General features: G+C 46.1%; 1 protein-coding gene across 2 annotated transcripts; it reads right to left on the bottom strand.

The window, feature by feature from the left end:
* Positions 1-57,153: 57,153 nt before the first annotated feature.
* Positions 57,154-59,383, bottom strand: LOC125536963. Of its 2 annotated transcripts, XM_048700254.1 has the most exons (4): positions 59,003-59,380; positions 58,738-58,866; positions 58,589-58,670; positions 57,154-57,773 (listed from the first exon to the last, which is right to left on the bottom strand). In XM_048700254.1, the coding sequence occupies exons 1-4, from the start codon at positions 59,163-59,165 to the stop codon at positions 57,587-57,589; spliced, it is 561 nt and encodes a 186-aa protein (XP_048556211.1). In that variant the 5' UTR covers positions 59,166-59,380; the 3' UTR covers positions 57,154-57,586. The 2 variants fall into 2 exon arrangements, with proteins under 2 accessions (XP_048556211.1, XP_048556213.1); XM_048700256.1 differs by lacking the exon at positions 58,738-58,866 and having other exon boundaries at positions 59,003-59,383.
* Between the last annotated feature and the right edge of the window lie 12,706 nt (positions 59,384-72,089).

Here is a 72,089-nt window from a genome sequence, read left to right as displayed (position 1 = left end):
CTTACTATTATGGCAATACCTAGATCTATTCTTGCTTGTTATGCCTAGCTAGGGGAACCTATACCTCCCAAGGTTGATCTTGGAGACTTTTGTCCCAATAAATTTAGCCATTTTGATTACTTTTGCTTTCCTAAGAGAAAACTTGCTGCTAAACATAGAGAATATGAAATGAGTTTTAATAATCTATCTTACTATTATGGCAATACCTAGATCTATTCTTGCTTGTTATGCCTAGCTAGGGGAACCTATACCTCCCAAGGTTGATCTTGGAGACTTTTGTCCCAATAAATTTAGCCATTTTGATTACTTTTGCTTTCCTAAGAGAAAACTTGCTGCTAAACATAGAGAATATGAAATGAGTTTTAATAATCTATCTTACTATTATGGCAATACCTAGATCTATTCTTGCTTGTTATGCCTAGCTAGGGGCGTTAAACGATAGCGCTTGTTGGGAGACAACCCAATTTTATTTTTATTCCTTGCCTTTTGTTCCTGTTTAGTAATAAATAAATTATCTAGCCTCTGTTTTGGTTGTGTTTTTTGTGTTTAATTAGTGTTTGTGCCAAGTAGAACCGTTGGGAAGACTTGGGGAAAGTCTTGTTGAACTTGCTGTAAAAAACAGAAACTTTAGCTCTCACGAGAACTGCTGTAATTTTTATTTGGAAAGTGATATTTAGTTAATTATTTTTTAAAATAATTAATAAATAAATTCCTAACTTCCAGCAATTTATTTTAGAATTTTTGGGGTTCCAGATCTTGCGCTAGCTACAGATTACTACAGACTGTTCTGTTTTTGACAGATTCTGTTTTTCGTGTGTTGTTTGCTTATTTTGATGAATCTATGGCTAGTAAAATAGTTTATAAACCATAGAGAAGTTGGAATACAGTAGGTATAACACCCATATAAATAAATAATGAGTTCATTACAGTACCTTGAAGTGTTCTTTTGTTTTCTTTCACTAACGGAGCTCACGAGATTTTCTACTTTAAGTTTTGTGTTGTGAAGTTTTCAAGTTTTGGGTAAAGATTTGATGGATTATGGAACAAGGAGTGGCAAGAGCCTACGCTTGGGGATGCCCATGGCAACCCCAATATAATCTATGGACACCTAAAATCCAAAGCTTGGGGATGCCCCGGAAGGCATCTCCTCTTTCGTCTACGTCTATCGGTAACTTTACTTGGAGCTATATTTTTATTCGCCACATGGTATGTGTTTTTCTTGGAGCGTCTTGTATGATTTGAGTCTTTGCTTGTTAGTTTACCACAATCATCCTTGCTGTACACACCTTTTTAGAGAGCCATATATGATTTGGAATTTGTTAGAATACTCTATGTGCTTCGCTTATATCTTTTGAGTTATATAATTTTGCTCTAGTGCTTCACTTATATCATTTAGAGCACGGTGGTGGATTTGTTTTATAGAAACTATTGATCTCTCATGCTTCACTTATATTATTTTGGGAGTCTTAATAGCATGGTAATTTGCTTAAAATCCAAATATGCTTGCTATACAATATTAATAATAAAACTTTCTTATGAATGTGTTGAATACTATGATAAGTTTGATACTTGATAATTGTTTTGAGATATGGAGACGGTGATATTAAAGTCATGCTAGTTGAGTAGTTGGGAATTTGAGAAATACTTGTGTTGAAGCTTGTGATTCCCGTAGCATGCACGTATGGTGAACCGTTATGTGATGAAGTCGGAGCATGATTTATTTATTGATTGTCTTCCATATGAGTGGCGGTCAGGGACGAGCGATGGTCTTTTCCTACCAATCTATCCCCCTAGGAGCATGCGCGTAATACTTTGCTTTGATAACTTTTAGATTTTTGCAATAAGTATATGAGTTCTTTATGACTAATGTTGAGTTCATGGATTATACGCACTCTCACCCTTCCACCTTTTCTAGCCTCTCTAATACCGCGCACCTTTCGCCGGTATCATACACCTACCATACACCTTCCTCAAAACAGCCACCATACCTACCTATTATGGAATTTCCATAGCCATTCAGAGATATATTGCCATGCAACTTTCTACTATTCCGTTTGTTATGACACACTCCATCATTGTCATATTGCTTAGCATGATCATGTAGTTGACATCGTATTTGTGGCAAAGCCACCATTCATAATTCTTTCATACATGTCACTCATGCATCATTGCATATCCCGGTACACCGCCGGAGGCATTCACATAGAGTCATATTTTGTTCTAAGTATCGAGTTGTAATTGTTGAGTTGTAAGAAAAATAAAAGTGTGATGATCATCATTATTAGAGCATTGTCCCAGTGAGGAAAGGATGATGGAGACAATGATTCCCCCACAAGTCGTGATGAGACTCCGTATGAAAAATAAATAAAAGAGGCCAAAGAAGCCCAAATAAAAAAAGAGAGAGAAAATAGGCCATAAAAAAAGAGAAAAGGCCCAAATAAAAAAATGAGAGAAAAAGAGAGAAGGGACAATGTTACTATGCTTTTACCACACTTGTGCTTCAAAGTAGCACCATGATCTTCATAGTAGAGAGTCTCTCATGTTATCACTTTCATATACTAGTGGGAATCTTTCATTATAGAACTTGGCTTGTATATTCCAATGATGGGCTTCCTCAAATTGCCCTAGGTCTTCATGATCAAGCAAGTTGGATGCATACCCACTTAGTTTCTTTTTGAGCTTTCATATACTTATAGCTCTAGTGCATCCGTTGCATGGCAATCCCTACTCACTCACATTGATATGTATTGATGGGCATCTCCATAGCCTGTTGATATGCCTAGTTGATGTGAGACTATATTCTCCCTTTTTATCTTCTCCAAAACCACCACTCTATTCCACCAATAGTGCTATATCCATGGCTCACGCACATGTATTGCGTGAAAATTGAAAAAGTTTTGAGAATGTCAAAAGTATGAAACAATTGCTTGGCTTGTCATCGGGGTTGTGCATGATTTAAATATTTTGTGTGGTGAAGATAGAGCATAGCCAGACTATATGAGTTTGTAGGGATAACTTTCTTTAGCCATGTTATTTTGAGAAGACATAATTGCTTTGTTAGTACGCTTGAAGTATTATCATTTCGATGTCAATATGAACTTTTGTCTTGAATCTTTCGGATCTGAATATTCATACCACGATTAAGAAGAATTACATTAAAATTATGCCAAGTAGCACTCCGAATCAAAAATTCTGTTTTTATCATTTACTTGCTGGAGGAGGAGCAGGAATTAAGCATGGGGATGCTTGATACGTCTCCAACGTATCTATAATTTTTTATTGCTCCATGCTATATTATATATTGTTTTGGACATTATTGGGCTTTATTATCCACTTTTATATTATTTTTGGGACTAACCTATTAACCGGAGGCCCAGCCCAGAATTGCTGTTTTTTGCCTCTTTTAGGGTTTCGAATAAAAGGAATATCAAATCGAGTCCAAACGGAATGAAACCTTCGGGAACGTGATTTTCTCATCGAATACAACTCAGGAGACTTGGACCCTATGTCAAGACATGTAACAGGAGGCCACAAGGTAGGGGGGCGTGCCTACCCCCCCAGGCACGCCCTCCACCCTCGTGGGCCCCCTGTTGCTCCACTGACGTACTTCTTCCTCCTATATATACCCACGTACCCCCAAACGATCAGATACGGAGCCAAAACCCTAATTCCACCATCGTAACTTTCTATATCCACGAGATCCCATCTTGGGGCCTGTTCCAGAGCTCCGCCGGAGGTGGCATCGATCACGGAGGGCGTCTACATCAACACCATAGCCCTTCCGATGAAGTGTGAGTAGTTTACCTCAGACCTACGGGTCCATAGTTAGTAGCTAGATGGCTTCTTCTCTCTTTTTGGATCTCAATACAATGTTCTCCCCCTCTCTTGTGGAGATCTATTCGATGTAATCTTCTTTTTGTGGTGTGTTTGTTGAGACCGATGAATTGTTGCTTTATGATCAAGTCTATCTATGTATAATATTCGAATCTTCTCTGAATTCTTTTATGTATGATTGGTTATCTTTGCATGTCTCTTCGAATTATCAGTTTGGTTTGGCCTACTAGATTGATCTTTCTTGCAATGGGAGAAGTGCTTAGCTTTGGGTTCAATCTTGCGGTGTCCTTTCCCGGTGACACTAACGGCAGCAAGGCACGTATTGTATTGTTGCCATCGAGGATAACAAGATGGGGTTTTCTTCATATTGCATGAGTCTATCCCTCTACATCATGTCATGTTGCTTAAGATGTTACTCTGTTTTTAACTCAATACTCTAGATGCATGCTGGTTAGCGGTCGATGAGTGGAGTAATAGTAGTAGATGCAGGAAGGAGTCGGTCTACTTGTCTCGGATGTGATGCCTATATACATGATCATACCTAGATATTCTCATAACTACGCTCAATTTTGTCAATTGCTCAACAGTAATTTGTTCACCCACCGTAGAATACTTATGCTCTCGAGAGAAGCCACTAGTGAAACCTATGGCCCCGGGGTCTATCTTTATCATATCAATCTCCTACTACTTAGTTATTTACTTTGCTATTTACTTTGCCTTTATTGTACTTTGCATCTTTATCATAAAAATACCAAAAAAATTATCTTATCATATCTATCAGATCTCACTCTCGTAAGTGGCCCTATAGGGATTGACAACCCCTATTTGCGTTGGTTGCGAGGATTTATTTGTTTTGTGCAGGTGTGAGGGACTCGCGCGTAGCCTCCTACTGGATTGATACCTTGGTTCTAAAAAACTGAGGAAATACTTACACTACTTTGCTGCATCATCCCTTCCTCTTCGGGGAAAACCAACGCAGTGCTAAAAGAGGTAGCAATGACCCGTCGTATCACAAAGCCCACACCTTTACCAGTAGTAGTAAAGTGGCCTCGAAGTTGGATTAGACGAAGCAACCATCATTTCACTGGAACACTCCTGAAATCCATTTCTCCCCTTTCTTGAAGAAAACCTCACTCCAGGCTACTCACTTCTGCCATTTTTCTTCTGTACCAACAAAGGAAAGGTGGGCGAATCAGTGATGCTACTATATTTTCATTCCAAGAATCTTATTTTTGCAAAGCACCGACCGATACTCACAGCCTATTCTTTTCCCTTTTTCATTGCAATTGTGATTTCCTTTCGATTGCTTTTTGTTTGTCAGTTTATTGATGGATCCTGGAGCATTAGGCAAAGAGATGCCGGCGGACAATGCACTCGAGACAGAGATCTCCTAGAAGCGAGAACCGACCAAAGTGTTGGCCATGTTGGCGGGCCAACCCATGGAGACGAAGAACTCCAAAAAACAAGCACTGGCCAAAGAGTTCACGACGTTGGCGACGAACTCCTCAAAGAAAGCTGGAAGAACAGCAAGGGCCCCACCGTGCCTACCTCAGAAACTCTAATGGTCACCTATGAGAGGCTCAAGGCCGAGTTTGAGGAGATAGTCGCCGTTGAGAAGCAGTATTTCACTGGCAGAACGATGGCCCCCATCGAGGAGATTGCCCCTGGAGCGATGGGATCCCCCGGTGAGCTGCACAAGATAAAAATAATGGCTTACCATAGTTGTGGTTTTTGATTATTTGCAAGGTGCTTGCTAATATGTTTGGGTTGTGCAGGAGTCGGTGGACGTCCTTGATGATTCCGATGTTGCGGTCCGTCCTGTGAACAACGCCCCAGAGATCATTTTCGATGTCGCGGTCTGTCCTATGGACATCGCCTCGGAGATTGATTCCAACACCACTGTCCGTCCTGTGGACATTGCCCCAGAGATCGATTCCGATGCCATGGTCCGTCCTGTGGACATCGCCCCAGAGATCGATTCCCATGCCGCTGTCCGTGCTGTGGTCATTGCCCGACAGATCGATGACAAGAAATAGTTGGTCACGCTAATCCTTCAAGGTAGTTTCCATTGTGTTTAATTACCAGAATAATGCATGTTATCAAACCATCTTAGGGATAATATACTGTCTTGTGTGGGCGGTACTTGCTACTTTTGTTTGATAGTGAATAATGCGACCCCTCTCCGAGTCATGGAAACAGATGTATCCTCACCAGCTTTTGATGTAATATATGGCATGCTTAGATGTAAGTTTGATCTGTTTATCATATCAACAAGGCTTGTTTGATGATTCTTGGTGTTAGTAGGCTAGCTACTGTGCGAGCCATAGCACTTGCAAAACATCACCGAAGAGAAACGTTGAGGCTGATGAGCTCTTGGTACGCTTATAGGTCTGATCCGTCGTTGATCGACCAATATCCCAAGCTCCTAAAATTGTAGGCTTAGTGCCCGAGTAGACAATAGTCCACAATTACACATTAATTCACATCAAACTCAAAGAGTTGGTTCACGGATGCATTCAGGACTCATTTGGTTCATAGGGTAGGAAAATCGTAGCAACAGGAAAGTCATAGGAAATGAGATGACATGTATCTTAAATCCTATGAGTAGGGATAGGAAAGGATATGCCCTTTGATTCACATCATAGGATTTTTTTTCCATTGAGTCTAGGCTAATGTTTATTTTCCTATGAAATGTGGAGGATAGGAAGAATTCCTCCATAGGAATATGATTCCATTCCTATAAACCAAAGGGCTCTACAGAATTTTTTCCTATAGAATCCTATCCTATGAAATTCCTACAAGATTCCTCTAAATCAAAGGAGGCCTCACATTAATAGCCAGCAAAATTGTCATGTACTTGTACCATGCGTGAATGTGTAATTTTTTTGTTGGAAGCGTGAATGTGTACTGACGTCGTACTTTCGAAGTGGCTACAGAGAGTGTGTACGTGTGCTAGAGGGCTTGTGGGATGGAAAGAGATTTAGAGAGAGAAAGAGCCTCTTTCTACTCCTAATCATTAGATTGACAAATGATATTTTTTGAGAACACAAAACCATAGCAGTACAGAGACGTACTCCCTCCGTTCCAAAATAGATGACTCAACTTTGTAGTAACTTTGAAACGGAGGGAGTAAAAATCCTAGGTGGGCTAGTTTGGCCTAGTGGGTTTTAGTGATATGACATGCTACAATGCCGTCTAGTATTTGCGTGTGGTAGCAGTATTGCGGGTACAACAAGTTTTCTTGAAGAACCGGAATTCAACGAAGTCATGATGGTTCCTTCGTCCGACCAACTTACAATGGGAAAGGTTGGGCCTACGCTATGACCGGGGTGGACCAGGATAATTTTGTGCATGGCAGGTGGATGAGGATGGTCAACGTCCCACATGTCGGCGAATGAAAGTATTCTTCCGATATCAAGGACGAGCAACGAGTATTCATTGTTTATTTTTGATGAAAGCTATTCTCTCCACTGTTACGACGGAGGAGTGTGAAGCACGGCAGCCCAGTGAACTTGGCATGTGCACAACTCCCTCCTTCCTCATGTACTCCGTCCGTCCCATAATATAAGAGCGTTTTTTACACAACACTAGTGTCAAAAACGTTCTTATATTATGGGACGGAGGGAGTACCATAGTGTTGACTATAAGGTTGGCTATAAGGTCACAACTTTTTCTCACTTTCTCTCTATCTATTTCCTCTCAAATGTTTGTTACCTTTCTTTTTTAGACACTATTGTTTTTTGTACCTGTTTTTTTAGAATTAGTTGTTTTATACCTAGGAGCACGTGTACAGACAGGCTCTTCCGGAGCCCAATCCCTGACTTTGTCAATGCCTCTCTCTCCTCCACATAAGAGGGCTTATAGCCCAGTATTGTACTAGTACTACTTGCTTTGAATGCGGATAGCTGACGTCTGAGGGGGGAGCGCGTCCGGGAGGGGGGAGGGGTTTTCTGGTGGGCCATGGTGGTCAGAAGTTGGCTTGGAAGCGGTCTGGACTCCCGCATGGCCCACCTCACATTATCACCATATTTCTTGGAGTCTGTGCATGGTGGGCGGGTGATCTCTTCTCCCTCCCCCATCTCTCTCTTCTCAGCCGACGCCTGCCGAGCGATTAGATTTCGGCTATCGATGATTTATTCAATTGCAGCCCCACATGTCAGTGAAAATGCAAGACAACGCGTGTCCCCTCTAGTGAGCGGTGTGCGGGCCGGACTGTCAGGGGTGCGACGCGAACGCGACAGGCGCGCTTTAAGTGTGCCACCTTTTACTTTTGAACTTGCAAAGCGTAACATTTCTGTGCGATCGATCGATTGAAATCTAGAACAAAATGACGAGGGCGCAGCTTTCCCGCACGTTAGGCGGGCTAGTTTGAGTGATATGACATGCTACAGTGTCGTCCACTTGCTCCATTTTTGTGCAAGCAAGCGTCTACACTCTTACGTGGGAGGATTGTTTAACATGGCGTATCTGATTTTGATCGAGGGATAACTGCTCCCTGCGAAATAATGGAGCACTGTTAGCGATTATAACATGATAGTTAGGGCATCTCCAGCGCTGACCCACAAATTTACACTGGCATCTGTCCGAGGACATTAATGCCAGAGGATGCTATCCAATGCTGTCCGCATGACTTTCGACAACTATATGAACTAACCGGACGAAATTCATGCAAACAAAGCAAATTTCAAATTAACTGGATGAAATTCATTATATTTCGAAAACTTTTCCTATAAACTGGACGAAATTCATTACATATTTTGCACAAATCATACTAAAACCTACTGCAAACATAATCTATGATCGCCGGCACACGACCACCATGTCCGGCCATGAGCCCCGAGAACTGACGTTCCGACTATTGCATTTGCCTCCTCCTCATCCGCCTTGGCTTTGTCCAGCTCCGCCTCGATAACCTCCTCCTCCGGAGCACAAGGTTCTGAAGATTTCCGCCTCCACGTCGTCGTCAATCAGCTAATTAGCCTCCGATGTTTACCCCACCAATCTTGGCATCGACTGAGTGGAGGAGCGGTGGCCTTCCTGGGACCACAGCGGCGGTGACCAGCCATGTACTACTCTTCCTTTCTGCCGGATGCGCCCGTACACACGCGCCGACTCCATGGTCGTGGCGGCAGAGGGCGGCCTGGGGGGGGAGCCGATGATCTCCTTCGTCTGTTCCTGCGATAGTACGTCCAAGAGAGCTTTGGAGCACACCCGGAGTGGAGCCGCCGATGTCCTTCGTCTGTTCCTGCGACAGTACGTCCAAGAGAGATTTGGAGCGCCAGGAGGCCATGATTTGAGTGGTGTCGACAGAAGGAAGGGACCGGAGGAGAATGACTGTGGGTCTTTGGCTATGGCTGGGAGCTGGGGCTGAAGTTAATATCGTGGTCGAATGGCAATGAGCCGTGGCAGACAGATGGATGGCTGGCGCCGGAGTAGATTCGTCGGTAGCCGCGTGTCATTAATGTGGGTGGCGGACGGATGGATGGCCGTGGTGTCGTTAATGTGGAGCAGTCGCTTGCACTAGGATGCTGCGTGGGTGGCGCTCTCTCGGCCGTCGCGTTGATGCGATGCCGCCGCTAGTGAGCGGTCGCGTCGAGCGTGAATGCAGACGATGCTTCAGTGACTTAACTGCAGGTGCATGTGGTTCACTGACATGTGGGACCAATAGGCATCTGGCCCACATGTCAGTGACCCAACTGCACCTGCAGTTAAGTCACTGAAGCTTAGTCCCATGAATGTGGCATTGACGTTCTAGAGAGACGGTGACCATTTCAGGCGGGAAGCTCGTGCTAGCGATGGAAGGGGTTTCGGTAGGCCAGGCGGTCAGATGCTGGTGCGGTGGTAAAATGTGAACTCATGGATGACAAGCCTTTGAAGCATATGCGGCACGTATAGACAACCAGGCGTCCATGAAAACCGCTCTTGTCGCTAGCTAGCCTTCGACGACCACCATTAGACACCACACAACCATGCATAACTTACAAATAATGGATGAATCGATCAAACACACACTCGTGTGCAGTGGCACTATGATCGGTCGCTCACGATACATATATAGGTACCATAGTACCCTCTCTAGCTATGTTGTTTTATAGATTATCGTTGTGATGGATGATATTCATGAGCAAGGCGCCCAGTCACGTCGTCACGTCATGCGGAGAGCATGGCTAATGTTGAGCAGCTCTGTGCCCAAGCACGAGTATGACGGTTGTGTTGATCCAGGCGAATACATGCTCCGTGTTCGCGGAGGCCGCCAACAAACGTCTAAACAGTAATGTCAAGCACCGTCGGGGCGCGCAAGTGACAGGCTCGAAGTTTGCGTTGCGCCGTTAGCAGAACTTTGATTGAGAGGGCGACGTGCATGCATTAGCATGGTTTGACAGTGTGAGCGTGAGTGTCTGCACGCATACATGCTACTTGCATCTATGGACGGTGTGTGCTAATGTGTGCATCACATATAATATAAAAAATCGGTTTGTGCATTTAAAGCAAAGTATTTCATTTTCATTTGGCTGATGAGTGTGCGTTGCAGCGACGACCGTGGTTTGATTCCTCACAAATGCATAATTTTGGTTTTTATTTGTTTCTCCACTGGCAGGTAGGCCCGCATAGACAGATAATAGATATAGAACGCGAGCTGTTGAGGCGCTTGCGGACTATTTGACTGGTCAACCAGACAAATACGGAGCTATACGCTGAGCCAGTGACCGTATAATAACCATATCTCGTATACAATGAACAAAGTGAGCTATCAACACAAGTTCGATGACCGCTAATGCATTTTACTCAGGAATAAATGACCAGGATTCCAGGGGAATCCAAATTTCCTTCGTCTTCTATGCTTGAGCTCTTGACAAACCAATGCACTATATAGTTGTCCGGCCACTCCACCCCAGAGTTCTCACCAAGCGTCGTTGATGCCACCGCACCGCACACTAACTGGTAATGAAGTGATGGCATCCCACCGCACCAAGTTCCTCGCCGCCCACGACCGCACAGAAAATGGTAGGGAAGCGATGGCATTCTGCCGTGCCAAGTTCATCGCCGCTCGCGACCTCAAACCTACGTGGGCGGACTTTGAAGCTGCCAAGGCCAAATGGGTGGTAGAGTAAGAGGAGGCCAAAGCCGCACAGAGGGAGCGGAAAAGGCAGAAAGCACTCAAGAAAAGAGAGGCTCGCCGCCGCAAGAAAGAAGAGGACGCACACGCTGCTGCCGAGAGCTCGATGGAGATCCAAGCATGATGGGGTGTCGCCGAGAAAGCCGGGAAGGAGAACGACGATGTCTGGCCAGCATGTGAGAAGTAGTAGTACTAGTAGTTAGTGTGTGTGTCCGTGTCACCCGTACATTTGTTTAATTAATGACGAGCATGTCCAGTACTAGTTACTACTGTAGTTTTTAGAGCAAATTACCAGTACATTAGTCTAGACTCAATGGAAAAATTCCTATCCTATGCATCAAATGGCATCTCTTTCTCTATAGGAATTGAGATGCATGTCATCTCACTTCCTATGATTTCAATATTCCTATAAAAATCCTATCCTATGAACCAAATGAGTCCTCTACTGGAGTACAGTACTACTGTAGCTAGCAGTACTCCTGGTACAGTAGTTTTCTTAAAGAAGCGGAATTCAACGAAGTCATGATGGTTCCTTCGTCTGAGCAACTTCATAGTGGGAAAGGTTGGCCCTGTGATTTGATGGATCATTAGTCATTATTACCGTGGAACGACGACCGGGGTGACTCTCCCTTGGAGTTCTGCGTGCATGGCAAGTGGATCAGGATGGTCGACGTCCCACATGTCGGCGAAAGGAAGTATTCTTTCCGATATCGAGGAGCAAGGAAACCGTGTGGTATAGTATCACGTATCACTGCTGATATATATATATATGTATATATTATTTTTGATGAAAACTAGCGTTCCAACTCTTACGACGAAGGAGTGCCAAATACGGCACGTGCTGGATGTCCCACACGTCGGCGAAAGGAGTGGGACATGAACAACATGGTAGAGCGTCTCCAATTCTTCCACTTGTAGGTCAGAGACCACACGTAGGAGTACTAGTGGTATGAATGATACAAAGTGCGACCGGGAGAGAAAGACACGTCTAGTTGGAAGGTCTCGGGCCATACACATAAACAAATATAAAACCTAATATGTGCCTCCAATTAATATAGTAGTAGAGTACTTACGCACGTACATCATAACATCACCGTGCATTGCACTTACAAAATTTAGTGGTAGTAAGAGACAAATGCCTATATGCCATGCATGTTCATACTATTTGTGCCATTCTACTTCACTTACTGCGCTACATTACTCGGGTTCGTACGTCCACTCCTGGGTACATGTCCGTCTCCTAATTCCACTCCCACACGTTCTTCATAGATGGAACGATCCATAATGGTGGGCAACGGGAGTCCATATCATCGTAGCTTCTTAGTGTGGCTCCCCATGATGGAGACTCATCCAATCTATGGCAAGCCTCGATGCAGAGTAGTCGCGTGCACCGGGAAGCGACGCTCTCTTGGTTGTCGCGCTGCTTCAAAGCCAGCACCAGTGAGAGATCGCCTCTGCTCTGGCTGGGCATTAATGTGGCACTGACAATCTAGGGTGACGCTGATTGTTTAATGCGGGAAGCGCGCACCGGCAAGGGAGGGGGTATGGGTTGGCTAGGGCGGTCAGACGCGGGCGTGGTGGTATTTATTTTGAACCGTTTTAGGTGTAGTACCGGTAGTTTGCAAAACTACTCAATTATTGCACTCAGTTTCCTAAGAAATTGTGGTAAAAATGTTAGTTGCAATGCATGCATGCGTGACCAATAAAAAACTAGTACATGCATGCAACCATTTAATGGACATTGTAATCTCAACAAGTTATGGGGAGCTCTAAATAGAATTTGAAACTTATAAAATGAAAAAAAATAAAAAAAATAAACTGGAAGAGAGGGAGTATGCCGTAGGATGTGTCGCATACGAAACAAGTCCCCTGGTTTTTCACCGCGAAGATGCGGTTAGAAAGGAGCATAGCGTATTTGTACTCATACGACAATAAATCGGCCGCAGACAGCATGGTCCACCTTTGACCGCTTGTACAACGTTCGTGAAAGCAACCACGATGTCGAACACCATGATGAGAGTATAATTTTGGTTGCCGGACGACCTTATTAGGGCTTCCAGGATTGCTATCTTCATCAATCTCACTGTGGTTCCATCGTACCAATTCAGGCGATGGCCCATTGCATGGCTATTCCCAATGTTGGACAAAGGTTAAACGGGATTGGTGTCACCGTTTTAAATGTTGTGCAAATTGATGTTTACCCTCCCGTACATATGCAAGCCAGTCTCCAGTGGCACCAAGCCTAACCTGTGAAACAGTGGGCAGCGGGGGAATTAGGAAATGGACACAGAAGTAGTATTTAGACTGCATTTACTACGTGATCAAACTCATCACTTACCTGCTCATCGGACAAAAATCTGAGTGCCCCTCAACGTCGGCATGTCAAGGGGCGTCAACTTGCAACTACAGCCACACCGCGCTGGAGAGACCCCCAAGGAAACATTCTCATGCGTTGCACGTAACATTAAGATGCATTTGTATGAGTAGTTTATCTTGTGAGAGAAAAGGATGAACGAGGGAAGGCCTTATTTGCAAATGTGGAGAGGGCTGTGTGTATCTTTTTGCAAAATTGCCATAGTTTTCTTCCTATCCATCAGATAATTCAGACGGCCTATATTACAGGATGGCAGGCACACCATCATCACCAACTCTATTTTTCAAAGAGTAGTAGAGTAGTAGAATAGAGATAGAGATAGAGATTAGGGAGCTGGTGGGCGATTCGTTGCACGGTACATTCGTGTCCATACACTAGACCAGAATTAAAGCACGCACGACATTTAGAGCGACTGGGATTAGTTGTTTTCCTGGCGCATGAACCAAAGCGGACTAGCAGACCTAGTCGCCCTTTCTTGAGCATGCCTTTGACAAGTATGTGCATGACATGCATGCATGCAAATCTTGCGTGACCAAACCATGCTAAGCGGAGCGGTAGGCTGTCAAACTGCAACCTGCATGTTACAGCCATGTCATCTGCATGCAACCTAAGTCCAATTAATACTCCACTGGAGTATACTGTACAACTATGCATTGTTTGGCACAAACGTTCCTTGGAGCTCATGCTGCAACTAGCGTGCTCCACAGCCCGCTTCCCTTCTCCTTCCTCTTCCAGCGCCCGTGCACATCCGCGGGAAGCAACCGGTCAACCCTTATATAGGAGTGCTAGCACAAAACGATGCATGCATGACCACTAAAATTTCCTATCTCTTATCTCTATGAAACAAATGTGGCGTGAAACTCAAAGCCCTTTAAGTCTGAGTATAATGGAAATCATCATCCTCCTCCAGCTCCACTTCGCCCCGCGTCATCGTCCTCCTGTTCCGGCTCCACGTCGTTGTTCTCCTCCTCCGGCTCCGCGTGCTACTCCACCTCCAACGCCTCCTCATCCGGTTCCGGCTAGTCCAGACTCCGGAGGCAGGGCAACTGCGATCCGGGCTGCGCACCGCCTACAGATTAAAGTGTCATTCCAGCGGGAGTATGGCGTATGTCGTCACCTTCGGTCGGGCCATGGCTATCGGGCGATAGTGACTAGAGAAGAGGCGGCATGTGGGGAATGAATGCAGCTACTGTTTGGGTTCGCCGTCCGGCTTAAATAGATGCGCACCATCACGTGTACTCGCGGGTGCACAAATTGTAACATACGGGTCTGCTTAAGGGGGCGTCATGTAACTGGTGTGTGAGATTCTGAGAAACAGTGTGTGTGTGTGTGTGACTCTACTCTTCGGACATGTACTCAACCTTTTGCATCGGGATATAAGTATAATGGTATTACACTTTAGCTAGTGATTTACATGGCCATGTTAACATGGTTGTGTAAACAAAAATGTCAGTTCCTGCTCGTGATTTGCGTTATATACTTATGAGAAGTTTGCTAACTACTAAAGTAAAGTGGAATTTGTCCATGTTGTACAAGTAAATTAAGGTGATTGTTTATCATACGGGTATGGTTGGACGAAGGGTGGTAGGAACAAATGCTCCACCTAGAGGATTTGTGTGTGAGATAGAGTCTTAGTGTGTGTGTGGGGGGGTGGGTGCATGTGTGCATGCGTGTGTGTGTGTATGTGTGTGTGTGTGTGCGCGCGCGCGAAGCAGAGTCTTCAGTGGCGAAAGTTATTAAGTTTGTGTGGCGTCATCATAGAGATGTGATGTGTATGGTAGAGGCGACCAACGAGGGGGTGCAAGATAGAAGACGCCCGTAGAGAGGGATGAGAAGGCGTGTGCGCATGAGAGGAGTCGACATCAAGAGAACGTGTTTGTTCGAGAGACACCAAGGAAGACTACTATATATCGATGGTGCATGTAGGCAGGAATTAAACGAAGGGATGGTCTTATTGGTTTCAGGGATATAGGGGAAGAGTGAGAGAGGGGGGCTAGCTAGAAGGAGATTGTTAAGTGTGAGTGGGTGTTTTACCCATCCAGGCGCAAGTTATGTGCACACAAGAAGAGAACAATTCGATGTGGGGTTAGGGGTGAGGGTAATTAACTATGTATCGAGACATAGGAGACCTTGAACGTGCATGTGCGAGAGGTATATATGTATGCGTGGGATGTGTGTGTGTGGGTGCGCGCATGATCGAGATAAAAGAAAGAAGACATAAGTCATAAGATCAACGACATGGGAGAGACGGATCGGTATGAAAATATGCATGCATGTGAGAGTGCAGGGAAGAAGGACCGATAATTGAGCATGTATTTTTGTCTTTAAGAGATAGTGGCGTGGGCTGGAGCATGCATCTATGGCTAGCAGAGGGAGCGATACACAACGATTGTGCAAAAGAGATCAACCTATAGATGCATGTATGGAGAGACATATATAGTGTGTGTGATAGGAAGAAAGAGTGCGTGCGAGAAAGAAATGTTGACGGAGAAACTACAGATAGATAGAGAGATAGAGATGCTAGCTAGAGAGACATCGACTAGTTTGAGAGTTGGAGATGACCGCCGAGTGGTTCAGAGGGTGAAGTTATGTGTGTGAGACAAAGATAAAAAGAGGGCGCATGACTGCATCTAGAGAGAAACATATATATTGTGCGTGATAGGAAGCAAGAGTGAGGGCGAGAAAGAAGGTTGATGGAGAAACAAATAAATAGAAAGATAAAGATGCTAGCTAGTGTGTGTGTTCGAGATAAGAGTCGAGTGGATCAGAAGGCTGGGTGTGAGAGAGGTAGAGAGAGGGTGCATGTGAGTCACATACAAACAATTATCAGAGAGAAATGAGATCCTGAGAGACAGAGTTTTGTGTTTGCGAGAGAGAAAGATATTTTACAACGAGAGTGATAGCTAGAGAGACATATCAGGGAACGCGAGATATCTCTAGGGAGAGAGAGTGTGTGTGAGCGACATACAAGAGAATGTTGCAGATATATGAGACCCTGGGAGACAGAGTTTGTGTTTGTGAGTGAGAAACAGATATTTAAGAGGAAGAGTCGTAACTTCTTATACCTAAGGAGCGCAAGACATCTCTATGTGAGAGGGGGTGTGCGAGTGGCACACAGGGGAATAGTAGAGACAAATGAGACCCCAAGAGATGAAGTTTGTGTTCGTGTGAGAGAAAGAGATTTCACAGGGAGAATCATAGTTAGAGACACATAGCAGGGAGCGAGATATACTTAGAGAGAGATAGAGTGAAGGTCGAGGGAGAGCGTACCGTGAGTGTGTTACGAAGATAAAATATCATTGTCGACATACAAGTAGCACGAGAGATACCCGAGAGATGATGAAGGCGTATAGGTCTAGAGAGATATATAAGCATGAGTGATAGCTATATGAGACGAATATCTAGATTAAAGGGGATTCAAATATTTAAACTAGAGATCACGATATTTATAATATCATAACGAAAATTGGTGTATCAAACATGCATATTCATTTGAATTCGGGGACACATGTAATGCTATATAGTTTATCAATATTTGTGATCCATAGATTCTTTAATTAGAGACAATGCATAGTTTATATGCAATTAATGTCTAAACGGGATTACACTATATGTTGCGTGTGTGAAACACATTATACATGTTTGCGAAGTAAAAAACCGACATCAAACACACATTAATTGGAGATAGTTAGCGAGGAATGCAAACATTGGATTTCAAGATAAAAGTGGTTTCAAATATTTGAAAATCCAAATTAAGATGGATCCAGCCTTATGAATCTGAGATCATTCCATTTGTAAACCATATTTATGTATAAAGGGTCTTGTGATTTGGAAAGTATATATGTAAAAATGATGTATATATAATTTTATTCCAATCGAAAATTGATCCTGCTCGAACAAAATAGAATACAAACTAGATTCGAATTGAGTTGGCATGTTAAACATGCACTCTTTCTCTGCAAAAATTCAAACGAAGCGGGGAAAGTTGAAGTAACTTCCCGAAACCAAAGTCTGCGAGATGGAAATTATTGTCTATCCCTAACACGCAAAGCCTATCGGCTCGATTTCTATAGGTTTCGATAGGGGTAGGTTTGTAATTTCTCTCAAATGTGACATAACCGCCTCTCACCCGGATTCATACAAGGTGGGCGCCAAAACACAGTGTCTCCTCGGCCGAAATAACCTCCCTGCCCAATTCATACATAGTGGGCATCAAACAAACTCTCATTGGCCGAAATCTCCATCGGCAAATATTCGGTGTATGCGAGATTACCGTCCTATCCCCAACCGAATAATATTGTTGTGATGTAGGAAATTTTAAACGGGAGCTAAGTTTGTAAATTTCCTCGCATTTGAGACAAGCACGCCCTGAAGACATGGTTCCCCCTTCCTCTCTCCCTCCATTTTGCCATTCGTACTCCGTGGGCGCCAAACCACCCTCTCCACCCCTGCCTCCTCCGTCCGCCACCCCATCCACCACCGTCCTCCTCCACCATGTCGGACCTGATACCCCAACGCCGTTGTCCATTACAAGAGATCGACCTCTCTCATCCATGACTTCGGACCAGGATCCTTGCATCCCGTCCTCTCGCTTAATCCTCGTCGTTGTCCACCTTGCCGGTGCCGCTCCTACGACCATCTCGTTCACCGCGCCAGGATATTTCCCCCGTCACCACCGTCTAGCCTCCTAGATCTGCTTCCACGCCATTGACAACCATCGCTACCGCAGCACCATCAAATTCTCAGCAGATGCATACATGGCGCCGCACCAGAGGTGGTACTCTTTCGTATCTGCTCAACTTATTTATCGCAACAAGAAAATAGATCGCCACTTCTTTACTATGATTTCTTGTCCATCACTTAGGATCTTACTTGTTAGTTGAAAGCAAACATTGGTTGAGAAGTTGCCTTTGTCTGGTTTGCACCTTCAGATCCGCCATGGCACGCTCAACACTATACTTGCAATGCTTATGGTTTTCCCCTTTTATATTCCACACTAGTTAAATGATAGTAGACTAAATTTCAAAATTGGGCCAGTCGATTTTTGAGAGCTCATCGAAGTTTGCCGGTGGGAAGGAAGGGGCTCGCAGGAGTGCTACCCCACTATCTATCTTAGGGTTTCGGGTGGGGATAGTAGTTGTGGGGGGCTGTCGTCGGCTTTGGTGGTGCCTCGCTGGAGGCAAAACTCGACACGGGTGGGGGGGATGGGGTTAGCTAGAGAGATGGCCGGGGGCGGCGGAAGATTGGAGGTGGTGGGCAGTTCAGGGGAGGGCGAGGGCTGGTTGTTTGGCCGGTGACCCGTCCGGTCACTACTAGGAAAAGGCCTGGTAGTGGTGCACCTGTTTTGCTTACTAATGGCGCACTGCACGTGCGCCACTAGCATCACGCCATTAGTATGTGGTATACTAATGGCGCACCACGCAGTGCGCCATTAGTATGTCCCACGGTGCGCCATTAGTATGCCTCCCAGGGGCCATATTTACCCATGTGCTCTGGCTTACTAATGGCGCACTAGTTTATGATGCGCCACTAGTGTGGTCTGGCTTACTAATGCCGCACTAGTTGGTGGTGCGCCACTAGTATGAATATTAGGGATTTTTTTTCTTTTCTGATATTTGCACAGGTTACAAAATATATTATTGGACAGAATATAGACAGCACCACACAGCAACAGCAGATTCATCGAATACAATAGAAGATTAGTCTCCGAATACAATTCATCATATTAGTCTCTGAATTCAAAAGGCCGAACAAAGATAGAACATTACAAGTCTCGTGACCGCGAGTAGCGAGTTTGCCTTCACATTACAAGTCGATATCGATCATCTAAACTACCATCACATAGAAGAGAGTTGCGGTCATCACGATGAGCATCATCGCGATGAAACTGGTCTTCATCCAGTTCCTCCTCTGCTCCCTCCTCTCTCCTGCTAGATAGCGCGCATATCTAGATTCTGCCTCCGCCCTAGTGGTGTACCATTTGTAGATGTTACCGCTAAAACGGTGAACCTGTCTCCGACAATCCTCCCAGTCGTCGTAGACTCCAGGAACCTTACCCTTGTACACGACATACGGCGACATCTCTATGCACTAGCCAAACAAAACATTAGTAGCAATTCACAGACAATACATAAGCAATATATAAGTATGCAACAAAAGGATCAAAAGAGAAAAGCAAGACATTAATAGCATGATTCATGGTCCTACTAATAAATAGCATCAATTACATCTAAGTTGAACGAATGTCCAAACCAAAGAGACATACAAGTTCATTAAAGTTTAATTACAACATGAGCTAATCGATATTTCAGAACTACACATAGCATCACTACTTTCGACTCGACTCAGGGACCGGAGCGTGGATGAAGTTGTCGTCTCTCGTGATGGTCATGAAATCACGGGCGTTGTCAGCCTGCATTTGTAGCATTGTGTCTATCTCACTGTTGGACAGTTGATATCTGAGGTAGAACTGCCGTGAGGTACGAAGGACATCTTGATGGATGATTTCCTCAAACTCCGACTGGATGCGAAATAATTCTTGTCTGATATCCGCGTCCTGGATTGCCGACAATCTTGCGGCCCAATCTTTGAGATTATTTGGTAGCAGAAGGTGATTATGGTCCCGTACGATCGCCCGCATGTGATGGAGGGCGTAGTAGGCATCCTTATGACCACCAGGCGGCTGCTTCACAGAGGGGAACGTTGTATTGTGGGCGAACACGTGCTTGCCGTACCTACGAACTGGCCTGGTGAAGGTGCCTCCAGATCTGGCGTAGCCGGGGAGAACATCATCAAGAACTTTCTTGATATTTGCGTAGTCTTTCTTCGACTAACGTTCCGAGTCGAAATACGTGGCCATGGAATATTTCGGTCTTAAGAGGATGAGTGTGCAATGTGTGTCACTGCACAAAACACGGAATGTTAGAAAAAAAAAGAACGATCGAAATCTAAGAAATCGTATGTTACGGGGCGGTGAGGATATGACTTACTCGGGAAAGTAAGGCATGAGGAAGTTATCCTTATTTGGGTTTGCCAGAATGACGCCTTCGAGGTAAGAACTCGCGACTTGCCGGTCCCTAGCGCTGCCCAAGATCTTGGCACTCATGTAGAAGGGGTCGACTATCACGATGTTCGGGGTCTTGTCTCTAATGATCCGCATCTCCATACTTAGCGAAAATAGCCGAACGAAGGTGTAGTGCAGCGGATGAAGGTTAAACATAGCGATGACGTCATCAAACCACAGGACGATCGTACCCCCGATGGCGTTATCCACAAAGTCCTTGCCCTCTGGCACCTTGGCCACGAAAACCGGGTATGCCACATCATTCTCGGAGAGACACCGCTTCTCCAAAGAAAGAACACTGTCATGCAGACTCCGCATAGCATCGGTTGCAGCATTGAGCAAATTAGTCGGTAGCATCGGCCTACCCGCCACATGCACCCTCCTTGAGATATCCTTAGGTGAAGGTGGACCGTCCTGAGCACGGATCGTACTCGGTGCCGGCTGGCTAGCACCCTTGTTACTCTTTCTTTTCCGTCCCATCTTCTGCTGCTATAATGGGATCGAGTTCTTCTCACAGACCGCCTTCTTGAGTTTGTTGGGGCTGATAATATTTGGCACCTTGGCTATCTAAGGCTTGGTGAAGGCGGCAGCTGGAGGTGTCTCCTGAGAACTGAACGCAAGACGACGCCTGTTGCAATTTGGTTTCTCCGCGGCACCAGCATGATCGCGGTCGTCTTTTTCAGGGTTGGGTTCTTGGGAAGGAGGCCCGAAGAATTCGTCACCGTACCCATGTTAGGCAAAGTACTTATCGACGTTGGTAAATGTACCGTCGTTGTTGTCGTTGTCGTCCGGATCCTGTGCCATATGCATGTTCGGATCCTGTGCCATAGGGATGTCCGGCATGTCCGGTAGCGTTGCGGCTGTCTTGCCATGGCTTGGCGCTGGCACGACTGGCGGTGTTGTCTGTGGGGTGGTGTCCACCGCCCCCAAACGAATCTGGCTCTTCGGCCAAAGCAGGGGCCAGCTTACGCAGGCGCTGAGGGTCATCACATCATCTTCGTCGGCCCCAGTGGGTCGAATCGAAGGTAACAACTCATCGCAGCCTGGCAGCACACGAACTAGTTCAACCCTATACACGGTGGGTGGCATCGGATTACCGTGGAACACGGGGTTGCCCGGTTGAACGATTCTGCCCTTGGCGACATCGATCAACTCGCTGCCCACGAAGTGCAGGAGAGTTCATGGAACGTCGGCGGAGCCCTACGAAAACATGTAGGGCGTCAGGGATGCCCAGTCAAAGGCAAGGAGATGAAGTCATCGGCCGAGAGGCTTAGTTACCGTGATGGCGTCGAGCTCGGCTAATGTCGAGGCACCGTCAATGGCAGGCGTGCAGCTGACGGAGGGGCCGCTTGTTGCCGAGGTGCCGGCCGGCGTATACCCGGGTGCATTAAGCTCCAATGCCCGTGCCGGCGTCAGAGACACCAATACCACCTCCGCCGGAGACACCAATGGCGCCGCCTGCGGGTTGTGCGAGTTGCTGGCCGTGAAGCTGGGAACCGGGGGCGGCCCCTGTTGGCCGCCCGCAATCCACGCCTGCAGCCCCTCAATCAAGGTAGGTACAATGGCGGTGAGCGTTGATCCCAGTTGTTTTTGCACTTGCTCTTGGACAATCTCCGAAATCCACCCACTTGTGCCTTGAGTTCTTGAACCTCGTGCGACTGGCTTTCCGAGCTGGTCTTTCTCTCCTTTTTCCCACCAGCGTTATAGTATGACGACCATTTTGTGGACAAGCCCTTGCCGGCCACACGACCAGCTGACGACCGCTTACTGAGCTTATCCTTATTTTTCATTACGTTCAATGCCCTATTTAGAGTGATGTCCCAAGGGGAGCTCTGAGACGACCCCACGCTACTGCTTTCAGTCTCCTGGGGAAGCAATGTGAACCATTTAGAAATTTGGCTTCATTAATTAGAATGCAACCATATGGAGCTAATTACGCGGGGGTGTATTCCTTACCAGAACACGCTCAAGCGCCCTGGTCTTCGGATCCGTGGTAAGATCCTTTGTTACCGGGTCCTCCTTGTATCGGGCCCTGATATAGTTCCTGGTCTGCTTGTCATGGTCTTTCTCGAAGCAGGGCGGTAGGCCTTGCTTGGCACGCTCCGCGTCCTCCTTGTCCCATATAGTCTCCGCCACTCTGTAACTGCCGGGACCGAGTTGGTGGACCCCTAAGTTCAACTCCCACACTTCTTTCCCCGACTGACTTGATTCGAAGGTTGCACTGCTCTCGCACTTGATCTTGAACTCCTTGTAGTCATCTTCGCTGATCGAAGGATTTTTCGCCATGATCTTCTCATAACTATCACCTTTGTCAATCATTCTCTTCACCGCGCTTCTCCAAGTATACAGGGCCGTGCTCATCCTCGTGAGGGCGGCACTGTTCACTTTTTTCCCTGAGAGACGTGTGTTTGCAAAGTCAGCGGGGAACTTGTATCGTTCATGCAGCTTCGTGAAGAGGAGGCTACGCAAATTCCCTCGGTGCTTATGCCTTAGGTTATCGGTGTTGATTGAGACGGTGCTCCGGAGAATGCACCTGAGCTAAACAGAGTACCCCTTGACTACTTCTTTGGGCGCCGTTGGATTCCCGTCGGAGTTCACTTCAGTAAATTCCTCCTTGACGGTGTCGAGCATGTTCGGGCGCCGGTCCTTCCGTTGCCTCTTCGGTTGGCTGCCATTTGTGTGTGCGCTGCCATCATCAGTGGTGGCATCCTCGGCGGCACCATCAGTGGTGTCATCCCCAATGCTACTAGGGGTTGTGTAGTCAGGATCGGTGTCTTCCGCGGCCTCCTCATAGCGGTGATGTTCTTCCTCCATCTCCTGGGACAGCTCCCAGAATTGCTTGCCCGAACCGCCGGCCTCATTGTTGTGGGCCATGTTTCGCTCTAAATAGGAAAAAAGTTTGGTCAAAAAGTTGGTTATTGTCAAGGAACAAGATCATGGTCTCATCATTTAGGGTTTGTCGACACCGAGGCATCCTAAAAGCTAAGCTTTTATCATTTAGGGTTTGTCGACGCTGAGGCACCCTAAAAGCCTAAGTTTTCATCATTTAGGTTTTTATCGACACCGAGGCACCCTAGAAGCCAAGGTTTTATAATTTATGGTTTGTCGACACCGAGGCATCCTAAAAGCTAAGCTGGGAAGAAGAATTCTAAGTTGGGCCTAATCACTTGGCTCTATTGCCACCTATGGTTTAATGCATCAAGAATAAAGGGGCAGTTGATCCTACCTAATTAAGTACTAAGATACCCCAGCCCATGCATTAGTCACAAGTACCCCATATGTCCTACTTTTTAGCAAAGTCATGCTAAAATTCATGGAAAATTTCAGCATGACCTTTGCTGAAAATAGGACATATGGAGTACCCAAATTTGCCGGAACGGAAGTTAATCGGCATTCCAGCAAACTCAAGGGCCTCTCGAGGTACCTGCAAAATCATCACGACACGATGGTCGGAGACAAAACCCAGCAAACTAGCAAAGTTACTAATGTGTTTACAGAAATTGTTTTCTGTAAAAGATGATCATCATATTTACAAGTCTTTTCTCAATGTGATCACAAGTAATTCAGAGGCATCACAAGTAATTCAGAGCATCACAAGGCATTAGTAGTTCAGTACATGAACAAGTTTTACAAAGCACATCAATATGTACTGTATTTCATTGTGGAGTGATATACAATATGTTACAGCAAAGAAACAGCTTAATCCATGCCTCAGCTTATCAACAGTCATTACTTGTCAAATATAGAAGAAGGAACAATTTATTTGTGACATAGTTACAAATGATGACAGAATAAAGCAACACCCTGCACTAGCCTAAAAACAAGTGAAGTTTCACCCATATAAGAACAGGTGCAAACAAAATAATGATACTCAATTTAGATAGCAAAAAAAGTGAACATCAAGGGTTCATGGGAATTCAGCAAAGGTGCACAAGAGACAGTGTAAGCTTCAGACCCATCAGATCAGTACAAATTTGCTAGGCTATAAATTCCTGAATTCTAGTCACATTGACACTCCTGGTTTTCCACAAACACCAAGTACTAGGGCACACAAAAGTTATGAAATTTGTGTGCCTAACTGAATTAACTAAATTTTCAGTAACCGAATAAACTGAATTTTCAAAACTGACAAGTATTAATAGGTTGACTACAGCAAATCCAATTTGCAAGATTGACTACATATAATTTGAGCAAGTTGTTGAGCTAATTTTGAGCAGAACTCCTTGAGGAACTAGCAGCAAGGAGTGGCTACAACTACAAACAGTGGCTAGAACTGCAGATTTACACTTTAAAGGACACAAACTCAAGCAACCTTCCTGAACAATACCCTGACAGAAAACATAGGACAAGCAATGAATTTCTATAACTAGCTAAGATCATGTGCAGCTGCAGTGACTATGATTTCTATTCTTGTTGCTAAAACTTGCCAAGTTTATGTCTAGGTAAGGAGCAGAAAGAAGAGGAGCTCATTTGACAGTGCTTCCTTGATTCAAAGGAGCCTAAACTCCACAAATAGCAATTCATTTGTATTTGACATAAACAAGCCAATTCATTTGTATTCTCTTCTCTTCTCTGAATGCACTCCCCTCTCCACAGATGGAGTACTTATCACCACAAATGGAGTATCTCACAGCTAAGCTCATTTCTGAAGGAGCCTAAACTAAGATAATTATGTAGCTGCGTTTTGTGTGCTGCTGGGTCCTAACTTATTGGACCTAAACCTAGAAATTTTTTGAACCTAATTTGACCTAAATTCAAGAGGGATTTGACCTAAACCTAGCAAAACAGAGAAGAAGAGGGCATGGCCGGGAGGGAGGAGAGGAGGAAGAGAGGCAGAGGGAGGAGGGCAATGAAGATTACCTGACCACGATGAGGTGGTGGCCGGAGCGGAGACGACGAGCTTGGGGGAGGCGGGGATAGACGGCGGGGAGGTCGCGAGGTGCTCGGGCCTCCTATCCTAGTGGACGCGGGCCTCCTCTCCTGGTGGATGTGGATGGCCCTCCTATGGATGAGGGGGAAGGGGTGCGGCGGCTCCGAGGCTCCAAGTCTCTGGCGCGCAGTGGGTCTCACTCAGGGTGGCGTAGTGGCTCTGGGCGCCGCGGGTTTCTAGGGTTTCGAGGGCTGGGAAGGCGAGGGAGGGGGTGGGTGGGGGCGGCGGAGCCCGGGAGCGAGGTCGCCGGTGGGTGGAAGGGGATCGGCGACGGTGGCGAGAGGCGAGGGGCGAGATGGGTCGGCACAGTGGGTGGGGGGAAGAAAGGGGATTGTCGATTTTAGTGGGGGGAGGCTTAGCAATGGCGCACCCCCTAGCGGTGCGCCATTATAATTTTTTTGGATAGCAATGGCACACCCCTAGAGGTGCGCCATTAGTAATATTTTTTTGGATAGCAATGTCGCACCCCCTAAAGGTGCGCCATTAGTAATCTTTTTTTTGGATAGCAATGGCGCACCCCCTAGCGGTGCGCCATTAGTATTTTTTAGGATTTTTTGTTGCCTAGCGGAGGGCCGGCAGCGGCGTCTTGAACCTCTAGGTCTCGCTCGGGGGGGGGAGGGGGGTGGGTGGTCGTCGGCGGCGGGGGAGCGGGGGAGGGTGCGGGGGTCGTCGGCGGCGGGGGGAGCGGGGGGTGCGGGGGGGTCGTCGGCCGGCGGTGGAGCGGGGGAGGGTGCGGGGGGTGCTCGGCGGCGAGGGGGGATAGCGATCGAGATGGAGGGGGATCGAGATCGAGTGTCCTCATGAATATTCAATATTTTTTCATATTGAATATGAAAAAATATCATCAAATTTGAATAAATATTCATGAATTCAAAAAGTGCCCATGAATTAAATTTCAAAATATTCATGAGTTCAAAAAATATTAACAAATTCAATACTTTTTGTGAATTAGAAATTCAATACCATAGTAAACATAAATTAATAAATATTCGTTAGAAATTCAATACCATAATTAGAAATTCAATACCATAATTAGAAATTCAATACCATAATACCATAATAAAAAATTTAAATACAATCGATCTTAGCTAACTATCTATTCACAATCTTCTTGCCCTTCTTTTTCGCAAATGGAGTTCTTCTGTGGAACGAACGTCCTTTAGGTAGGGTGGTCCTGCTTCTTCTTGTGGTGTATGGCACTTCATCGTCATCGTCATGTTCCATCTTCGAGTCGCCGTACTTGTCGACGTCTTGCTCATTAGCAACTCCATCCATTCCGATGATCTTCCTTTTGCCTCTCCGCATGACAACACGACTGGGCTTTGACGGGTCGGTAATGAAGAAGCATTGGTCCACTTTGGAAGCCAGTACCCATGGCTCATTTTTCGCGGTGACGTTTGCGCCCGCGGTCTTGGATTTTGCTTCGGGTATAACCATGGTGGTGAAATACCGGTCTTCTTTTTGGACGCTCTTGGCCCATCTGACACGGAACATCGGGACCTTCTCTCCAGCGTAGCTCAGCTCCCAGATCTCCTCGATCCTTCCGTAGTATCTGTCCTTGTCATTACTGGTGTAGGATTCCATCGTTACCTCGGAGTTCTGATAACCATCGCTCTTCATGTCCTTGTCATCGGTGTAGAATGTGTAGCCGTTGATATCGTACGCCTCATAGGTCATCAGGTTGTGCTTGGCGCCCTGTGACAAGGCGAATATGAGTTTTTCTTCTGCGGAAGAATCCTCATGTAAAGGGTACGACAGAAGCTTCTTCTTGAACCAACGCGTGAAACATGAGTTGTGCTCTTTGATTATATCTCTCCTCTGTTGGCCTCGGTCATTGTACGTCTTCTCAATAAAGGTTTTGTGCTCTACCACCCAAGGATCGACCATGTCTATATGTTGTAGCGCGACTAGGTTTGCTCTTTCAAAGGCGGTGAGTCGACCCTCGAAGTCGACATGCATTTCGCAGTGACCCCATCTAGCGAGCCTGCCGAGGTGCCTATTGATGGGCAGACCAACGGGGTTCTCGGTGCCTAGATAATTCATGCAGTACGAGATGCACTCTTCGATCAGAAAGCCCCTGGCTATGCTTCCCTCTGGACGTGACATGTTGCGAACGTATCCTTTGATGACACCATTCATCCTTTCGAATGGCATCATGCTGTGCAGGAACGTCGGCCCGAGTTGGATGATATCCTCCATGATATGGACCAGCAGATGCACCATAACGTCGAAGAATGCGGGCGGGAAGTACATCTCAAGCTCGCATAGTATCACCACGATCTCTTCCTGTATCCTTCTGAGTTGCCTCACGCCAACCGACTTCCGAGAGATGACGTCGAAAAAGTTGCCTAGGCCAAATAGCGTTTCACGGACGTGCGCGTCCATGATCCCACGGATTGCAACTGGAAGTATCTGCGTCATCAGCACGTGACAGTCGTGAGACTTCATCCCACTGAACTTCTGCTTCGCTGGGTCTAGGTATCTGCTTATATTCCCCGCGTAACCGTAAGGAAGTTTTACTCCTATGAGGCAAGTGAAAAACTGCTCGATCTCCTCCTGACTTAGAGTGAAGCACGCGGGAGGGTAGTCATTTCCGGTCTTCTTGGCCTTTTTGCCTTTGCAATGACTTTCTGTGTCCTACTTCGCCTCATCATCATCATCATCATCATCATCATCATCATTAGCATGAAGCTCCTCCCTGATGCCCATTGATTTCAAGTCTGCCCTTGCTTTCGGCCCATCTTTGGTCCTCTCTGGCATGTTGAGCAGGGTACCAAGCAGACTCTCGCACACGTTCTTCGTGATATGCATGACATCAAGGCTGTGAGGCACACGGTGGATCTTCCAGTACGGCAAGTCCCAGAAAACAGACCTCATTTTCCATACCTTCAGCAGCGGCTCTAGCGCCTTTCGCTTCTTTCCCAGCTCTGGCGCCTTCTGCTTCTTTCCCGGCAGTGGGCAATCTTTCCAATTTTTCAACAGCTCGTCTATTTCCTCGCCGCTCCTCGTACGCGGGCGTCTTCGGGGTTCGGTTTCACCATCGAACATATCCTTGCGTTTTCTCCATGGGTCATCATCGTGAAGCCACCTTCAATGTCCCATGAACACGGTTTTCGAAGACCCGAGATCTCTATCTAGCTGGTGATACATTGTGTCATCCATGCACCTGACGCATCCAGAAAATCCGTGGACCACCTGCCCCACGAGATATCCGTAACCGAGATAGTCGTGCACTGTCATGAGCAGTGCGGCTCTCATAGGGAACTATTCTTTCTCTGCGGCATCCCACGTATTGGCTGGCATTTTCCACAGTGTGTCTAGCTCCTCTTTCCGTAGCCCCAGATACATATTGATGTCGTTCCCTGGTTGTTTCGGCCCTTCAATTAGCATACTCATGTGAATGTACTTCCTCTTCATGCACAACCAGGGGGAAGGTTGTACATCCACACAAACACATGCCAGGTGCTATATGTGCTTCTCTGGCTGCCAAACGGATTGACTCCATCGGTGCTCGCGCCCAGCACGATGTTCCTAGGATCGTCCCCAAATTCTGGGTGTTCGAAGTTCAACGCTTGCCACTGGCTCGCATCCTTAGGGTGACTCAGCATCTTGTCTTTTTTATTTATCTCCGGATCATTTCTGTCATCTTCTCACTTCTTCTCCTCCCTATCTGCGTGCCAATGCAGGAGCTTTGCTAGCTTAGGGTCCATGAAATACTGCTGCAGATGAGGAGTGATCGGAAAGTACCACACCACTTTTCGAGGAGCTTTCTTCCTCTTCTTGTATCGAGTGACGCCGCACACCGGACATATGGTAGACTCCGCATGCTCGTCCCGATAAATAATGCAATTGTTCACGCACACATGGTATTTCACGTGCGGTAAATCCAGAGGACACACGATTTTCTTCGCCTCCTCGAAACTGGTCGGGCACTTGTTCCCCTTGGGAACACGTTCGTGCCAGAATGACATGTTCTCGTCGAAGCATGCGTCGGTCATTTTGTGTTTTACATTCATCTGTAGAGCCATGAGCGTTACTTTCAGGCGGGTATCCTCGGGCCTGTATCCTTCATACAATGGAGTAACCGCGTCTATCTCCAGTTGATCCAGCTTGGCTTTCTCTCGGGCGTTAGCTCTTGTGTTATCCGTCTGCTTGAGAAGCAGCTCTTGAATATGAGGGTCCTGCACCTAGCCCATCGATGGTCCATCGTCGTCTGCTCCGGCATCTTCATCTTCCTCATCATCATATCCGACATCTTCTACATGATGATTGTGTACATCATCACCGTCGTGATCATATCCTGGAGATTCTTCGTCTTCTCGCCCGCCCTCGCCACGGTGGTTGTCTTGCTGCCCTTCCTCATTTCTTGCCCAACCCCCATGGACGACTTCATAGTCATCTTCATCACCTTGCAACTGATAGCCATCCATGAAACCACACAAGAGCAGGTGGTCCCGCACCCGCCCGGAATCCGGGTCCGCAATAAGGCTCTTCAGCTTGCATCTTCGACATAGACATCTTATCTCCGTCTCGTTCTTTTGAAGCATCTTGGCCTTCGCGGAGCTCAAAAACCTATTCACGATTCCTTCGGTCATCTTGCGGACCATGGTCGCCTGCGAGGTAGAGCAAACCGATATTTTAGAACCAAGAAAAAATTTGGCATGACTTTCCCTAAAAATAGGACCAAAAAGAATGCATAGTGCCAAAATTCTTGCAAAACGGAAATGAATCAACATTCCGGCAAAATATTGGCAACTAGCGCATTTCAAATACCCGTACCTGCAAACACAAACATATATGCAACACCACAAACATATGCAACACCACAAACATACATAGATCTAGCTAGGCCATAAAAAGTGCATGTGCACGTTGTTGGAGGGAGAAAAAAGTAGATCTACAACATAAAGAAAGCTTTCCCCTTACTTACCTATCAAAAAAGGTAATTTAACCACTTAATTTGGATGAATCTATGGTGCAAATGAGGTGTGGAGGAGGAGGCAGCCGAGACAAGCTTGGAGGAGGAGGTGGAGAGAATGAGGTGGGGAAAGTGAGTGTGTAGGTGGCTTTCCGAAATATCTAGCTGGTCCCAGGTTACTAATGGTGCAGCACCTACAAATGTGCCATTAGTAACCCTGGTTACTAATGGCGCACCAGCTGGTGGTGCGCCATTAGTAGTTTTGCAAAAAAAACAAAATGATAGTAGTGGCGCACGTGGTGAGTGGTGCGCCATTAGTATTTTTGGAAAAAATATGTTAGTAGTGGCGCACCATGAGTGTGGTGCGCCATTAGTGTCTATCACACTAATGGCGCACCGACACATGGTGCGCCACTGCTATATAGTAGGGCGCACCACATGTCTGGTGCACCATTAGTGTCCATATCATCTATAGCCCTTTTCCTAGTAGTGGTGGTCTTTAGGGGAAGAATAAGAGGTGAGGAAGAAGAAGGGTTAGGAGACGTAGGATCTTCATCCAACCACATGAAATGGTCGACTGACCCAAATGACGAAAGTCAAGTGACTTGCATGTGGACATTCCCATATATTTAGTACTATTATCGTAGGTGCAAGGAGTGCTCCTCAAGCCATCAAGCTAAAGAACATGCCACTCATAATTCCAAACTTAGTTACTCAAATACAGATCTGATATGATGCTGACATGTACTAAAACAGAGAATGTTTAATTGGTCAATTAATGTTTCTACTTTACTTTCAAAAAGCACATGCGCCACATATCAAGGGACAGCAGGGAGTTGTGTTCTTTATGCGCTCTGGTTCATCATGTGTGGCCCACCATCATTTTATTATCCAAAATCTGCTTGCTCTTCTTTAGCATGCTCCTCTTCTGTTCTTCCTTTGTAAGTTCTCTCTTCATACCTAAATATAAGTCTTTGTAGAGATTCCTCCATGGACTACATACGGAGCAAAATGAGTGAATCTACACTCGAAAATGTATCTATATACATCCGTATGTGATCCATAGTGGAATCTCTACAAAGATTTGTATTTAGGAATAGAGGGAGTATAATAGTTGTACAGTATGTTCTTTGTAGTGAAGAGGAGTAGGGACATTCGTAGTGTACAGGTCTATTCAGTCGCTTGTCATGGACGCTTTCAACTCTTCATGTCGGTCTTCATGTTGATTGTCATGGACGCTTTCAACTCTTCGTATTCAATTGTATGTGTCGGCTTTGAGAGTTAGACTGATAGTAACAATAATGAGCCTTCGGTTGTAGAGAGTTGGTATGCGAAGCCTTTCTAGCCGTATCGGCAATACTAACACATTTATTCCAGCAAGTTCCACTTTCCTGATTTTACTCCTGATGCTTAGGGTTTTCCCATTATATCTACACTACGATCTACGTAGGTGCTTTGTGTCCTACTAGCAGCTGTCCACACTTTAAAGCTAAATAACACACCAATAATACGTCCTAAGGTTCTTCAAATATGAATGTGATATGATACTCACATTAGCTAACAGACACACATTTAATTGGTTAGCTAATGCTCCCACTTGAGTTTCCAAATGCATGTGGCCACATATAGAGAGACATCATGGAATTGCATTTCTTTGGTTGCTCTGATTCATCATGGGTGGGAAACCAACATTGTATAGAAAGAAGGGGAATCTCAATAATATGCTTCCCCTCCTATTCTTTAACATGTTCCTCTTCTATTCTTCTTTAGTAAGTATAGTATGCAGGAAGGGGAGCAGGGACATTTGCAGTCGACAGCTCTACTGGGCCGGTTCTGCTACATGATTTCGCACTTCGAGTTTGTCTGCCATAATATCCCAGAAATGGTGGGAGCCGTGTGGTCTTTGATAGACTAAACTGATAGTAACAACTGTGCGCCTTCAGATGAATAGAGCTGGCCTGCAGGTGATCGATAGGCTGCATATTAGTAGCGGCAAAACCCTGTATTTTCCAGCCAGTTCCACTTTCCTGATTTATTTATGGTGGTTATGGTGTACCCCTATTATCCACACTATGATCTGCCTACTGGCTCTTCTCTCTCGTTATCATGGTTTGGCAATAAACTTTCTATACGGTATATTATGAACCTATCATCTGCCAACTACCCTTACATCTGGAGCTCCCAACAGGGAGCCTACTTTTGTGTGTAGTTGTGCCAGATTATATTAATCTACTCACCATTTTACAGCACACATGGGCTCTCTCAGCAAAATCCAGTGATAGCACACAATGGTTTGCAGGGAGCCCCTATTATATTACAATATCCTCTGCATTACAAAGATAATCTCACTACTATTTATGTTTTCATGCTTTTCAGATATTGTACGTAATCACAATGAATATAAGAATGCGCACATTAGAAGAATATTGCAGAATAGTTCAATGGGTAACAAACTTGGCATCAAGGAATTGAGGTCCACTGTGGATGCAATAAAACCCACATGCTCCCGACCTATAGATTCGTATTCAGAATATGATCCTAATGACTATTCTGAGCTCACGGAGTCAAAGGCAGATGGCCTATCCTGTTCACCCAATAAGGTACCAATTCTAATTTGGCAAGGTTTTGTTGGTTGCACATATCTTGCATAAGGTGTCTTGCATTTCTTTTGCTTCATTGCACTGCCATCTGCTTTGCTTACTCATGATATATGTGAAGATGCCATGCCCATCCATTATCAACACCTATTCCATTTGTCGCCATACCATGTTTCCATGCAAATGTGTTCTTCTGTTTCAGACATCCAAAAGTAAGAGGGTGATTGTAGAACCTGATGGAGTACAAGCAAAGTCCTTGAAAAAGTTGTTGCTACCGGAGAACCCGACGTATATAGGTGATAGAACCAGTGCCACAAAACCTAAGATATCGCAACTATGATGGTCGCTGCTTTGCTCTTGTGAGTACCTATTGTCCTATTCTTGTCCTTACATTCATACCTGGTGGATTATGTGACATCATTGTGCATTATAGCTTGCTTATCCACTGTTCGCTCCAAATTATTAGATCTATATTAATGCTTAAATTAATGTAGAATAAACCCAATGTTTATAAAGAAATTTAGTTCTGCATTGTTCTTGTAAGTATCTGTTGTCCTTCATTACTGTACTTATATTTGTCAGCTAGTTCTTCATGTATACTTTGCAGCTTATTTTCCCTTGTCCTCCGTTTTCTACACATCAGATCTACATTTACTCTTGCCAAAATATTAAATAAAACCAATGTTACTGAAGAAGTTTAGCTCTGCATTGCTCTTGTCAGTGCTTTTTGCTTGTATAATGTATTTACATTTGTACTATGTATCTTAAGTTAAATAATCACCATTTGTTCCTATATTTTCACATCTTTATTTACTCTTAACAAAATGTAGAATAAAGCCAATGCTCTTGAAGAAGAGTGTGCCGTAAACTTCTTGAATTGCCCCCCATCAATATGGACAAGGGTTTTATAGAGCCCGTCTTCACTACTAACGTAAGTTTGTCCTCCTCGAGCATTCAAACTTTGTTGTGTATATTGATGTCGCTTGAAGCTACGTCAGTATTTCCCCAAAGAGGAAGGGATGATGCAGCACAGCGGCGGTAGGTATTTCCCTCAGACATGAAACCAAGGTTATCGAACCAGTAGGAGAACCAAGCAACACAACGTAAACAGCACATGCACACAAATAACAACTTCTCGCAACCCGACGTGTTAAAGGGGTTGTCAATCCCTTCCGAGGTACGACGCCTCAAGATAGGCAAACAGACGTGAGGTAAATTTGTAGTAGATTGATAGATCGAACACCAAATAAATAAATAAGAATAAATTGCAGCAAGATATTTTTGGGTTTTCGGATTAATAGATCTGAAAAATAAAATCAAGAAAGTAGAACGCAAAGGCAAATAATATTAGAAAGAACACCCGAGGGTTGTAGGTTTCACTAGTGGCTTCTCTCGAGAAAAATAGCAAATGGTGGGTAAACAAATTACTGCTGCGCAATTGATAGAACCTCAAATAATTATGATGATATTTAGGCAATGATCATTATATAGGCATCACATGCAAGATTAGTAGACTGACTCCTGCCTACATCTACTACTATTACTCCACACATCAACCGCTATCCAGCATGCATCTAGTGTATTAAGTTCATAGAGAAACGGAGTAATGCAATAAGAACAATGACATGATGTAGACAAGATCTATCTATGTAGAGATAGACCCCATCGTTTTATCCATAGTAGCAACGATACATATGTGTCATTTCCCTTTCTGTCACTGGGATCAAGCACCGTAAGGTCGAACCCACTACAAAGCAACTCTTCCCATTGGAAGATAAATAGATCAAGTTGGCCAAACAAAACCAAAATATCATAGAAGAAATTCGAGGAAATATGCAATCATTCATATAAGAGATCAAAGAAATTGAAATAACTTTCATGGATATAAAATGATAGATCTGATCATAAACTCAAAGTTCATCGTTCCCAACTAACACACCGCAAAAGAGTTACATCATATGGATCTCCAAGTGACCATTGTATTGAGAATCAAGAGAGAGAGATGAAGCCATCTAGCTAATAACTACGGACCCGAAGGTCTACAAAGAACTACTCACGCATCATCAGTGGGGCACCAATGGAGGTGGTGAACCCCATCCGAGATGGTGTCTAGTGGTTCTAGACTCTGCGGTGGCTGGATGAATATTTTGTCGACTCCCCTAGGGTTCTGATATTTTTGGGGTATTTATAGAGCAAAGAGGTGGTCCGGGGGGCACCAGAGGTGGGCACAACCCACCAGGGCGCGCCTAGGCCTCCTGGCGTGCCCTGGTGGGTTGTCCCCTCCTCGGGACTCCCCCCAGGTACAACTGGGCTCAACATGTTCCTTCTGGTCCATAAAAAATCTCCATAAAGTTTCGTGGCATTTGGACTCGGTCTGATATTGATTTTCGGTGATGTAAAAACACGAAAAACAGGAACTGCCACTTGACACTATGTCAATAGGTTAGTACCAAAAATGATATAAAATGACTATAAAATGATTATAAAATATCCAAGATTGAGAATAACAGCATGGAACAATCAAAAATTATAGATACGTTGGAGACGTATCAGCATCCCCAAGCTTAACTCCTACTCGTCCTCGAGTAGGTAAGTGATAAAAACAGAATTTTTTATGTGGAATGCTGCCTATCATGTCATATCATATTATTTTATTTATAGCATGGACAATTGGACTTTTAGTTGTTCAAAGCAATAGTCTAGTTTTGACATGATAATTTAGATACTCAAGCATATCAACAAGCAACCATGTCTTTCAAAATATCAACGCTAAAATAAGTTATCCCTAGCCCATCACGCTCAAACATTGATCCATTCATGAAACACACTCGAATATTAGCTACACCCAATACTTACGTACGATCATATTGCCTCCTAGTTGGTGCTTTTATAAGAGAAGATGACGACTCAAAATAAAAATTGCATAAAGTAAAAGAAAGGCCCTTCGCGGAGGGAAGTAGGGATTTTTAGAGGTGCCAGAGCTCAAAGCGAAAAACTTAGAGTAAAAACATTTTGAGAGGTGTATCTATCCCACCAACAAAAATGACTTAAAGTTCCCAATACTTTCCATGCATAGATATATCATAGGCGGTTCCCAAAGAAATAAAGTTTATTCCTTTTTCCACCATAACTTTCACTTTCCATGTCTAGCCGTATCCACGGTTGCCCTCCATACCAACACTTTCCTAGGAATTTATTATTTGACAACGTGAAGTAAATTCAAATTTTTTGCATTTCGGGACTGGGAATCCCTAATACCTTTGCCTTACTCTCGTGCAATGACAAGTGAATAAACACTCATCTTGAGAATAGCACATCTAGCATGGAAAATATTATCCACCCCTCACCGCTCCGCGAGCGAAACAAACACACAAAAGAGAAGTTTATTTTGAAAATTAGAGATGGCACATGCAAATTTTCTTAGAACGGCAAAAGAATACCGCATATAGGTAGATATAGTGGACTCATGTGGAAAAACTGGGTTAAAGGTTTTTGGATGCACAAGTAGTGATCATCCTTAGTGCAAAATGAAGGCTAGCAAAAGATTGGGAAGCGACCAACTAAGAAACGAATAATCTCATAAGCAAGAATTAAGCATAAATAACACCGAATAATGCACCATAAGTAGGATATAATTTCATTGCATGAATATTGACTTTCGTACTTGCATAAGGAATCACAAACCTTAACACCAATATTCTTACTAAAGCATAATTACTCATCAACATGACTCACATATCACATCATCATATCTCGAAACTATTACTACGAATCAAGTTTATTTTGTCCAATGATCTTCATGAAAGTTTTTATTATATCCTTCTTTGATATCTATCACTTTCGGACTAATTTTCATGTATTGCTTTTGACAAGCTCCAACAAATATAAGTGAAGATCATGAGCATAATAAATTTTTGTTTCTCTCAAATTAATTTAAGTGAAGCAAGAGAGAATTTCTTGAAAATTTTACTAACTCTCAAATAAATATAAGTGAAGCAAGAGAGCATTCCTTCAAAAATACTAAAGCACACTGTTCTAAAAAAGATATAAGTGAAGCACTAGAGCAAGTCCATTGCTCATAAAAATTGAAGTGAAGCATAGAGAGAAATTTTCACAAGTCATGACATAATTTTGGCTCTCTCAAATAGGTGTGTCCAGAAAGGATTGATAACTTAAAACAAAAAATAAAACAAGCAAAGACCCGTATCATACAAGACGCTCGAAGCAAAACACATATCATGTGACAAATAAAAATATAGTTTCGAGTAAAATACCGATGATCGTTGGAAGAAAGCGGGGATGCCACTCAGGGGCATCCCCAAGCTTAGTTGGTTGCTCATTTTTGTATAATAGCTTGGGATGCTGGGGCATCCCCAAGCTTAGGCTCTTCCATCCTTCCATCATCCATCGTAAGATAACCCAAAACTTGAAAACTTCAATCACACAAAACTCAACAAACTTTGTGAGATCCGTTAGTGTAAGAAAATAATAAATCACTACTATAAGTACTGTATCAAACCAATTAATGTTTTTTTCTTGTATTATATCTACCATATTCCAAGTTTTCTGTGGAAAAACTCATCAAAGGAAACCATAGAGCCATCAAAATAAGCACACAACACAAAGAAAACAAAATCTGTCAAAAACAGAACAGTCTGTAGCAATCTGACTATTTTGAATACTTATGTAACTACAAAAATTCTGAAAAATTAGGACGGCCTGAGCAATTTGTATATTGATCTACTATAGGTGGAACGGGTATTTTATTGCTCTCTGGTAAAAAATAAAATTTAATCTCGTGAGCGTAAAAGTTTCTGTTTTCAGCAAGATCAAACAACTAACACCCAAGAAGATCTTAAAGGCTTTACTTGGCACAAACACTAATTAAAACATTAAAAAACAATCATAACAGTAGCATAATTGTGTTAACACACAAAAACAGGAAACAAAAAGAAAAAGAAAAAATAAATTTTATTCATTGGGTTGCCTCCCAACAAGCACTATAGTTTTACGCCCTTAGCTAGGCATAAAGCAAGGATCTAAGTTTTGTCATCTTTATCCAACTCTTCAATCAAACACTTAGAATCCTTCAAAGATTTAGCATGAAAATTTTCAATAACAACACTTCTAGGAATAAATTCAAAGATCTCATTCTTGCAAAAAGGATCTCTTATCACTTCAAAAAAAATCGGGTGAACACTAATCATCTTAACATCTCCATTATTACTATTACTAGAAGTTGCACCCTTGTTCTTGGATCTACCCCTCCTTACGGGAGTTTTCTCGATAGTTTCAGTGGAGGGAAAATCCATGCTTAGATTACTAAAGATTTCTTCTAATTTATCAATCCGAGATGGACTTACTTCTGTTCTTTCATGGATTAAGGTACCCTTCTCTTTTAACAACTTAAGAATCTCCCACTTTTGACCCAGTATTGGTAGAAAAACTATGAATATTTTTATCTATAGTTTCCATATGATCTTCGATGAGCATTTTATTTTCAATAGCATCTAGTCTTTCCATAACATGCTCAAGAGTCAAAGTTGTTTCATTAATTATAAGTGGTGGCGAGCCCACTAAATTTCCCATAGATTTAAAGGCATCAAGAGAAGGACACATCAAGAAATTTCCATCAGTAATTGTATCAAGGACGAATCTATACCAAGTGGTGATGCCAACATAAAAACAACGAAGAAGAACAACAGTAGATTGTTTACGGGTAGATCTATTATGAGCATTGCAAATCCTATACCAAGCATCTTTTAAATTTTCTCCTCCCCTTTGTTTAAAGTTGAGAATCACGTTCTCAGGAGTGCAAGCGATAGAGGAAGTACAATCCATAATAACGGCAAACAAGGTTGCACACAAAAACAGATCCGACAAGAAAATGGCGAACGGAAAAGAGAAGCGAATAAAATGGCAAATTTTAGTGAAGTGGGGGAGAGGAAAACGAGAGGCAAATGGCAAATAATATAAATTGCAAGGAGATGAGATTTGTGATTAGGAACCTGGTATATGTTGAAGATCCTCCCTGGCAACGGCGCTAGAAATTCCTTTTGATGTCGCTTGAAGCTACGTCGGTATTTCCCCAAAGAGGAAGGGATGATGCATCACATCGGCGGTAGGTATTTCCCTTAGATATGGAACCAAGGTTATCGAACCAGTAGGAGAACCAAGCAACACAACGTAAACATCACCTACACACAAATAACAACTTCTCGCAACCCGACGTGTTAAAGGGGTTGTCAATCCCTTCTCGGGTACGGCGCCTCGAGATAGGCAAACGGACGTGAGGTAAATTTGTAGTAGATTGATAGATCAAACACCAAATATATAAGAATAAATTACAGCAAGATATTTTTGGGTTTTTGGATTAATAGATCTGAAAATAAAAGCAAGAGAAAAGTAGATCGCAAAGGCAAATAATATGAGAAAGAAGACCCAGGGGCCATAGGTTTCACTAGTGGCTTCTCTCGAGAAAAATAGCAAATGGTGGGTAAACAAATTACTGTTGGGCAATTGATAGAACCTCACATAATTATCATGATATTCAGGAAATGATCATTATGAAGGCATCACGTCCAAGATGAGTAGACCGACCCCTACCTGCATCTACTACTATTACTCCACACATCGACCGCTATCCAGCATGCATCTAGTGCATTAAGTTCATCGAGAAACAGAGTAATGCAATAAGAAAGATGACATGATGTAGACAAGATATATCTATGTAGAGATAGAACCCATCGTTTTATCCTTAGTAGCAACGATACATACGTGTTGTTTCCCTTTCTGTCACTGGGATCAAGCACCATAAGATCGAACCCACTACAAAGCAACTCTTCCCATTGGAAGATAAATAGATCAAGTTGGCCGAACAAAACCCAAATATTGGAGAAGAAATATGAGGCTATAAGCAATCATGCATATAAGAGATCAAAGAAACTCAAATAACTTTCATGGATATAAAAAGATAGATCTGATCATAAACTCAAAGTTCATCGATCCCAACAAACACACCGCAAAAGAGTTACATCATATGGATATCCAAGAGACCATTGTATTGAGAATCAAGAGAGAGAGAGAGAGAGATATGAAGCCATCTAGCTACTAACTATGGACCCAAAGGTCTACAAAGAACAACTCACGCATCATCAAAGAGGCACCAATGCAGGTGGTGAACCCCGTTTGAGATGGTGTCTAGATTGGATCTTGTGGTTCTGGACTCTACGGCAGCTAGATGAATATTTCATCGACTCCCCTAGGGTTCTAGTATTTTTTGGGGTATTTATAGAGCAAAGAGGCGGTCCGGGGGACACCCGAGGTGGGCACAACCCACCAGTGCGCGCCTGGGCCTCCTGACGCCCTGGTGGGTTGTCCCCGCCTCGGGACTCCCCTCAGGTGCAACCAGGGCCCAACATGTTCCTTCTAGTCCACAAAAAATCTCCATAAATTTCGTGGCATTTGGACTCCGTCTGCTATTGATTTGTTGTGATGTAAAAAACAAGGAAAAAATAGGAACTGGCACTTGGCACTATGTCAATAGGTTAGTACCAAAAAATGATATAAAATGATTATGAAACATCCAAGATTGATAATATAACAGCATGGAACAATAAAAAATTATAGATACATTGGAGACGTATCATATATTTGGATAGCTATGAGTGCAAATGCTGTTTATTTTTGTCATCTGCATCAAATTGCTTGTTCAAATTTTATAAAGAAGAAGTACATAAACATAAGTTTGTCCTTCTCAATTGTAGTCTTTAGTTGTACAACCTAGGTCCTTATTCGTACCATGTAAATTAAACTAAACATAGCAAGTTTTCTTCTTTAGCACTATGTGTATGCTTGTGTTCTTGATTTGTAATCCAGCGGTGTGGTGAAGCTACCAACAACAACACAATGTCATATCCTGCTATGTCTCAACTATGAACAATGCCATATTATATTAATGTTATTTAAATCGTATCTCTTTATTTATCAATCTGAAATGGTATAAATTGATAGTACACTCACCATTCGTGCTTATACGTTGTCTAGAACTACATGTATGCTTGTGTTCTTGATCTGTAATCCAGTGGTCTGGTTAAGCTGGCTGCACAATGCCATTCCCTGCTGTCTTAAGTATGAACAATGCGTATTATGTTAATGCTATATTAAACCATATCTCTTTATGTCTGACAAAGAAATGAGATGAATTGACAGCGCTGATGCTTATACGTGCAAAACCTATTATCTACCTACTTGTTTCTCTTCCAGGGTGACATCACTACTGCTAGGAAGAACTATCACCATGATAGTGAGACGAACCCATTGTTTGCCCCTCTAACACATATTCCAGAGAAGAAGGCAACACATCTTGAGGGCAGGGATACAACCCCGAAGTCATATCTTGATGTAGTGTCGAACTTACTCAGTGACACAAGCTCGATGAAGTCCCTGCCTGAATCTGTTCGACTTTTTCAGTCTAAAATTCAAACAGAAAGACATCCTTCCGCTGAAATCCGAATGGAACTCCAATCTCTATGCAAGATTAACTGTAAGTATAGGACGTCTATTGATGCTATGCAGCTTAAGATGGTGGATGTAAGCGCCAAAGAAGCGCAGTCTCATCAGGTTGCTAAGCTACTTGCGTTGCAGCTCCTGGGCCGGGCTAACCTTTCTTGAACTATGTTGATGTGTTGTCAGTTCTGTATATTATTTTGTCAGCTTGTTAACTTCCAATGGTGGCAACCTACCCAGTTTATGTAATCTGCTGTCTTGTTTCCCTTTATTATCCCTAGCGGAAAACTTTGATGCCCAAGGGAAGTAATATGCTGTAATTTCTTTATTGTATAGTCTAGGTTTATTCTTCGTCACGATGTTGTAATTTATTTGCTATTTCTGCTGAGAAAAGGTCATAATCTTCGATCGGTGCGCAATGAGCCAATAGGTTAGGTTTATAAAATAATAATTTATGTACTAAAGCTGGTCGGTTGCCAATCGCTAGTACAGGACGAACCATGGGCCTACAATCATCTTGGGCCATTAGTTCGGTCTAGTCTTAATCTGGCCCACTATTAGTTTCGGGCCTTTAAAAGGCCAAGTAAACCGCTTGCCTTAATTGGGCCCAAAAATTAAATAGGCTTTTAACAGATTGAAAACTAGATTCAGCCATAATTGTGGCAAACAAATCATGGGCCGACAGCGTGCTGTAATATAAATCGGCCCATTATTGGCCATTTCAGGTGATTGACAATTAATAGGGTGATATGTTTTTGGGCCTTGGCTGACCCAATTACATGATGGGCGGGAAGCAGGCCGAATATATAATGGGCCTAAATTAGGCCCAACACTTGTGTGTGATGGACAACCTTTGCCACACAGTTTCTTCTATGCATCGTGTGTGATGCATTCAACAACTCAAATGATAAAATTGCTAATATCGTGTGCAATGGCAACACTATCACAAAAAATTTAATGGGTAAAATTGTGTGTGATGTACCTGCGAACGAAAACTTTTTCCTTGGAGTGACTGTATGGGATGTATATACGAATGAAAACGTACTTCTTGGATTAAGTGTGTGGGATGTACATACTAACGGAAATGTATTTCTTGGATTGACTGTGTGGAATGTACATACGAATGGAAATGTTTAGCGGGGACTGATTGTGTGGGATGTACTTACAACCGGAAACGATTTGGCATGTATAATTGTATTTTTTAGCACAACTGTACGCATAACCATATATGATCGCTGCCGGTAGCACACAGCCTCATTTTGCCGAGCGTGTGTGCCAGGAGGGCATATCCCCGATGGTTTCTAGGTAGTGTGGGAAGGACCCCCCTATCGCAGTCACTCACTAGGCGACGCTCAGAACGACGTCGCGGAAAGGGGTTAAAAATTGTTTGACCTCGCTGTACTAGTGCTAGCTCGTTGATCAAAAGATGGTTAAGGTTTCCTAACCATAGACATGAGTTGTCACTTGATAAGGGGTCACATCAATAGGAGAATGATGTGATGGACAAGACCCACCCATTAGCATAGCATATGATTGTTCAGTTTATTGCTACTACTTTCTTAATGTCAAATACATGTTACTTTGACCATGAGATCATGCTATCGGTGTTCTGGGAACCAGGGTACCCAGACATGCATGCCTACGGCCCACGGCGTGGCTCCGTCAACGGCCTGGTACGGCCTATCTTCAGCATCGACAAGGCAAGACCCTCGCGAGGCGGACGACGCCAAGACCGCTGGAGGGAGCGGCCTCCCTAGGCTGGCTCATGAGGAGCGGAGATTCCTATGCAGGCGCCCACCTCATGAGGTTGAGTTGACGTAATCCATGACAACCAAGGCCAGGCGGGCACCAGTGGGCGCAGTGCAGCAAGTTTACTCTTCGGTGCTAAGGAGGCAAGCACAGGCGCGGTGTCTTGAGGAATCAACCAAAGGCTTGCATTCCCATGCTACTAGACCAAGACCGCCAGGACGACAGGATGGAGGTCTTCGCCGAGCCCACCATGGTGTCACGAGAAGAAGCTTTGCAGGCGAAGACCACCTTTCGTCAGGATAAGATTTACTAGTTGTCTCCCTTCAAATTGGTCATTATGGAATCCCATCCCGCCTTCGTTTTTGAGGAAGAGGACCAAGGCCACTATAAATATTGCCTAGCCACCACCATAGGAGAGGATCATACCCCCAAACCCTCACTAGCTCACACCAACACAAGAACTGACGTCCTATGGTTGTTCTTCTTCTGTACTAGTTCATCCTCAGCCTCTCACGAGACCAATCCACCCCAAAGCAGGAGTAGGGTTTTACACCACAAGGTGGCCTGAACCTGGGTAAACTGTCGTGTCCCTTTCCTTTCCAGTTGAGAGCAATTAGTTGGTAGGATGGGGAGATCGAGTTCTTCGCACGCACCCCAGAGTTCAAACTTTTCTTGGGTCTGCGGAGCCCTGAATCTGACATTTGGCACGCCGGGTAGGGGTGCGTCGAAGATTCACATCCTCATCTGTTGTACCTCGCCCTCACTGTTCGGTTCCCATGGTGAGCGTCGCCCCACTGGCCGGGCTGCCGGGCAAGTTCGGTAGCACTGCGGGCCACCGGGCTTTCTCCCCGCCTTGCGACAGGTGCAATGGCCGCCAAAGTTTAGGCCATAGCTACCGCCTTGATACGACGACACGATGGATCGAGCGGGGTTTCTCCAGGCGTATGCGAAGGCTGTCTGGGCAGCCGGCGGTGATGATGAGGTCTTGGTGAATTGGCTACCCATGGACCTTACGGGCATGCCGCATGCCTGGCTCCTTCGCCTGCCAGAGTCTTTAGTGGCCTCCTGGGTGCGTCCACCATTGCCAAGGAGAAGCACCTCGCCATCGTGCTCCCGCTGACGGTGGGCAGTGGCAATGAGGGGGGAGAGACGGTGCTCCGGGCTGGCTCAGCCAAGCCGGAGACCTTGGGGGAGACCTTTTAGCCTTTCTTTCTTTCTGCACATTGTCTTCACGGGGCTCGTCCCCCCTTTCTCCAATTTCTTCTTCGCTATTCTCGACCATTACAAGATCCATGCCCTTCATCTTCATCCCAACTCTATCCTCGTCGTGTCAATCTTCGCTTTCTACTGTGAGGCATTTGTGGGGGTGATGCGCCCCATCGCGCTCTTCCTCCACTTCTTCTATCTCCTGATGGGCGCCCCCCTGTGCTCCGGATGCGCCAGCTTCATTGCGGCCAACGACAACAACGCGATCTTGAGGACCGGGAAGAAGGTGGTGCACTACTGTAGGACGGTCCAAACGTGACACTATGATCAAAGACCAATTGACGAAACTGTGTGCAATGCGATAATCGCAAACGGTGGTGTAAAAAACCCGTCAAAAAAAGGTGCAAAAGGTTTGCGATGACAGATGCATCAAACATGGTTCAGATTTTAGTTGCGTGTGTGATACAGGGCATAGGGTTCAGTTCAATTAACTATTTGTGATAAGGCGGAACAAAAGAAACGGGCAGCCAGATGAAGGTGTGTGCAATATACAACATACGGTTCACTAGGATGAACTGTGTGTGATTAGGCAACATAATAGATATGGTTCAACTGAATAAGATGTGTATGATACGCGGCAAACAGGTCCGTAATCATAAATGTGTGCGAAGACCAGTAATAACACAGACGATTGCTGCTAATAAGCCATGTGATTTGCTCTGTCTATAGAAGAATAACATGTATATATATAACTGAAATAAACATCCAATTACATAAGTGACTATACAGATCATTTGCACACACCTCAATAAACAATTGCATGCATTCTAAAGTAGGAGAAACGATCGTCTAGTCATCTACTTCTTGTGACGCTCCCGCCACTGCTCTGTGGCTCGATCCCTCGTCTGGGGCATGAATAAGTAACTTCCTCATGTCAACGACCCGCCTGTACATCTCGTAGCTTGTGTATGCATCCTTGGCCACGTACTTCACATGTTGTTCATCCAGTCTCTCATGCCACACACTGTGCCGGGCGTTCTTGTCCTTCTTGCTCGCATTCTTCATCTTCATGTATGAGGGGTCAATGATGGCCGAGGCGAGGTCAACCAGGGATTCAGTTTGTTTTTGTCGCTGCCCCAGACCTTGTAGTGGTGCTGGATGTTGACAAGATTTGGGCATTTCAAGCCCGAAACCTTGAGCGCTTTTAGATGTTGGTGGTGTCCACAATAGCGAAACTGTAGTCGGAGCTGTTGATAAACCTGGAGAAACGCTCACTAGTCCTTGTGGCATGGTGGTAGTGGTAGACAAGGACATCATGTCGCACGCACAACTGGGCGACGGCAACCTTTTGATCGTGCCCGGCATGACCAATGGTATACTCGAGGTCGAAGCGGACCACTTGGTACTTGTCCTCGGCAAGGAACTGCTCCATAGTTTGGATGGAGCTCTCCACGAAGACCGGATCGTTCGTGTACACCACCGAGAGGGCCTTCCCCCTCAAGTGGGTGTCCACTACATGATGCGTGGTGAACTGCCCGCCTTTGTCATCGTCGGCTAGTCTTGGCCATGGGAAGCCCGACCCGACCCGACTCGAAAAACCCCGACCCAGCCTGGCCCGATGCTACTCTCGGGCTGGGCTCGGTCCTAGATTTTGAGCCCGATGGCCGGGCCGAGCCCGTCATTTTTGCAAATTCCTGAAGGGGCCCGACCCGAGGCCCGAGGACCGCTAGGCTTTTACGTGTTCGGGCTGCGCTCGGGCCTAAAAACCAGGCTCGATGGCCAGGCCCGAGCCTGGGGTTTTTTCCTCGGGCGTGGCTAGGCCCTGCCTGAAGCCCGGCCTGGCCGGGCCCGAGGTTTGGCCAGGTATATCGCCGGCCACTGAGAGCGCCATTGGAGCCATGGGGATCGCCATTGGAACCGCTGGATGTCCTTTCTGTATGTGTCGTCGTGGATGTGCTTATTGTGTCATGTGGCGCGAGAGATGAAGTTAAATGGCCGCAGGAATAAATAGGGGCCGGGTGGCCTGGATTCTTTGCGCGTACGCCTGGTAGTTTTTGCAATAGGTAACTGCATTATCGTGCCGTGCCCAGTGCAACCACATGCACACGAACGTGCGTGATCGTGCGCCGGCCCCAAACACAGGCAGCGCGTGTGGAGGGACGAGGGTAGAGCACCCGGAGGGACGCGAGAGCAGAGCTTGCACGGCGGGACACGACCAGAGCGCACCGCGGACGCCTAAACCGCAAGAAACCACACACATAGAGCAGTTGAACACGCAGGAAATGGTTGCCTTCATCTTGGTCTATAGTCCCCTTTATATTCTGTGCCATGCTTTGCCCTCAAATTTAACCAACAAAATTTTAATGCATGTCATAAAAATTATATAATTGAAAACTATGTTCAAATATGAATCCAACTATATAATCTTTGGCGACATGCATTCGTATTTTATTAGTTAAATCATACTTATAAACCAGGATGGGAGTATAGTAGGTAATTAAATCGCAAACGTTTTTTTATTAACCGTATGTGTACGTGGCCTTTCGTCTTCCTCTCACACGTCTTTTCACCCCGCTGCCGCAGATGGCTTATAGCGCAAGCTTGCGCAGCGTGTGGGGGTGTTCTTTTAGCCAAACGGTGGTGCCAATGAATCATCGGTGAGCCCGTTCCCACGCAACCTCGCAGGTTCCTGCACAAGGTTCTCGCCTGACTCGATGAAATCCCCAAAAATCCCAATGCTTATCGGCCTGCTATATAAACCCTCATGGCGGCGAGTCCTGCATCGCATTTTCCCCTCCCTCCCTGTAGCTTAACTCATTTGCTTCTCCCACAATCGCCAATAGCACCGCTCCGTCGTCGTCGCTCAGCCACTCCGCCGTCATCGGATGACAGCTCCAGCTGGGAGGCTACACCGTGGGGGCAGCTCAGTCCTCGGCGTAGTGCAGTGCGCGTGGCGTCCCTATTGGGTATGTGTGGAACACCCACCACATGCTCCGCCACCACTTCCCGTCGGCAGCTGTTGCTGGCCACCGTTGCTGCCACACCACTGTTGAAAGCCAGGGCCATCGCCCACTCCGCCGCCGCGGCCCGAAGGTGGGAGGTGGCCATTGTGGCCGTGATACTTCTCCAACGTATATATAATTTCATTATTCCATGCTATTATATTATCCATCTTGGATGTTTTATATGCATTTATATGCTATTTTATATGATTTTTGGGACTAACCTATTAACCTAGAGCCTAGTGCAAGTTTCTGTTTTTTCCCTTGTTTTTGAGTTTTACAGAAAAGGAATACCAAACGGATTCCAATTGATGTGCCAATTTTTGATGATTTTTTATGGACCAAAAGAAGCCCCGGGAGTAAAAGAGTTGGGCCACAAGAGTCCTGGGACAGCCACGAGGGTGGGGGCGCGCCCTACCCCCCCCCCCCGGGCGTGCCGCCCTATCTCGTGGACGACTCAGGGACCCCCTGACTTGTTCCCGACACGAAAAATTCCTATAAATACAGAAACCTCCAGAAAATAACCTAGATCAGGAGTTCCGCCGCCGCAAGCCTCCGTAGCCACCGAAAACCAATCTAGACCCGTTCCGGCACTGTGCCGAGAGGGGGAATCCCTCTCCGGTGGCCATCTTCATCATCCCGGCGCTCTCCATGACAAGGAGGGAGTAGTTCACCCTCGGGGCTGAGGGTATGTACCAGTAGCTATGTGCATGATCTATCTCTCTCTCTCGTGTTCTTGACTTGGTAGGATCTTGATGTATCGCGAGCTTTGCTATTATAGTTGGATCTTATCGAATTTCAGGTTCCGGCAAAACCCTTGAGGTTCGAACACTGGGGTGCGCACGAAGATCTCTCCTCCCTCTAGCCCACGTCCTCACCGTGATCTCAAGGCTCAGCGCGTCGAACTTGCAGAACAAAGGGACACAAGATTTATACTGGTTCGGGCCACCGATGTGGTGTAATATCCTACTCTAGTGTGGTGTGGTGGATTGCCTCTTGGGCTGAGGATGAACAGTTACAAGGGAAGAACAGCCTCCTGAGGAGAGGTGCTCTTGTGCTTGGTGAGTTTGTGTGGTGGCCTTGGTGGAATGGATCCGGTCCAAGATGAGATGTCTATATACGGTGGAGGCTAGCCCTATATATAGAGGCACGGGTCCTCTTCCCAAATATTAGGCGGGAAGGGATCCCACAACGGCCAATTTGAAGGGGGACAACTAGTACAAGCTATCCTGACAAAGGATGGTCTTCGCCTGCCAAAGGCTCTGGTGGTGACGCCGTCCTGGGCTCCATGGTGACATCCGTCCTGCCGGTCTTGGTCTCGGTGCACCGATATGGAAAGCTTTGCCTCCTGCCACGGGACTCCTCACCTGCGCTTGCCTCTTTAGCACGAAAGAGGAAACGAGGACACTTCACGCGCTGGCGCCCGCCTAGTGCCTGCCCCTCTCAAGGAGCCCCTTGCCTTGATCTCTCTGCCCCTCGCGAGCCAGCCTAGTGAGGCTACCCCTGAGGAGGTCTTGCATTGTCCGCATCGTGAGGCTCAGCCCCTTGCGAAGGTCTTGACTGTTTGCTGGTGAAGATGGGCCGTACGGGGTCACTGACGGAGCCACGCCGCACGCCACAGGCAGGCTAGTCTGGGGACCCCCGTTCCCAGGACGCTGACAGTAGCCCCCGGGCCCAAGGCTCTCTCGGACTTGGCTTCGAGGCAAAGCAAAAGGGCAAGTGCAGAGCGCCACGGGCCCCAACAGCCTGCGGCCTCGGTTGACCCGTGGCGATTGATGGAACGTGGGCGTCTATGCTTCCCCATGCTGCCTCGGCAACTGCCTGACTTGACGAGTCCCTACTGCATGTAGAAAAAGGTCATTATTACCTTAGATCATGGAGGCCGGCGGTTGGACTCCTCTTGGCTATAAATGGGAAGGGGGGAGCGGAGGCCCGGCCACCCATATCTTCCTTCGCTCCTCCTGCTTCTTCTTCTTCCTTGGTTCATCACCAGCAGCAACAAGCATGGTGCCGATACGGAGGTTCTTGGCCATAGAGAAGGGAAAGACCACCCTCGACGTGCCTGGGCCATTTCCGCCAAAGAAGAGGCTAGTCCACCACCGCGACATAGTCGTGAGGCAGGAGGTGTCGAGGCCTTGGTGCGAGCGGCCACCTCCCGGGTATCCGCTGCCTCTGTACACCCAAGCCGAGGGCTCCGAAGGGAGAGGCAGTGAGTGGAGCCGCCCACGTCATGGCCGTGGTTGCCGCGGCGTGGTGACGCGCGCCGTCGCCCCAGGAGCCCACGTTGCAGACTCCTCGCGTGAACTTGTGATGTGGGAGGCGATGCCTCCGCGCACTTGGATTTGCTTCCCGCGGTTCTTCGCCGATGAGATGCCGCCGAGGGGTCCCCTCAAGCTTTGGCTACAGCACGCCGACTGTGACGCCCCGGCGACTGGAGCGGAGGTCGAAGCCATCTCCTCAGGCAAGATCTTCATGACCCATGGCTGGGGCGAGGTTTCTCGAGTCTGCCGTGCGGAAGGCGCCCTCGCCATCCACATTGAGTACGACGACGCCTCCACGATGTTCTTCAAGGTCTTCAACGAGGAAGGCTGCCGATTGGAGTGCTGCCTTGAAGGGGTCGTCAGGACGACGCAGCGGCCAACACCGAGCCTGCCGCTGGTGGTCCAGTGATTCTCCTGAGCCCGACGAGACTCTGGAGACGAGCGACGAAAGCTACGTGCCTCGAAATTCTCGCCGCGCCCGGAGCAAGACCGCAGCGTATGGCCACCGCCGTCGCTGACCTGGATGGGGTTGGCGCTGGCCTCCCATGGTCCACTGTTGATGATGGCATCGGCCGTGCTGGCGCATGTAGATAGGGCCCCTAGAAACTTCCTTGTTTTGCTCCCTGCGAGGATTCAAGATGGACCCCGTGGGGGCGTGTAAAGGCTCCATAGTGTTTTTTATTGATATTATCCTCATTATGAAAATTTGCGAATGCATGTCCTGTTTTGGCTATGTCTCCCCTTTCCAACCCTGCGGCAGCTTGGTCCTCTACGCCGACATGTCCCAGTCCCCACGCAGGCTACAGCCGTCGCTGGTATGCCAGGTCGCGATGCTGTGGTCAAGGCCAGGAGGTGAGCGGCCCGAGGTGCAGTAAGAGCTCTTGAGGCGCGATGCTCAAGAGGCCTCTTTAGCGCATAAGGAGCCACCGAGAGGAAGGAAAGGGAGGCGACTTCGCCGCCGCAGTGCTGCGAGAGGTGGGAATCTTATGCCGTGGCGCTTGGTCGACCCGAGCGCGAAACTTATCTTGGCACTCTAGAGTCGGTTCCTTGTGCTGTGCCAGACTCGTGCGTCGACAGCCGTAGTGTAACTAGGTTAGGCCCGTGCGAGCCTCCCCCTCTTCTCCATGCTCTTCTATGTGCTCTACGTCCTCAGGTCCCGACCCTCAAGCGAGCTTAGCTGCCGCTGGTATGTCAGGTCACGATGCCGTGATCAAGGCCAGGGGGTGAGGGCTGGAGAGCCTGTAAGTGCTCCTGAGTCACGATGCTCAGGAGCCCCCCTTTTAACACGCAAGCGAATTACATGGGAGGAGAGGGAGCCCACGGTACCGCCCACTGTTGTCCTCAGCAGGTTCCTGCAGGTTAGCGTGAGGAGGGACACAAATTGCCACTACGATTACCAGTCTGTCACTGGTCTCTCCGCTAGAAGGTGAAGGCACTAAGGGTCTGGTGAGGTGACGTGCGCGGTCGTGCCATGAGCCAGAGCTCGACCGCTCAGATTTGTTAGCATTGCAGGGACGGACCTGAGCACAAGTGCCATGCCGGCATGAGTGGCTCCCGTGGTGGGTGGCAATCAGGCAGATGAAGACTATAAATAACTCATGCATGGGAACCGGATAGCTTAGATAGATGCAAGAACGATACATGCCACTGGGACGGACCCAAGCGGCCTGGGGATGATGCAACCCGAGGGGCGCCCCTAGTAAAGTAAGCTAAAGACGTAAAAAGGATACATGCCGCGAGGACAGGCCCACGCGACCTGGGAATAATGCAGCCCGGGGGCGCTCCCACCTGAATGAACTTGGAAAATGTCACCTAGTTTTTATGTCGAAGGAGCATTGGGGTAGCTGAAGGCGCGCGCTAAAGAAGCTGCTCCTCATAAGCCGCCAAGACCCTGAGCCTCGTGTGGCTCCCTAAGGACCGTCTCCACCTCCGCCAGGACCACGTGATTCCTGGCCTCCTGGGTTGCCAGGATGCTCCGTAGGTTGCGCTGAAGGCGGCTGCCACGCTCGGCAGGCCAAATGGCATGCGATCATAGCTGTGAGGTGGACCCTCACACCGGCCAGCGCGCGAAGGACAGAAGCGCTCCTGAGATGCGGCCTTGTTGAGCCCTGGGATGTCGATGCAGATGCACAGCTCGCCACCCTCACCTGGATGGGGAGTTGCACCAGGTGGGCGGCGGTCGCCGTGTATTGCCTTGCTTCCTGAAGCTCCTGGGTGGTCCTGACGATGAATTCCTGAGCGCCAGGCGCTCCTCGCCCGGTGCCCTCCTAAGGGAAACGTTCCGCGAAGCACGCCTCCATGTGGTGCCCGAGCGCCTCCCTCGTGATGTTGGCCAGGTCTGAGGCCCTCCAGAAGAGAGCCCTCGAGCCCTGCCCGAGGAGGGCGCCGGGCGCGCCTTCCTATGCGAGGGAGGGAGGCGCCCCGGGTGCGGGTGCCGATCCTGATCTGGCACCACTAGAGTCGCCGCTCCCCTGAGGCCCTGTGCGGAGTAGCTGCTTCGTCTTCTTGGGGGTGGCCTCAGGAGGGTGCGCACCCTTGCTGTCAGGGTCTTCGATTGCTTCAGCTTGGAAGGCGCGCTCGAGGGAGCACACCGCGTCTCTTTCTTCGCAGGGGACTATGATGATTTCCCCGCTTCTTGGCATCTTGAGGATGTTGTAGCCACGGTGGGTCATTGCCATGAACTTGGCCAGGGCCGGATACTCGAGGATGGCATTGTACGGTAGACGGATGTGAGCAACGTCGAAGTCGACGAGCTCGGTGTGGTAGTTGTCGCCCTGACCGAAGGTGACAGGGAGGCAAACTTGCCCTATCGGGGTGGTGGAGCCATCGTTCACTCCTGGGAAAGGTTTGGTGGGCTGAAGCTGATCGTATGGCTGGACACTGAGCTCCGCGCCGCCGTTGATGAGGGTCTTGGTGAATTGGACATTGGTGATGACAGGTGAATAGAGCATCGGGAGGACGCCGGCGGTCTCCGCGCACTTGATTTGGTCCGCCAAGCTGAAGGTGATGGCGTACTTGGACCACCTAAGCGGGCGCGTGGCCTCGAGCCTGTGGAGGGCTGCATTCACCTCACGAGAGAACTACTTGAAGATGCGCTGGGAAGCCGGGGCCTGAGGACCACCCAAGATGCAAGCGATTGCGCGCGGTTCCTAGAAGCCACCAGCCCCCTCATCCTGATGGTGGTCGTCGTTCCTTCTTGGAGGTGGCGGCAGTGGAGGAAGACCAGGATTGCCCTGAGGACGGTCCTCGTGTGGCTGGTCGTGCCAGGCACCCTCATGAGGTTGTTCCTGCCAGTGGTCCTCACGAGGCCGGTCACGCCACTCCTGGCGTGGGCCACGGTCGTCCCAGCGTCCTCCGCCTTGTCCTCCTCCTCGGCCGTAACCCTGGTCGTTGCGCTCGGGGCGTCGACCGAAGTGTCCATCTCGGATGGCCCTGAGCTCTTGACAATCGTTCGTGTTGTGGCTGTGTACATTGTGGAAGGCGCAGAATGGACGGCTGCCCTTGGACGACTTGGGGTGGTCCCGACCACGCTTCATCTCCGGCTCTGCCGTGAGTATGGCCACTCCCTTGTGCTTCACGTCCTTGACCTTGGCCTTCTTCTCTTCTGGGTCGGCAGTAGGGAGCTCGAGGAGGGAGAGACACCCTTCCTCAGCTCTTGCGCACTTGGTCGCTATGTTGAACAGCTCCAAAGTTGTGCACAACTCCTCATGGATGGCGAGCTCCTCCTTCATCTTGACATCACGAATGCCATCGGAAAACGCCGAGTTGATGGCTTCGTCCGTCACCTTGGGGATCTTGAGGCGGACATTGTTGAAGCGCTGGATGTACTTCTGCAGGGTCTCTCCCTGCTGTTGCTTGATGTGGCGCAGGTCACCCGCGGCCGAAGGACGGTCGCGAGTGCCCTGGAAGTTGGCGATGAAGCGGTCGCACATCTCACCCCAGGAGGAGATCGATCCCGCAGGCAGGTTCAGGAGCCATGAGCGGGCGTCATCCTTGAGAGCCATGGGAAACCAGTTCGCCATGACCTTTTCGTTGCCGTTGGCCGCCTCGATGCTCAGCTCGTAGAGCTGCAGGAACTCCGCTGGGTCGGGGGTGCCATCGTAGCGGGGAGGCAGATCCGGCTTGAACTTGCCTGGCAAAACAATGGTACGAAGCTCGGGAGCGAAGGCGCGGCAGCCTGCGGTGGCCACTAGGGCCCTCTGCAGGGGCGGAGCCTGCCCTTGATGTCCGCGCACCGCCGCCACAAGCGGCACGCAGTCTTGTCATGGCCCCGGGAGCGCTGGAGCATTTTCTTGCGGCCGGGGAACCTCTTGGTAGTTTCTTCTTCATGCGCGGGCAAACGGCGTTGCGGATCACGCCGTTGGACCGTGTGTCTTGGGGCGAGGACACCGTCTTGACGCGGAGAGGGTGGTGGCGCTCCGTGAGCTGCGCGTCTCAAGGCAAGGGCGCCGTTTTGATGCGGAGGCGGAGGAGGCACTACGTGAACTACATCGCCCGCGGCTGGGGGTGGGCGAGGCAGCGAGAGGGATGGTGCAGGAGAGCCTCCAGCGGTAGTGACGAGCTCGGCGATGCGGTCTAACCAGTCCTCGTAGAGGTCGTTGACCGGGCGGTAGCGCAGGAGCTCGCGCGCCATGAGCAGCGCAGCATGCGCATCTGTGGGTGTGCGGTGAGCGTGAGATGATGAGCCGGCCAGAGTCAGCGACAGGGTGGCGGTGCGGTCGTCCCGCCACATGGAGGGGTGCAGTGAGGACGCTTGCTGCTCGTTTGCTGCCGGGCCGGTAGCGGCGTTGGCAATAGGAGATGGAGAACGACGGGGAGGCCTGCCGACAGGGGCTGTCTGAGCGACACAGGCGGCGAGGGCGGCCGGCGCTCGGCGCGGGCTCGACGTGCGTCTGAAATGGATGCAATGGAGCAGTGGGACGTGGATCAGCGGAAGGAAAGCTTCAGCGCGCGCCTACCTGGTGCGCCAAATGTCGGATTTTGGGTTCCGGCAAAACCCTTAAGGTTCAAACACTAGGGGTGCACGAAGATCTCTCCTCCCTCTAGCCCACGCCCTCATCCCGATCTCAAGGCTCAGCGCGTCGAACTTGCAGAACAAAGGGACACAAGATTTATACTGGTTCGGGCCACCGATGTGGTGTGATACCCTACTCCAGTGTGGTGTGGTGGATTGCCTCTTGGGCTGATGATGAACAGTTACAAGGGAAGAACAACCTCCTAAGGAGAGGTGCTCTTGTGCTTGGCGAGTTTGTGTGGTGGCCTTGGTGGAATGGATCTGGTCCAAGATGAGATGTCTCCCTACGGTGGAGGCTAGCCCTATATATAGAGGCCCGGGTCCTCTTCCCAAATATTAGGCAAGAAGGGATCCCACAACGGCCAATTTGAAGGGGACATCTAGTACAAGCTATCCTGACAAAAGATGGTCTTCGCCTGCCAAAGGCTCTGGTGGTGACGCCGTCCTGGGCTCCACGGTGACCTCCGTCTTGTTGTCCTGCCGGTCTTGGTCTCGCTGCACTGATATGGAAACCTTTGCCTGCTGCCTCGGGACTCCTCGCCTGTGCTTGCCTCTTTAGTACCAAAGAGGAAACGAGGACACTGCGCACTGGCGCCCGCCTGGTGCCTGCCTGGCCTTGGTCGTCATGGCTTGCGTCACAGGGACCTCGCGAGGTGTCCCTTGCCTTGATCTCTTCGCCCCTCGCGAGCCATCCTGGTGAGGCCGCCCCCGAGGAGGTCTTGCATTGTCCGCCTCGTGAGGCTCGGCCCCTTGTGAAGGTCTTGAGTGTTTGCTGGTGAAGATGGGCCGTACGGGGCCATTGACGGCGCCACGCCACGGGCTGCAGGCAGGCAAGTCTGGGGACCCCCGTTCCCAGGACGCCGACAGATCTTTTATATTTCTCCCCCTCTACTCTGTTGTAATGGATTGAGTTTTCCCTTTGAAGTTATCTTATCGGATTGGGTCTTTAAGGATTTGAGAACACTTGATGTATGTCTTGCATGTGCTTACCTGTGGTGACAATGGGATATTCACGTAATCCACTTGATGTATGTTTTGGTGATCAACTTGCGGGTTCTGTGACCTCGTGAACTTATGCATAGGGGTTGGCACACGTTTTCGTCTTGACTCTCCGATAGAAACTTTGGGTCACTCTTTGAAGTTCTTTGTGTTGGTTAAACAGATGAATCTGAGATTGTGTGATGCATGTCGTATAATCATACCCACGGATACTTGAGGTGACATTGGAGTATCTAGGTGACATTAGGGTTTTGGTTGATTTGTGTCTTAAGGTGTTATTCTAGTACGAACTCTAGGATAGGTCAAACGGAAAGAATAACTTTGTGTTATTGTACTACAGACTCTTGAATGGATCGATCAGAAAGGATAACTTTGAGGTGGTTTCATACCCTACAATAATCTCTTCGTTTGTTCTCCGCTATTAGTGACTTTGGAGTGACTCTTTGTTGCATGTTGAGGGATAGTTATATGATTCAATTATGTTATTATTGTTGAGAGAACTTGCACTAGTGAAAGTATGAACACTAGGCCTTGTTTCCTAGGATTGCAATACCATTTTCGCCCACTTTTATCATTACTTACCTTGCTGTTTTTATATTTTCAGATTACAAAAACCTATATCTACCATCCATATTGCACTTGTATCACCATCTCTTCGCCAAACTAATGCACCTATACAATTTACCATTGTATTGGGTGTGCTGGGGACACAAGAGACTCTTTGCTATTTGGTTGCAGGGTTGTTTGAGAGAGACCATCTTCATCCTACACCTCCCACGGATTGATAAACCTTAGGTCATCCACTTGAGGGAAATTTGCTACTGTCCTACAAACCTCAGCACTTGGAGGCCCAACAACCTCTACAAGAAGAAGGTTGTGTAGTAGACATCAAGCTCTTTTCTGGCGCTGTTGCCGGGGAGGTGAGTGCTTGAAGGTATATGTTTAGATCTTGCAATCAAATCTTTTTGTTTCTTATTTTATCACTAGTTTAGTCTATAAAAGAAAACTATAAAAAATGGAATTGAGGGTACCTCATATGCTTCGTCTTTTTAATATCTTTTGTGAAAATGATGGAAAGAAAAATTGTGCCAAAGTGTTAGAAGAAGAACACATTAAAATGTTTGGCACTAAATCTTTGGATGATGAGCATGATTGCAATGTTGTTAATATGAATTCTTTGAATATCCATGATGCTAATGATATGCAAAGCCATAAGGTTGGGGATGCTATGTTTGATGAATATGATATTTTTAGTCCTCCAAGTTTTGATGAGAATATTTATTATGATGAAAGCATGCCTCCTATTTATGATGATTATACTAGCACACATGTCCATGCGTTGCAACGGAAGAAAAAAAATCCAAATGACTCATCCATTCTTTCAAAGTGGGAACATGAGCGAAACAGGGTGGATAGGGGATAGAAGATCGACAAGTAGAAAAACATTCCTCGTTTTACTATCATTCCTAACAAAATGAGCTATAGAAAAAATTGTACAGTATTCTAAATAAGTGTATAGCTACAAAGAAAATGATCATAGTAGGATGCATACATTATTTAGCCAACAATTTTGTAATGATATGTTCACAAACTTTAGTTGTATTATTACTGGCTCGTGTATCATTCTCTCCCATAGAAATCATACAGCATAAAGCTTCAGCACGCAAATGACCAACATACTCTGAATCAGTTCTCATACACAGACTCTCTAGAATATAAATTCAGACCATATACTTTTAGCTTCTACGACAAAGAAATTGAAGCAAGGAATGTTGTGTTGGTCAGTTCGTCCATGAGAAAATGCAGCTGAAGGCCTCCATCCTAAAAGCCAAGACCACAATACAGCAAAAAGCTTCAGAACGCAAGTGACCAACATACTCTAAATCAGTACTCATACACACTCGATAATATAAATTCAGACCATATACTTTCAGCTTCTACGACAAAGAAATTGAAGCAAGGAATGTTGCGTCGGCAGTTCGTCCATGAGAAACTGTAGCTAAAGGCCTCCATCCTAAAAGCCGAGACCACAACCGTCATCTTGTCGTGGTCGCTGTGTAACCGGAAGAAGGAGCGCACGCTGAGAAACCACAAGTTGGTGGCTGCCACTTTCATCTTCGACAGATCGTTGGCCGAGGTCAAGAGCCTTGACGGTGTCTGAGCAGAGGGCGAGCACACGCAGAGCATATATATGTAGACTCCTTAGAAAAATTGGAAAAAAACTCAACTTTGTCAGCCCGGCGAAAGGGCAGGTTAGTTCGAAATGTGCCACTTGCTGGTGTAAAAACATGGAGCAATGACGCATGTATGCTCAGGAAGATATCTATTACATTATAATGGGATTAAAATTAGCTAGCTAGTACCGTATGTCTGTAAACTTGTCATCTTAATTGTGCAAAAACAAAAATCTGAAGCTAGCTGAGCATAAATGGTTTGGTGCCTCTTGGGTTGTTTTCTTGTCCTAACATCATAACATGGAGGAGGTACCAAGGATTCAGCATTAAGCTTTGATTTACCTCCATTATCCCTGTGATACTGGTGTTTGTAATGAACTAAATAGACAACTTGTTGTGCTGGGATGATTCATGATGGATTGCTAAGATGAGCTTCGCAACAACTACCATCATGCATGAGCATGGGTAACATCCAAAATTTCCCAATGCAGCCATGTTTTCATGTGTATTCTGTTGCTTATTTCCCTCTGAAAATTGACAAACATCCACACTTCTAGTCTTATATCCCTGTGAAAATCTATTAAACATACACAAATATGCTTTCTGAGTAAGAAATTATAATCCATAAATAAGAAAATTTTAACTTAATTAGTTTTACCAATATACATAACAAAATTTGATTTATCCATTACCGATTAACTGTAACAACACAGAAAATCAAGTCACACACTCACACCTCAAATCTTGAGGCATGCGTAGTCTGTTGAAGCCTCAAACATAGAACCATATCATGTGAATTTCCAAAAGAAAATTAGGACTCGATTTGCCTGTTTTATCCTTACCAGTTAGTTACTTCTGTATCTGTCAATTCCATGATCTTCCACAATGCTTCCAACCGCTTCATAACTCCGGTTGGTCCCTGAGCTGAAAATTATCACGCTGAGATGCCACAAAATTTATATCATGCATTAAGTCATGCAAAAATACCAACCTAACATATGCCAGTATAGTTTGACATAGATACAAATTACCATCCTTCTCAGTAGCATCTCAAAACACCAAAAGGCATCTGCATCATCCTCGTATAGAACAATAAAAGGGGAAACCAGATCGCTCATACCTACAATCAACTTGTACCATTTAGGCAGTTTAAATAATTAAAGCAAAATGATGCAATGCTCCATTGCAATGCAAACCTTGACAGTATCCAGGGGAGGGATCAACCCATGCATAAAATGGAAGTATATCTGACGAACCTTCATGGAAGCCGCCGCTTGAACCCCGCAGGTCGCTGCCCATGGAGCCACTCGTCGCCGCAGCCCCTTCAGAATCGCCAGATCCAGCCACTTCCGCTCCATTCCCGGTGTCGGGCCTCGCGAGCTCCTCCCCTCGTCCTCCTACATCGACCCGAGCCGCCATGGAGGCCGCTGTGTCCGCGTTAACTGCGGGTGAACGCGCGAGTACGACCCTGCCTCCACGCCTCCTCTTGTCCGAGCAGCGTGCCGCCGGCGCCGTTCATGCGCTCGCCGTCGTCGTCCTGCTCCCGATCGGATTGGGAGCGCTGCCGCTAGATCTACAGCCCAAAAATAAAAATAATATCGAACATTTTTTTCTTAACTCGCCCAGGACTGCGGGTTGAATAAAAAATAGTAGGGACTTCTTTGCAAAAAGGGCGCGACGGTGAACCCGACTGACTCAACCCATGCTTTATTATTAGGGAAAGATTGATGAAAGTGGGTTTGGAGGAGTGTCAACTTTAGGAAGTAATGATCCTACTATTTTGGAGGGTGTTGAATCCTAATGTGATACTTATGAAAGTGGATTTGGAGAGGTCATGACTTTATTTAGTGATGAATCCACTATTTCAGAAGAGGTTCCAATTGATTATGAGAACAAAGTTGCTTTCTATGATGATTATTGTGATGACATGTATGCTATAGAGATTAATGATAACCATGAAACTTGTCATCATGATTTTAATTTTCAATTGGATTATGCCTCACGTGATAGTTCTTTTGCTGAGTTTGCTCCCACTTCTATTCATGAGAAGAATTTTGCTTATGTGGAGAGTAATAAAAATTCTATGCTTGTGGCTCATGAAAATAATGCTTTATGTGATGGTTATATTGTTGAATTCATTCATGATGCTACTGAAAATTATTATGAGGGAGGAATATATTCTTGTAGGAATTGCAATAATACCAAGTTTTCTCTCTACGTGCTTAAAGTGTTAAAGCTATGCTTGTTTTGCCTTCCTATACTAGTTGATTATTGTTCCCATAACTTGTTTTCTCACAAAATCCCTATCCATAGGAAGTGGGTTAGACTTAAATGTGCTAGTCATATTCTTCATGATGCTCTCTTTATGATTCAATTCTTATCTTTTATGTGAGTATCATTGAAATCATCATGCCTAGCTGGGGGTGTTAAACGATAGCGCTTGTTGGGAGGCAGCCCAATTTTATTTTATTTCCTGTTTAGTAATAAATAATTCATCTATCCTCTATTATGATTGTGTTTTTTATGTTTTAATAAGTGTTTGTGCCAAGTAAAGAATTTAGGATCTTCTTGGGTGATTATTGTTTGATCTTGCTGATAAAGGCAGAAAGTTTGCGCTCACAAAAATAATTTTCACTTTTTACCAAAGAGCAATAAAATAACAATTCCAGCTGCAGTAGATCAATATACAAAATTTCCTGGTCTTCCTAAGTTTTTAGAATTTTTGGAGTTACATAAGTATTCGAAATCTCCTGATTACTATAGATTGTTCTGTTTTTGACAGATTCTGTTTTCATTGTGTTGTTTGCTTATTCTGATGAATCTATGAGTAGTATCGGAGGGTATGAACCATAGATAAGTTGGAATACAGTAGATATTACACCAATATAAATAAAGAATGAGTTCACAACAGTACCAAAAGTGGTGATTTCATTTTCTAAAACTAACGGAGCTTACGAGTTTTCTGTTGAGTTTTCTGTTGTGAAGTTTTCAAGTTTTGGATAAAGATTCGATGGAATATGTAATAAGGAGTGGCAAGAGTCTAAGCTTGGGGATACCCAAGGCACCCCAAGGTAATATTAAAGGACAACCAAGAGCCTAAGCTTGGGGATGCCCCGGATGGCATCCCCACTTTCGTCTTCATCTATCCGTAACTTTACTTGGAGCTATATTTTTACTCACCACATGATATGTGTTTTGCTTGGAGCGTCGTTTTATTTTATTTTATTTTGCTTTTTGTTTGAATAATATCCCAAGATCTGAAATTATTAAATGTTAGAGAGTCTTCACATAGTTTCATAATTATTCAACTACTCATTAATCTTCACTTATATCTTTCGGAGTAGTTTGTCATTTGCTCTAGTGTTTTACTTATATCTTTTTAGAGTACGGCGGTGGTTTTATTTTGATGAAATAGATGAACTATCATGCTTCACTTATATTATTTTGAGTGTCTTTTAGAACAGCATGGTAATTTGCTTTGGCTATAAAATTAGTCTTAATATGATAGGCACCCAAGATGGGTATAATAAAAACTTTCATATAAAGTGCATTGAATACTATGAAAAATTTGATACTTGATGATTGTTTTGAAATATGAAGATGATGATATTAGAGTCATGCTAGTTGAGTAGTTGTGAATTTAAGAGATGCTTGTGTTAAAGTTTTTGATTCCCGTAGCATGCACGTATGGTGAACCGTTATGTGATGAAGTCGGAGCATGATTTATTTTTTCATTTTCTTCCTTATGAGTGGCGGTCGGGGACGAGCAATGGGCTTTTCCTACCATTCTATCCCCCTAGGAGCATGCGCGTAGTACTTTGTTCCGATAACTAATAGATTTTTGCAAGTATGAGAGTTCTTTATGACTAATGTTGAGTCCATGGATTATATGCACTCTCACCCTTCCACCATTGCTAACCTCTCTTGTGTCGCGCAACTTTCGATGGTAATATACACCCACCATTATCTTCCTCAAAATAGCCACCATACCTACCTATTATGACATTTCCATTGCCATTCCGAGATATATTGCTATGCAGCTTTCCACCATTCCGTTTATTATGACATGGTCCATCATTGTCATATTGCTTTGCATGATCATGAAGTTGACATCGTATTTGTGGCAAAACCACCTTCATAATTCCTTCATACATGTTATTCTTGATTCATTGCTCATCCAGGTACACCGCCAGAGGCATTCACATAGAGTCATATTTTGTTCTAAGTATCGAGTTGTAAATCTTGAGTTGTAAGTAAATAAAAGTGTGATGATTTTCATTATTAGAGCATCGTCCCATGTGAGGAAAGGATGATGGAAACTATGATTCCCCCACAAGTCGGGATGAGATTTTGGACGAAATATAAATATATAAAAATATAAAAGAGGCCAAAGAAGCTGAAAAGAAGAGGCCATAAAAAAGAGAAAAAGGCCCAAATAAAAAAATGAGAGAAAAAGAGAGAAGGGGAAATGTTACTACCCTTTTTCTACACTTGTGATTCAAAGTAGCACCATGATCTTCATGATAGAGTCTCTTATTTTGTCACTTTCATATACTAGTGGGAATTTTTCATTATAGAACTTGGCTTGTATATTCCAATGATTGGCTTCCTCAAGATGCCCTAGATCTTCGTGAGCAAGCAAGTTGGATGCACACCCACTTAGTTTCTTTTGTTGAGCTTTCATATATGTATAGCTCTAGTGTATCCGTTGCATGGCAATCCCTACTCCTTGCATTGACATTAATTTATGGGCATCTCCATAGCCCGTTGATTAGCCGCGTCAATGTGAGACTTTCTCCTTTTTTGTCTTCTCACACAACCTCCATCATCACATTCTATTCCACCCAGTGCTATGTCCATGGCTCGCGCTCATATATTGCGTGAAAGTTTAAAGAGTTTTAAAAGGCTAAGTATGAAACAATTGCTTGGCTTGTCATTGGGGTTGTGCATGATGAGAGCATTTTGTGTGACGAAAATGAAGCATGGCCAAACTATATGATTTTGTAGGGATAAGCTTTCTTTGGCTATGTTATTTTGATAGGACATAATTGCTTGGTTAGCATGCTTGAAGTATTATTATTTTTATGTCAATATTAAACTTTTGTCTTGGATCTTTTGGATCTTAACATTCATGCCACAATAAAGAAAATTACATTGAAAATTATGTTAGGTAGCATTCCACAACAAAAAAATTCTATTTTTATCATTTACCTACTTGAGGACGAGCAGGAATTAAGCTTGGGGATGCTTGATACGTCTCCAACGTATCTATAATTTTTTATTGTTCCATGCTATTATATTACCCATCTTGGATGTTTTATATGCATTTATATGCTATTTTATATGATATTTGGGACTAACCTATTAACCTAGAGCCTAGTGCCAGTTTCTGTATTTTTCCTTGTTTTTGTGTTCTATAGAAAAGGAATACAAAGCGGAGTCCAATTACGTGCCAATTTTTGATGATTTTTTATGGACCAAAAGAAGCTCCGGGAGTAAAAGAGTTGTGCCAATAGAGTCCTGGGCCATCCACGAGGGTGGGGGGGTGCGCCCTACCCCCCCTGATACGTCCATTTTGCATCATGCTTTTATATCAATATTTATTGCATTATGGGCTGTTATTACACATTATGTCACAATACTTATGCTTATTCTCTCTTATTTTACAAGGTTTACATAAAGAGGGAGAATGCCGGCAACTGGGATTCTGGCTGGAAAAGGAGCAAATATTAGAGACCTATTCTGCACAGCTCCAAAAGTCCTGAAACTTCACGGATGATGTTTTCCAAATATATGAAAAACATTGAGCGCAAGAACTTCACCAGGGGGGCCACACCCCGCCCACGAGGGTGGGGGAGCGCCCCCTACCTTGTGGGCCCCGTGGTGGCCCTCCGGTGACCATCTTCTACTATATGGACTCTTTCGATGGAAAAAAAATCATAAGCCATCTTCTCGGATGAAACTCCGCCGCCACAAGGTGGAACCTTGGCGGAACCAATCTAGGGTTCTTGAGGGGCTGTTCTGCCGGGGAAACTTCCCTCCCAGAGGGGGAAATCATCACCATCGTCATCACCAACGCTCCTCTCATTGGGAGAGGGCAATCTCCATCAACATCTTCATCAGCACCATCTCATCTCAAAACCTGTCACATCCCTATTTCTGGTTTGCTCTGGGCTAGCTAGTCATGTGTGCATCATGTTTAAAATTCAATGAATTTTAAATGGGGACTTGTGAAAGCCTCAGAATCATTTTGAAAATGATCAAGATAAAAATTGCTTCAATTTGGCCCAAGAAAATGTTCCTGTTTTTCTCTAATAATATTGGCCAGAGTGAAAATTCCAACCAATATTTTTAGGAGCTCAGAAACATTTATTTTGGCCATTTGAATTAACTCAATAATTATTTGCTTTGGATTTATATTTAATATATATTAAATATAACTCCAATAATTCTGGAAGTTTGTGAGTGGATTTTTATATATTTTAGCAAGCCATATAATAACCTACAGAATTTATTAAAATGATTTAGTGGCTAAACTAAATCAGAACAAAGAAAAGAAAATAGGAAAAGAAAAACAAAATGGAATCAGAGAGGGAGAGAGAACTACCTGGGCCAACTTACCCGTCCTTCCAGCCCACCTGGTGGCCCAGCTGGCGGCCCAGCCCACAAGGGGCTCCCGTGTCTTCTCCTTCCTCTGCCAGAAGGACCGAGGTGCGTGGCCACCGCACGCCGGCACGCGCACGGCCACCTCCTGCCTGCTTGCCACTACTGGAGGTGTCCCCGAGCACCACACACTCCCCCTCGACCGCCTGCACACCTCTCCTCTCTCCCCCTCGAGCACTCTCCCTCCTCTGCTTCTCTCTCTCACCTGCGCCGAGCGCCGTCGTCGCCGCCGCTCGCTGTTGTCGTTGCCACAACCACTGCCTCGCCTCGCCAACACGCTTAGAGGCTCTGCCTCGACCCCCTCTTTCTTCCACCCTGAGCCACGCCACCGCGGGAGCTCCACATCGCCGCCACGAGTCATCTTCCCTGAGCACGGCCGCCGGATGCCATCGACAAATTCGCCGCTTCCAGGTCGACCCCGAGCCCACTGAGCTGCACTTCGACCTCCTAGTGAGCCTTGCCGTTTTTCCCCTCTCTCCCCAAGCTCATTTGCCTTCCCTAGCTAGCCTAGCCACCGCGCCCGAGAGCTTCGCCCCGCCGGCCATGGCGTCGCCGTGGCCATAGTCGCTACAGCTCGCGGACGTGCGTTCCATCGTGCTCAGCGTGCTCCCAGGAAGCCATATCACTGCTCATCTCTCTCTCCCGTACACCGTAGCGTCGCGCCGGTCGAGCCCGTGCTCCGACCGTCGCTGACCTTGACGCCGTCGTCTCCTCCGGCCATCCCACGGTCTCCTGCGTGTTCCATTGGATGCGTGAGAGCCTGGGCTTCGCACCGGTGGTCTCGGCCGCTAATTTGGTCGCCGGAGGGCAAAATCCGAGCCCCTCCGCCGTCTCGGCCTCGCCGGCGACTCAACGCCAGCAGGGTTTGACCCTTGTTTAACCTCCCTTGCGTCCTGACGTGTGGGCCCAAGCCCCTGATTAGTTAACTCCAGATTAATTAGAACTAACTAATTTAGACAACTAAACAAGTCAATGACATGTGGGCCCCGCCCTGCTAACAGCCTGGTTAGGGTTAGTTTAACACTAACTAACTCAGTTAGTGGACTTAGTCACTGACCAGTGGGTCCCACTGGTCAGGTTTGACCTGGCGGACCCAGTTGACCTGCTGACATCACACCTATGTCATGATGACGCAGTAAAGCATTTTCTGGATTTAAGTTTTTTCAGGAAATTCCATAAAATGTTTTAAACTTCCAAAAATCATAGAAATTCAACCGTAGCTCAGAATGAAATAAATTATATATGAAAAATGACTAGAAAAACATGAAGAATCTACTTATGCCACTTTGATGTATGATTGAACAAGTTAACCTATGTGAATAGGATAAATCATGATTAGGGCAATTTATGAACTAGCATTTGGAGTTGGAGTTTAACCCTGTTTGAATTCCACTTCAATTAACTTGGCTTACTACTGCATTAGGTCAATTTAGTTCCTTAACATGACATGGCATTCATTTGATTGTGCATTGCAGTGAATGTTGGTTCTTTTGTGTTTTCCGGTGATTGTCCCCTCCCAATAGACGTTACTTCGATGATGTGATCGATGACACCGATGAAGAGTTATACTATCTTCAGAAGTGCCAGGCAAGAAAAACCCCCTTGTTCATTCTGAAACAATCCCAGTCTCTTGCTCCTACTCTCTTTTACTGAATTAGGACAACAACGATTCATCTGTTACTTGCTGCGGTAGCTGAACCCCTTTATCCTTTGCATGACCTGTCATTGCCACAGTAAATAGATGAAACCCACTAGCATTAGTAGTTGTTGTTTGAGCCCTGATGTGCCTACTCATTCATGCTTGTTTGTCATGCCTGCTATGCTTAGAGTTGTGTCAGGTCTGATTCATCGGGGATGAATTGGAACAGTGATGAACATGTCCTAATGTGTGTGAGCTAAGTGTGTTGAACACGATTTTGTAAAGGTATCGATGAGAGGCCATGTAGGAGTACATGGTGGGTTGTTTCATTGGAACCGTCCTTAAGCACCGAGATCTGTATATGTGATTTAAGAACCAGCTACTACCATGCATTGGGCCCGAAACCAATGGACCCTCTCGGCTTCTTAACCACTCTAGTCCTCTGTCCAGGAGTTGCAACTAGTTTCTGGTGTTTATAGGATATGTGTTGGCGGCCGTGCGTAGCGCTGACCCTAGGGGTGGGCTATGATGCGGTAGATACATCGTGGCCGGGCATGTCGGGCGCCCGTTTGGTGTCTCGGAACCCTGTACACATCGTTCAGGGCCGTATGTGGAAACCTCGGCCGGACTCCCTGCGGATGGAACCTGGATAGGCGATAAACCTGGACTAGAGACTTGAGTGTTTAGGTAGGCCATGGCCGACACCCTCGTTGGGCTTCTGCTTGAAGGTTGCCGAGTACATGTCGTGTAAACGATGGTAAGTGGTGAGAGCGTGTGTGAAGAAGTACAGCCCTGCAGGGTTAACATCATCTATTCGAATAGCCGCGTCCGCGTTAAAGGACTGCTTGGTTGCCTATACAGTTCATAGATAACTTGAAGTGGATACTCTAAAACTCGCAAGATAAGCGTGAGTGCTATGGATGGCCTTCTCGTAGGGAGACGGGAGCAGATCCATAGTGGTGTATTGATATGGTGAATATGTGGACTCGTGTGCGCCACCTCAAAAGAGTGGCTTGCGGTCGTAGTTCAGGTTAGCCACTGAGTCAAAGCTGGCTTGCTGTAGTTAAACTCCACTACCCCTTTGTTGATACCGATGCATATGTATTCAGTTCTGATGTAAGTCTTGCTGGGTACATTTGTACTCACGTTTGCTTAATTTATGTTTGCATACAGACTTCAGTCTTGCTAGTAGTTCCGCGTGGACTTCGACATTTAGCTTGATACCTCAGCTATGATCTTGTGCCCTCGGCAGGATCTGGTAGATAGTCAGGCTTCTTAGCCTTTTTCATTTGTAGATGTCTATACTCAGACATGTTAAGCTTCTGCATGTGCTTTGATTTGTATGCTATGATTGTTGGGTCATGAGACCCATGTTTGTATATCTCGCTCCTCGGAGCCTAATGAATAATACTTGAGTCATAGAGTTATGTTGTGATGCCATGTTGTAATTACACATATCGAGCATATTGTGTGTATGATTGAAATGCTTGGTATGTGTGGGATCCGACAACCTAGTTGTTTATCCTTGGTGGCCTCTCTTATGGGGAAATGTAGTCTTGTGCTTCCATGAGCCATAGTAGTCCGCTATAGCCCGGTTCACCGGAGTCCTGCTAGCCCAGCACTACTGCTCCGGAGCACTTGACTGGCCGACATGTGATTCACTTCGTTCCTGTGTCTGTCCCTTCGGGGAAATGTCACGTGGTGACATCCGGAGTCCTGCCTAGCCTGCTACAGCCCGGGTTCCCAGAGTCCTATTAGCCCAGTGCTATAGCCCGGATTCACACGCTGCTGACCGACATGCTCGACGTTGATTCATGTATGCCTGTCCCTGTAAGTTAGTGCCACTTTGGGTTCACGACTAGTCATGTCGGCTCGGGTGCTCTGTCATATGGATGCTAGCGACACTATCATATACATGAGCCAAAAGGCGCAAACGGTCCTGGGCCATGGTAAGGCGACACCCGTGGGAATACCGTGCGTGAGGCCGCAAAGTGATATGAGGTGTTACAGGCTAGATCGGTGTGACTTAGAATCGGGGTCCTGACAGCTTTGGTATCAGAGCTTGACTGTCTATAGGATTACCAAGCCAAACTGGTCGAAGTTGAGTCTAGAAATGCTGTAGTTATATAAGGGAATTGATTGTGGAAGGGAACATAAGGCTCTTTTTACTCCTTTACCTTATGCCCTTCTGATCTGAGTCACCCTCTTCTCTTCTACGGGGATTAAGAACTAGGCTTCTCATCTTTCTATCAGGATCACGTGTTACTAATCCGTAGACTTGTAGGATTGTTGGATTCAAGTCTCAGTTCAGTTTCTATTACTTTTGTATGTTCATAGCTGGCCTCAGAACCTTGATATTGTGATGTTAAGTGGTTATGCCACTATTTTGCAGGATGTCTCAAATATTTTTGAGCATTTACAGTCGTTATGCTGTCCGAGTCATCCCAGGTTTCTAAATAGTCTGATGCATTTGTAAATTCCTTCTTCCCGTTCTCGATGTTCCTTTGGGCCAGATTAAGCACACTACACGGTTTGTGAGGTACTCCGTTGCCTCGGCGTATATGTTGGAGCTACTATTATGACTCTAGGTGTCTTATGAAACCATCTAGTAATCTATCCATGTTTTGTGTTCCCAGTGTGTGATTCTGGCCATTATTCTCGAAAGCATCCCGTGATGCCATGTAGTTGTAGGTATTCTATTCATGGGTTCTTGAACCCGAGATTCACCCTACTTACCTCATGTTGATAGTGTTGGATAGTTCCTTTAGGATATTAGTAACCTTTGCGATAGTCCTCGAGGTCTGTGGTACAACGTTCTTCCAATACCATGAACCAATATGGCAGGAGTTCTCTTGAACCAAAATATCACAAACAGAGTACTCTTGAGGAGTTCTCCATTCTATATTGTGACTCTGCCACTTCAACATTTCTGCATGGGTTATCCGGAAGAAATAACATGCTAATCCATGCATCCATAACTCAGAAAATTATATGTTCCTTGAGTTGTTCCTCTTCATTTGTATTTCGACCATCATCTATCAATTGATAGTCAGGAGTAATTGTGCATCCATGTTTATCAATGCTTATTATTCTTGTGGTCCGTCAAGCCATTCTATTCCAGAATGACTAGGAGAAACAAGCTCCAGTACCTCATCCATTTCTATGATTGGGTCAAAGCAGTTGTATTCCGCAGATCAAATGCAATCAAGCTTTTGATTCTGTTCTACCCTGAAGTATTACCCACTTTATGTCAAGAATATCGTGGGAATTGCACCATCTCTTATGAATTCTTGATGTAGTGATACTTCGCACCATCATCATTCATTCCTCGGTCCCATGCTGTCGCAACCGGAATGCCGGCAAGTGAACCATGATGTGTGAAATCAATACTGCTAGCAACCATGTTGCTTGGTAGTTAATGGATACTAATATCATTCTTAGCATGTTGGTTATCGAAACACTATTCTAGGATTGATCGTGCTACCTAGTCCTTATTTCCGGTGCACTTTTCGATCAATGAGTTAGGATTATTCAACCCCTTGCTTATTTGATCATATCGTCTTGCTCTGAAAAGCAAGATTGTTCTCGAGCTTAATAGCATATCGGTGGTTTGTGGTTTTCCGAATATCTTCTCGGAAGTATCACCAGGTCGTCACCTAACCGCTATGTTGAGTTCGTGATCATGTTGGTTTTTCTCTAAACCAGCCATTCTCTAAGAATCTGTGTTGGATACCCTGAGCTAGTTGGTTAAGCTAAACAACAACTTGGAGAGTTGGAAGATAAACGCTTGCCTAACTTAGTTCGTTCTATGGGATATCCTTGTGTGTGTGTGTGTGTTGAAGAGAGATGATATCTTCATCGATTGTTCCTCGTGATCGGTTGTTGAATTTATTGCCTTGTCAAAACTTTGACTTGAGTATGGGCTATCGTCAAGTCAAATCAGAACCAACGATGTTCGTAATGTTGTCTTACCCGTGGTTGATCCCTCGAGCATACACCATTACATCTTGTGGTCTGACCAATACTATCATCGTGTTCACATGATGGTGGAAGTCCAGTGATATGAAATGGGGACTTGTGAAAGCCTCAGAATCATTTTGAAAATATCAAGATAAAAATTGCTTCAATTTGGCCCAAGAAAATGTTCCTGTTTTTCTCTAATAATATTGGCCAGAGTGAAAATTCCAACCAATATTTTTAGGAGCTCAGAAACATTTATTTTGGCCATTTGAATTAACTCAATAATTATTTGCTTTGGATTTATATTTAATATATATATTAAATATAACTCCAATAATTCTGGAAGTTTGTGAGTGGCTTTATATATATTTTAGCAAGCCATATAATAACCTACAGAATTTATTAAAATGATTTAGTGGCCCAGAGAGGGAGAGAGAACTACCTGGGCCAACTTACCTGTCCTTCCAGCCCACCTAGTGGCCCAGCTGGCGGCCCAGCCCACCAGGGGCTCCCGTGTCTTCTCCTTCCTCTGCTAGAAGGACCGAGGCACGTGGCCACCGCACGCCGGCACGCGCACGGCCACCTCCTGCCTGCTTGCCGCTGCTGGAGTCGTTCCCGAGCGCCACGCACTCCCCCTCGACCGCCTGCACCTCTCCTCTCTCCCCCTCGAGCACTCTCCCCTCCTCTGCTTCTCTCTCTCACCTGCGCCGAGCGCCGTCGTTGCCGCCGCTCGCTGTTGTCGTGGCCACAGCCACTGCCTCGCCTCGCCAACACGCTCAGAGGCTCCGACTCGACCCCCTCTTTCTTCCACCCCGAGCCACGCCACCGCGGGAGCCCCACATCGCCGCCACGAGTCGTCTTCCCCGAGCATGGCCGCCAGACGCCATCGACAAATTCGGCGCTTCCAGGTCGAACCCAAGCCCACTGAGCTGCACTTCGACCTCCCAGTGAGCCTCGCCGTTTTTCCCCTCTCTCCCCAAGCTTGTTTGCCTCCCCTAGCTAGCCTAGCCACCGCGCCCGAGAGCTTCGCCCTGCCAACCATGGCGTCGCCGTGGCCATAGTCGCTACAACTCACGGACGTGCGTTCCATCGTGCTCAGCGTGCTCCCAGGAAGCCATATCACTGCTCATCTCTCTCTCCCGTACACCGTAGCGTCGCGCCGGTCGAGCCCGTGCTCCGGCCACCGCTGACCTTGACGCTGTCGTCGCCTCCGGCCATCCCACGGTCACCTGCGTGTTCCATTGGATGCGCGAGAGCCTGGGCTTCGCACCGGTGGTCTCGGCCGCTAATTTGGTCGCCGGAGGGCAAAATCCGAGCCCCTCCGGCGTCTCGGCCTCGCCGGCGACTCAACGCCGGCAGGGTTTGACCCCTGTTTGACCTCCCCTGCGTCCTGACGTGTGGGCCCAAGCCCCTGATTAGTTAACTCTAGATTAATTAGAACTAACTAATTTAGAAAACTAAACAAGTCACTGACATGTGGGCCTCGCCCTGCTAACAGCCTGGTTAGGGTTAGTTTAACACTAACTAACTTAGTTAGTGGATTGAGTCACTGACCAGTGGGTCCCACTGGTCAGGTTTGACCCGGCCGACCTAGTTGACCTGCTGACGTCACACCTATGTCATGCTGACGCAGTAAAGCATTTTCTGGAGTTATGTTTTTTCAGGAAATTCCAGAAAATGTTTTAAACTTCCAAAAATCATAGAAATTCAACCGTAGCTCAGAATGAAATAAATTATATATGAAAAATGATCATAAAAATATGAAGAATCTGTTTATGGAACTCCCATGCATGATTGAACAAGTTAACCTAACTGAATAGGATAAATCATGATTAGGGAAATTTATGAACTAGCATTTGGAGTTGGAGTTTAACCCTGTTTGAATTCCACTTCAATTAACTTGGCTTACTACTGCATTAGGTCAATTTAGTTCCTTAACATGACATGGCATTCATTTGATTGTGCATTGTAGTGAATGTTGGTTCTTTTGTGTTTGCCGGTGATTGTCCCCTCTCAGTAGACGTTACTTCGATGATGTGATCGATGACACCGATGAAGAGTTATACTATCTTCAGAAGTGC

Source organism: Triticum urartu, chromosome 2 (assembly GCF_003073215.2).
Source record: "Triticum urartu cultivar G1812 chromosome 2, Tu2.1, whole genome shotgun sequence".
Classification (NCBI taxonomy): domain Eukaryota; kingdom Viridiplantae; phylum Streptophyta; class Magnoliopsida; order Poales; family Poaceae; genus Triticum; species Triticum urartu.
This window is presented reverse-complemented; position numbering and strand designations above follow the sequence as displayed.

Bases quoted from the DNA above. Each gene is read 5' to 3' on its own strand.
- LOC125536963 (XM_048700254.1), bottom strand. From the start codon at position 59,165: ATGGCGGCTCGGGTCGATGTAGGAGGACGAGGGGAGGAGCTCGCGAGG. The intron at 58,867-59,002 runs GTTCGTCAGATA...AGTTGATTGTAG, and splicing joins AAGCGGCGGCTTCCATGAAG to GTATGAGCGATCTGGTTTCC. The intron at 57,774-58,588 runs GTAAGGATAAAA...AATTTTTCTAAG, and splicing joins GATACAGAAGTAACTAACTG to GAGTCTACATATATATGCTC.